The sequence below is a fragment of the Pelobates fuscus genome, chromosome 2 (assembly GCF_036172605.1).
Source record: "Pelobates fuscus isolate aPelFus1 chromosome 2, aPelFus1.pri, whole genome shotgun sequence".
Lineage (NCBI taxonomy): Eukaryota > Metazoa > Chordata > Amphibia > Anura > Pelobatidae > Pelobates > Pelobates fuscus.
Window position 1 is genome coordinate 228279738 of NC_086318.1, and position 72089 is coordinate 228351826.

Sequence of the window (72089 nt, forward strand, 5' to 3'; positions counted from 1 at the left end):
GCTGTGAAGTGAAAAACAATAACATTACAGTAGTAACTCCACTTTGCAGCAACCCATTTTCCCACACAAACATCTGACACCACCATAAGTAGTAAACTAGCGGTATTCAGCCTTAGGTTGAATAAAGTGGGGCAGCATGTATGTTATGTCTGATTTATCACCAAGGAGGCAAATGCGTTTTTTTAATTTGACCTATTAATGCTCTAATTGGTAAAAGTAGCAGAAAAATGTGTAGTTGCTGCAATAGAGTCAACTAGGTCCCAGAAGAAGACCACCAGCTCCACAATAATGTCTGCTGCAGTTTCTACTGGCACTGCAGCTCATTCTACCACAGCTAGTTCAAGCGTTATAGTTTTTATGTTTTATAATGCTCAAAGTAAGAGACTGGTTAAATCAGTGGACTTTCCACTATTACCCGCTGTCTTTTGAGAGAGCTCAGCAATTACTTTGTCATTAGAAAGACAAAAGAGGTCAGCGATAATAATAAGTTAAAAATGTATAGGCAGTGGCCCAAGAGGGAAACTGTCTAACCCTCAATAAGGAAAATGTAAAACACAAAAAAACAGCAGTGCAGGGCTGCATCAAATATGATAATATAATGTACTTAAAAATGTATCAGCAGATAATACAATGCACTGTATCTTATAACAGCAGAGAGATAAAAAAAAAACATAAATTAAGTGCAAATACGAGGAGTTATAATTAGGATATTAGTTGTACAGATAAATGGTCCAAACGGTTCAGAATTTCACGCTAAAGCTAGATGTCTTTTAAGGTGCTTTTGGAGATGTGATATCCTCAGTGCTTATAGTAGTCCAATTGTTACCCTTGTACAAAAGACAAAAAGAGAAGGAGATCAATCGTATAGAGTGTATGGACCAATATGAGTGACGAGACAAAAAATATATATTCAACTCACATTTGAGAGAGCTATAGCCAGCTCAGGTGTGAAGGGAGTACAGCAGTATGACCCCCGCTTAAGGGATATGTGGTGGAAGTCTTCGGGAAGGGGTGGTGCCACTGGACCACCAGGGAGTGAGAGCCCCCCTCCCTGCCATGTATCAAGCAGGGAGGGGGGACGAAAAAAAATATAAATAATAATAAAATAATATTTAAAAAAATAATGATAAAATAAAAATTAATAATACAAAAAATTAATAAAACAAAAAATAATAATTTAACAACAAAAAAATTATTAAAATAATAATTAAAAAAATTATAATAAAAATGCCCACCAAGGCTCTGCAACACACACACACACACTGCATTCATACACACACACTGTATTCATTATATACACACACTGTAAATAAATATTCAATTAATATAATTATTTAGGATCTAATTTTATTTAGACATTTACCAGTCGCTGCTGCATTTCCCACCCTAGTCTTATACTCGAGTCAATACGTTTTCCCAGTTCTTTGGGGTAAAATTAGGGGCCTTGGCTTATATACGGGTCGGCTTATACTCGATTATATACAGTAATTTATATGTTTTTTTTATTATCTCTCTGCTGTTATAAGATACCAAAAATCAATCTGAAACACCTATCACTCACTCAAATAGATACCAATTACTATCCATTGATTCCAAAATAGAAAACAAGCTGCATTTTTTAGAGATTCAAACCCACCCAAACACATTTTGCACATACTCCCTACCCAACAAGGGCAAAAAAAAGAACTCTAAGCCTAGAGATAAATGGAGTGGCAGACAAAAAAAAGAGAGATTAGAAAGAAAATTGCCCAAGTGAGTCTAAGTGGGGCATTTTTAACCTATCACAGAAGGTTTTAACTGCAGCCCAAATATCTGTTTTAAGTAGAGGTTTAAAATATGCCCATACTAATTATTTTAAGCCATTTGAAGCATTTTTAGATGTTAACAAATTTGTACGGAAGGCCACTTTAAAAAGGTTTTTTAATGACAAAAATGTATCAGCCAATTCCCCTTCACCACACCCTTCCACCCCCAGGGGCGGACTGACAGGTCGGGCAGATCGGTCATGGACCGAAGGCCCGAGGCAGTCAGGGGCCCGGCAGCACAGACATGCTCTGGCTGAGGAGATCAGAGATCTCAGCCAGAACATGATTTTTTCGTTATTCCAGTGATATGCTGCAGGACCCCTGCAGCATATCACTTTGTAGTTAACCCCCTCCCCCCCTCACCCGTTTCCCCTCTCTCAGGGAGACCTGGCAGTGAGTATTCAGTACTTGCTGCCAGGTCTCCAGCCGTGCAGTGCTGTGTGAGAAGGAAGAGGCGGGGCTAGGAAGTGACATCACTTCCTGCCCTGCTTGAAGAGCAGCCGGAAGATATGGAGCTGCAGCAGCCTGGCAGACAGCTCAGGTAAGCTTCTTATAATTTTAATTCAGCTCAGCACCCACTTCAGCCCCCCTGTACCCACCTCAGCCCCCCTGTACCCACCTCAGCCCCAGTACCCACCTCTGATCCCACTGTACCCACCTCAGCCCCAGTACCCACCTCTGATCCAACTGTACAGTGCCCAGTACCCACCTGTGCTCCCACCTCAGCCCCCCTGTACCCACCTCAGCCCCCTGTACCCACCTCAGCCCCCCTGTACCCACCTCTGCCCCCTGTAACCACCTCAGCCCCCTGTACCCACCTCAGCCCCCCAGTACCCACCTTAGCCCCCAGTATCCACCTCTGCACCCACCTCAGCCCCCAGTACCCACATCAGCCCACCTGTACCCACCTCTGCTCCCACATAAGCCCCCCAGTACCCACCTCTGCTCCCACCTCAGCCCCCCTGTACCCACATCAGCCCCCCCTGTACCCACCTCAGCCCCCAGTACCCACCTCTGCTCCCACCTCAGCCCCCAACATATTCTGCAGCGCTGTACAATAGGTAAAACAAGAGAAACGATTAATCTAACACAACACTTCGACATACAGGAACACAACATCACTAGCAACATCCCCACACACGCAACCCCACAAGTAGACTCCAAACACATGTGGCTAGTTGTAAGGTTGTACATGTGGGGGATGCTGCATGTGATGTCCTAAGCAAAATCTGTGGAAGTGTGTAATTACATTTGCTTTATTTCTTTATTTTATTTGCTAGGGAGGCACGCCAGCAAGGGTTACTCCATCTAAAAACAGTGTTTATTAAAACACTGTTTTGGTTGGATTAGCCCCTTAAAAGTAAATCTGCCCATTTTGGGGGGGCATTGCGGATGTGGGAGTCAGGTATGTGTGGCTCTCACGCAGCCATTCTGTGTGCTGGGCAGCCTACACATAATATATGTGTAAAAGCGGCAGAAAGAAGGGGGAGAAAAGTAGCAGGGGGCCAGAAAACCAGGAGGGCGGGCCCTTGATCACCCACTGCCCGAGGGCCCTGTGAGGTGTCAGTCCGCCCCTGTCCACCCCTACAGATGAACCCCAATGTATCAATACAAACCTTGGACCCAAATCCACATTTTATCCTTACAATTTTAAGTCAGCCCCTCTCATCATGTTTGAAAAATCAGTACTAAGAGATCTTAACCAAATTAGTAACAAGAAATATGATCCTCAGAACACATCAGAGAGACTAGCTGTCAAACAACTCCAAGATGACAGAGATATTGTCATCAAGCCAGCAGACAAAGGAGGAGGCCTAGTTATACTATCCAGCACTATGTACATTGAGGAAGCAAAAAGACAACTCAATGATGCTGAAATATGCTAGTTGATCCAACATCCATGATACAAGAGAAATTATCCTCCTTTCTAAAAAAGGATTAGAAACAAGCATTTTAAATAAACATGAATATGATTATCTCTACATTAAAGACCCAAAACTCCCTAGCTACCATCGCATTGCTACCCAAGCCCCAAAGACACGCTCCAGCCAGAAAATTACAGACCCATATTGCTGATCAACCAAGATCTGAAAATCTTGGCGAAAATCCAAGCTGATAGGCTGAATCCACTGCTTAACTCACTCATACATGCAGACCAAGTAGGTTTCATTCAGGGCAGACAATTGTTTGAGAATACCAGGAGGGACATAGACCTGATTTGGAAACAAGTGGCCTCTGGGACATCCACGTTAGTGGTCTCCATCGATGCGGAAAAGGCCTTTGATAGGGTGAGGTGGCAGTTTCTGTTTACGGTGTTGAGACACCTGGGCTTCCCGGAGGAATTTTATACGATCACTGAAGCGATGTATCATGAAGTGTGGGCACAGGTACAGCTTCCGGGTGTCTGAAGCCATTTAGGCTCTACAACGGAACCAGGCGGGGTGCCCACTTTCCCCCTCCTATTTGTGCTAGCACTGGAGCCTTTGCTGCAAGCGATAAGACAGCATCCAGGAATTGGAGGAGTAATAGTAGGAGACAGAGAGTTCACCATTTCGGCATACGCAGATGACGTTCTCCTGACCATTACGAACCCCATGGAATCTATGTCGGCACTGCAGAACGTGATAAAAGATTATGGGGAAGCATCTGGATATAAAGCTAACATGCAAAAGTCCAGCGCTATACCAATCGGACTGCAGGAGGCTGAAGCAAGTCAGATACAGAAGACCTACCGAATTAGGATAGAAAAAGAATCCTTGAAATACTTGGGTATCCATCTAACAGCTGACCTGGAACGCCTGTACTCCGCCAACTATGGCCTCTTGCTTAGGACCTTGACAGGAGACTTAGAAAAGTGGACGGATAAACCTATCTCTTGGATAGGACAGATTAACTCTGTAAAAATGAATATCCTCCCACGTATCCTATTCTTATTCCAAGCATTGCCTATCCGCGTTACTAAAACACACAATAGTGAATAAAAAGGAATTAAGGTTAAAAGGTTTAAAAGTTGCGGTGCTCCAATCACCAATTTGAGTCACTTATTCACATATATTAAATAATACAATAACAACAAATGTGGATGGTGAGAGCACTCAAAATAACCCTTCTTAGCACATATAAAAGCCAGTTCTCTTGTAAGTCTGAAAACAAGAATAGAGCATTTATAGGGTAATAACGTAACAGTTAAACAAATGTGACGTCTGTAATTGTTTAAACTCACATGGTCATGAGCCACTTAGATAAGCTGGCTCAGACTAACAGCATATCACACCAATATCTGGATACTGATACTCCAAATTGGCTCCCCTCTGTGGTCCTTTGGTCTTGTTCCAATTACTCAGGATGCAAGAAGTAATGAAAGCAAAATTATATTGGACACACAACAGGTGCCTAAATATAAAAATAAAAGCAAATACTTTTATAATAAAAAAAAGTCCTCTGGACATAAATCTCAACGCGTTTCGGCACGTAGCCTTTATCAAGAGTTCATCTTTCTTCATCTTTTCCGTTCTTTTAAATGCCGTCCTTTGGCGCCTTTTCCGTACGTCCGACTTCCTCGTGATTGATTTCATTATAGAAGGGATTAATATAATACTTCAAAATAACTTTTTTGGGTTCGAAAATAAATTTTATTTACAGGTCAAGGGGACGACTACGGGGACCAGATTTGCCCCAAGCTATGCTAACCTATTTATGTCATATTGGGAAGATTTTTTTTATTTTTAAGGATGGGCTAATTTGGGCAAATCGGGTCCTCTATAGACGCTATATCGATGACGTGTTTTTAATATAGAAAGGGAGTGAGGAATCACTTAACATACTCTTCAATGAACTTAATAATAATGAGTGGAATATTACCCTCACACATGACATCAGCAGCCAAAATATTAATTTTCTAGATCTAACAATTTATGTAGAAGATCAGAAAATTAAAAGTAAAACTTATTTTAAGACTGTTGATGTCAATAGTTTCATTGAGTGTGGAAGTAGTCATTAGGCCATGGTTGGAAAATATTCCAAAAGGACAGATGTTGAGAATTAAAAAAAAATGTACCGAAAATGAGGAGTTTGTACAACAGGCAGAGAGACTAATGGGACAATTTGAAGAAAAGCGTTATAAGAATACCTCTTTGGAAAAAATATTTAAAGAAGTTGAAACAATTGATAGACAATCCCTTTTACAGTATAAAAATAAGAACCTGATTCAGAGTGGAGAAGAAGTACCCCTTGTTTTTAATTTTAGTACGCAGAGTAATAATTTGAGGAAAATAATTAACAAAAATTGGCATATTTTAAAAACAGATGATAAGTTGACCAATTTTATTAAGGATAAACCAAAAATTATTTTTAGGGGGGCGAGAAATTTTAACCCCTTAAGGACACACGACGTGTGTGACATGTCATGATTCCCTTTTATTCCAGAAGTTTGGTCCTTAAGGGGTTAAACAAGTTTTAACCAAAAGTTTTTTAGATGTTGATAAGAGAGAGAATAATAACTTTTTAAAACAACCAAAGGTTTTTTATTATTGTGGGGAATGTAGGGGGTGTAAAACAAGGAAAAATAAATATAGAAAGATTTCTAAATTTTCATCAAATATTACCAAAAAAAGAGTATGATATTAAGTCTTTTATAACATGTAATAGCAAAAGTGTCATTTACATGCTAACGTGTCCATGTGGACTACAATATATAGGCAGAACTTCCAGTAGCCTTAAAATTAGGATCAGGGAACACATTTATAATATAAACCGCCAATTTATTAATCACAGTGTTTCAAAACACTTTATGGAACATCATAATAGTGACCCTAATGAGTTAGATTTTGTAGCAATAGAAAATGTTGATATTCATTGGAGAGGGGGAAATCAAGATAATTTGCTTAATAGAACTGAAATGAAGTGGATTTTTAATATGGACACCTTAATACCATCAGACTTAAAGGTAGATTTTGAAATCACCCCATTTTTATAATCTTTTTTGGTTTGTATTTTCCCCATTGTTAAATTATTTTATATATATATATATATATATATATATTATAGATGTTTTTTGTCGACATTTTTAATAATACATTTTTTTTTTATTTTACTTTAGTGATGTCCCGAACTGTTCGCTGGCGAATGGTTCATGGCGAACATCGCTTGTTCGCGTTCGCCTCGGACGGCGAACACATGCGCTGTTCGGTCCGCCCCTTATTCGTCATCCATTGAGTAAACTTTGACCTTGCCTGTACCTCACAGTCAGCAGACACATTCCAGCCAATCAGCAGCAGACCCTCCCTCCCAGACCCTACCACCTCCTGGACAGCATCCATTTTACATTCATTGTGAAGCTGCATTCTTAGTGAGAGTAGGGACAGTGTAACTGTTGTTGATTTGATAGAGAAATTGATAGCTAGGCTAGTGTATTCAGTGTCCACTACAGTCCTGAAGGACTCATCTGATCTCTGCTGTAAAGGCAGCACCCCAAAAAGCCCTTTTTAGGGCTAGAACATCAGTCTGCTTTTTTTTTCTGTGTAATGTAATTGCAGTTGCCTACCTGCCAGCCTGTGTGTCAGGCTCACAGCATATACTGTGCCCACTTGCCCAGTGCCACCACTCACTCACTGGTGTCACAATAGCTTGCATTTAACAAAAAAAAAAAACTTTTTGGACTGTAATATAATAGCAGTCAGTTTCCTTCACGAGTGTGCGTTTCAGGGCCTGCCAGGGCACAGTGTCACACCAGTGCAACTCATATCTGGTGTAACAGTAGAGTACATTTAAATTGAGTAGTTGAGTAGTTAGTTGTCTGCCAGCGTGTGTGTCAGGCTCACAGCGTATACTGTGCCCACTTGCCCAGTGCCACCACTCATATCTGGTGTCACAATAGCTTGCATTTAAAAAAAAACAAAAACTTTTTGGACTGTAATATAATAGCAGTCAGTTTCCTTCACTAGTGTGCATTTCAGGGCCTGCCCAGTGCCACCACTCCCTCATATCTGGTGTCCCAAAAGCTTGCATTTAAAAAAAAAACAAAAAACTTTTTGGACTGTAATATAATGTGTGTGAGTGTGCATTTCAGGGCCTGCCAGGGCACAGTGTCACACCAGTGCCACTCATATCTGTTGTCACAGTAGCTTGCACGCATAGTACCACTAATCGAAAAAAAGAATGACAGGCAGAGGCAGGCCACCCGACAGGGGCCGTGGTGGTGGTGGTGCTGTGATTCCCTTTGGCCCTAGAATAATGCCCAGTGTTCAGAGGCCACATACCCTGAACTTGAAAAGTTTTGAGGACATAGTTGACTGGCTAACACAGGACACCCAATCTTCTACAGCTTCCGCTCGGAACCTTGATGCACCATCCTCCTCCAGCTTAGCTTCGGGCACCTCTCAAGTTACCATTTGCCCGCCTGCCGCCACCACCAACACTAGCACCACAGCCGCTTCACTTGATCTGTCAGAGGAGTTATTTACACATCAGTTGGAAGAAATGAGTGATGCGCAACCATTATTGCCAGAGGATATAGATAACAGGGATATGTCTCAGTCAGGCAGCATTACACACGTACGGTATGATGATGATGTTGTACCTGCTGCTGCTTCCTTTGCTGAGTTGTCAGATACAAGTGAAGCGGTTGATGATGACGATGCGTCTGTGGATGTCACGTGGGTGCCCGCTAGAAGAGAAGATGAACAGGGGGAAAGTTCAGATGGGGAGACATAGAGGAGGAGGAGGAGGAGGAGACGAGTTGGAAGCAGGGGGAGGTTGTCGCAAGGCGCTAGTGGCACAGTCAGACAGCATGCATCGGCACCCAGGGTCAGCCAGACAGCACGCCAAACAACGCATGCTGTTGCCACCACCAGAATGCCGTCATTGCAGAGCTCAGCAGTGTGGCATTTTTTTGTGTGTCTGCCTCTGACAACAGCGATGCCATTCGCAACCTGTGCCAAAAGAAACTGAGTCGTGGGAAGTCCAACACCCGCCTAGGTACAACTGCTTTGCGAAGGCACATGATCGCACATCACAAACGCCTATGGGATCAACACATGAATACAAGCAGCACACAAACTCTAAGTTGCCATCCTCCTCCTGGTCCAGCATCTTCAGCCACGTTAACCACTGCTGTCCTCCTTGCCCCCTCTCAACCATCCGCCCCTCCGTCTCTCGCCCTGAGCAGTTCCTGCTTATCTGCCCACAGTCAGGTGTCTGTCAAGGATATGTTTGAGCGTAAGAAGCCAATGTCTGACAGCTGGCTTGACTGAACTCTTAGCCCGCCAGCTTTTACCATACAAGCTGGTGGAGTCTGAGGCATTCAAAAAATGTATAGCTATTGGGACACCGCAGTGGAAGGTACCCGGCCGAAATTTCTTTTCACAAAAGGCAATCCCCAACCTGTACTCGATTGTGCAAAAGGAAGTAAAGGCATGTCTGGCACACAGTGTTGGGGCAAGGGTCCATCTGACCACTGATACCTGGTCTGCAAAGCTTGGTCAGGGCAGGTATATCACCTACACTGCGCATTGGGTAAACCTGCTGACGGCTGCCAAGCATGGAATGCGTGGCTCTGCAGAGGAGTTGGTGACACCGACACGACTTGCAGGCAGGACTGCTGCCACCTCCTCTACTCCTCCTACTCCATCCTCTTCCATAACCTCCTCGGCTGAGTCCTCTTCTGCTGCTGCGTCTTGCTCCACATCAACGGCACCCCCCCAGCTCCCCAGGTACTGTTCCACATCCCGTATACGGCAGTGTCACGCCATCTTGGGGTTGACTTGCCTGAAAGCAGAGAGTCACACCGGACCAGCACTCCTGTCCACCCTGAACACACAGGTGGATCAGTGGCTGACTCTGCACCAACTGGAGATCGGAAATGTGGTTTGTGACAACGGAAGAAATTTGTTGGCGGCATTGCATTTGGGCAAGTTGACATATGTGCCGTGCATGGCACATGTGTGTAATCTGATCGTACAACGCTTTGTGCATAAGTACCCAGGCTTACAGGACATCCTTAAGCAGGCCAGGAAGGTGTGTGGCCATTTCAGGTGTTCCTACACAGCCATGGCGCACTTTTCCGATATCCAGTGGCGAAACAACATGCCAGTGAGGCGCTTGATTTGCGACAGCCTGACACGTTGGAATTCAGCACTCCTAATGTTCGACCACTTGCTCCAACAAGAAAAAGCCGTTAACGAGTATTTGTATGACCGGGGTGCTAGGACAGCCTCTGCAGAGCTGGGAATTTTTTTGCCACGTTACTGGACGCTCATGCGCCTGTTACTGGACGCTCATGAGCCTGTAGGCTCATGCGTCCTTTTGAGGAGGTGACAAACCTAGTCAGTCGCACCGAAGGCACCATCAGCGACATCATACCATTCTTTTCTTCCTGGAGCGTGCCCTGCGAAGAGTGCTGGATCAGGCCGTAGATGAGCGTGAAGAGGAAGAGTTGTGGTCACCATCACCACCAGAAACAGCCTTAACAGCATCGCTTGCTGGACCTGCGGCAACGCTGGAAGAGGATTGTGAATAAGAGGAGTCAGAGGAGGAATGTGGCTTTGGAGAGGAGGAGGAAGACCAACCACAACAGGCATCCCAGGGTGCTTGTTGTCACCTATCTGGTACCCGTGGTGTTGTACGTGGCTGTGGGGAGGAACATACCTTCATTGAGATCACTGAGGACGAGGAACAGGACATGAGTAGCTCGGCATCCAACCTTGTGCAAATGGGGTATTTCATGCTGTCGTGCCTGTTGAGAGTCCCTCGTATAAAAAGGCTGAAGGAGAACGACCTGTACTGGGTGTCCACGCTACTAGACCCCCGGTATAAGCAGAAAGTGCCTGAAATGTTACTGAATTATGGCAAGTCGGAAAGGATGCAGCAGTTCCAAAATCAATTAAAAAGTATGCTTTACACAGCGTATAAGGGTGATGTCACAGCACAACGGGAATCTAACAGGGGAAGAGGTGAAAGTAATCCTCCTTCTCCCACGACCACGCCGGCAAGGACAGGACGCTTTACAAACGTGTTGTTGATGGAGGACATGCGGAGCTTTTTAAGTCCTATGCATCGCCATAGCCCTTCGGGGGCCACCCTCAGAGAGCGACTCGACCGACAGGTAGCAGACTACCTCGCCTTAACTGCAGATATCGACACTCTGAGGAGCGATTAACCCCTTGACTACTGGGTGTGCAGGCTTGACCTGTGGCCTGACCTATCCCAATTTGTGATAGAACTTCTGGCCTGCCCCGCTTCAAGTGTCCTGTCAGAAAGGACCTTCAGTGCAGCAGGAGGTATGGTCACTGAGTAGAGAAGTCGCCTAGGTCAAAAAAGTCTAGATTACCTCACCTTTATTAAGATGAATGAGGAATGGATCCTGAAGGGACTGACAGTGGGCAATACATTCGACTAAAAAAGGCCTGATGAGGGGGACTACTTAACACACCACTCCTATCTGGTGGCACATTAGATTGCACGCGCAGTGACCCAAATTTGAAGTAGGAGGACAGACCAAGCATCTTTTTCCATCTCCCGCTTCCTGGGTGGAGGAAGAGAGACCTTCAATGACATCAGTGAGGACAAGGAACGGGACATGGCTAGCTTGGTATCCAACCTTGTGCAAATGGGGAGTTTGCGGTTGTACAAATGGACTGTTTGCGGTGCGTTAAACGGGGAGTTTGGTCTGTCACTGTGAAGCGGGTGTAACCCTTACACTACCTGATCGATACAACATCATACCTGATGTTTTAAAGCACGTTATTCCAAACAATTTAGGAATGTTAGGTGATTTATGCCCTTTATGGATTAAAACCAGACTCTGCATCAACTGTGTATTTTTCCATGGGAGTTTTGCCATGGATCCCCCTCCGGCATGCCACAGTCCAGGTGTTAGTCCCCTTGAAACAACTTTTCCATCACTATTGTGGCCAGAAAGAGTCCCTATGGGTTTTAAAATTTGCCTGCCCATTGAAGTCTATGGCTGTTCGCCCGGTTCGCCCGCTCGCGAACATTTGCGGAAGTTCGCGTTCGCCGTTCGCAAAACGAAAATTTTATGTTCGCAACATCACTATTTAACTCCTATTAGCATATTATTAATTCCTACAGATTATATAACCAAAGAGTTTTATATATGTATAAATTAACTTTTTAACATATAAGTCTGGGCTGATGTCAATTTTTACTTTCATTTATATATGCATATGTTTTTTAATCAATTTAGGATGGTAATTATGGTGAGATTGATAAATAAGATTGCTAACATATTTATTTTCCCAATTTTTTCTCTCACTAGCATAACAGGCAAACTTTGCTTTTTATGTATATTCTCTTGTGATGTGAATTGAAATGAATTGTACAGCTAACAAAAGCTTTCATAATGTATGAAAGTATAGGACTAATGAAGAGATTGATTAAGTGGATAAGTTATATGTTTTTTTCCCCTCTCTGAACTACTGAGAGTCCATTTTAAAAATCGGGCAATATCCGGATGGCAGATGGTCCCACCCGTTATACACGTCATGACGCTATTATAGAGAGAGCGTCGTGACGTCATATCCAAGGGACTTTACATCTAAAAGATGCGACTGGAAACCGGAACGAGGAAGTCAGACGTACAGAAAAGGCGCCAAAGGATGGCATTTAAAAGAACGGAAAAGATGAAGAAAGATGAACTCTTGATAAAGGCTACGTGCCGAAACGCGTTGAGATTTATGTCCAGAGGACTTTTTTTTATTATAAAAGTATTTGCTTCTATTTTTATATTTAGGCACCTGTTGTGTGTCCAATAAAATGTTGCTTTCATTACTTCTTGCATCCTGAGTAATTGGAACAAGACCAAAGGACCACAGAGGGGAGCCAATTTGGAGTATCAGTATCCAGATATTGGTGTGATATGCGGTTAGTCTGAGCCAGCTTATCGTAGTGGCTCATGAACATGTGAGTTTACCCAGTTAGAGACTTCACATTTGTTTACAAATAGAATAGGGGATAATCTGCTAAATACAGATAAAATGGAAAAACATAGCGTTTAACTGTGTGAGTAAATGAAGATGTATAATTTACAATTGGCCACTCACAAATTGTTAGATGTAAAACAGCTTTGAATGAAATCCTTTTCTTCAATATTTTCTATATTCATCTTCATACTCCCATCAGTGGGTTGGAATATTAACTCAAAAGAGGAAATATATGGAGAAATAAAGTGCAGTTCCAGAGTAAAGTAAAAAATAAATTTAATAACTTACATATAAGTTAAAAACAATTAGCATATCACCGCTGGGCGTCCTACGCGTTTCGTCCTAAGATGGGACTTCCTCAGGGACTTGGTGCAGAAGTAACAGCAAAAACATAAAAACATAACAGTTTTTGTCGTTACTTCTGCACCAAGTCCCTGAGGAAGTCCCATCTTAGGACGAAACGCGTAGGACGCCCAGCGGTGATATGCTAATTGTTTTTAACTTATATGTAAGTTATTAAATTTATTTTTTACTTTACTCTGGAACTGCACTTTATTTCTCCATATATTTCCTCTTTTGAGTTAATATTCCAACCCACTGATGGGAGTATGAAGATGAATATAGAAAATATTGAAGAAAAGGATTTCATTCAAAGCTGTTTTACATCTAACAATTTGTGAGTGGCCAATTGTAAATTATACATCTTCATTTACTCACACAGTTAAACGCTATGATTTTCCATTTTATCTGTATTTAGCAGATTATCCCCTATTCTATTTGGATTTATGCTGAAGACAAGAGGAAGTCTTTGGGGACCTTTTATGGATACTTCTAACACAGGTAAGTTCCGGTTCGTTTTCAATTGTCACTATTTTCACTGGGGTTGTGTTCACACATTTTGTTTGTATATATTCACATTTGTTTAACTGTTACGTTATTACCCTATATATGCTCTATTCTTGTTTTCAGACTTACAAGAGAACTGGCTTATATATGTGCTAAGAATATATATGCTAAGAAATAGGGTAAAGTTATATTGAGTGCTCTCACCATCCTCATTTGTTGTTATTGTGTTACTAAAACACAATTGACACCGCTACAAAGATCGATAGGAGACTTCATTTGGCAGAACATGAGTCACAGGATATCTAGACAAGTTCTTTACAGACGTAAAGACGGGGGGATTGGGCCTGCCAAACTTATACTTTTATTACCTTGCGGCCCAATTGACGCAGGTGCTATGTGGCACTTTCCGCCGGAAGAAAGAAGATGGGTATAAATAGAATCCATGCTGGTGGGCTGGGACAGCCCCCAATTTACTATGTGGGTCCCAAAGGAACATAGACCTATGATACGAGTGACTTGCCCGGCCATACTCAACTCACTCCAAATATGGGACGCAAACAAAATCAAACATGGACTGGCTGCCTCCCCCTCACTCCAATTCTTAGAAATAGAGAATTTCAACCTGGAATGGCTCCCAGAGATTTTCAAAATTTAGAAAGAACAGGACTACAGTGGATCCACCAGTTATATCGCAACGGGAACCTCGTTTAATTTGAGGAACTTCAACAAGATAACCTCTTAACCCCAACGGATTTCTTCAGATATATTCAGATACGTGATTTCGCTGGAAAATCACACATAAAAGCAGCAGCTCAGGGAAGGCTGACTTTTTATTAAAGACCAAAAACTTCCAGTCATTTACTTTTACTAAAGATACATAAAAATATTAATTATCCCCCAGGAAGATCTATTGTGTCTGGAATGAATGCCCCTTTGTGCAATCTCTCAGTATATTGACACTCTACTTCAACCATCAGTCAAATTAATGAAATCTTACTTAAAAGACTCCATGTCATTACTAAGGTTCTTAAATGATTTTAATTGGCAACCAGGTTTTATTTTAGTAACATGTGATGTCACTTTGTTGTATACCATAATTCCTCACCACATTGGTTGTCAAGCTATTAAAACTATTTTATCTAAATAAAAGAAGAATTCCGTATATTCAGATTGATTTTATCCTAGAGGGTATTAATATTATTTTAAATCAATCATTTTAAGTCAGACGAGAGGGACGGCTATGGGGACCAGGTTTGCCCCCAGCTATGCTAACCTCTTTATGGCAGACTGGGAGTCTAGTGCCATTTGGGGAGAGCGTGCCTGGGCTCCTATTTTAGATACATTGAGGATTTATTTTTTTATATGGAAGGAGAAATGATTTTAACGAACAAGCAACTTAAAAAAAAAAAATACAATTTCACAGAAAAAACTAGACTCCAACAAAATTAAACACCATAGAGAAAGTTAGAAATAAACCAAGAGATAATCTTCTGACCTATGAATGTAAACATATTTCAAATGTCCCAACTCTCCCTATAATTTTTTTTTAACTATAACAATAAAAGTTGTTATATCAAAAAGATAATCAAAAGAACACTGGCACCTTCTAAGGCAAGATGACCTTCTTAAAGAGATTTTACCTATAAAACCTAATATTGTTTTTAGAGCTGCACCAAATTTTAGATCTATTTTAACCAAGAATTATACCAAAGAAAACAAACTAAATACCAACCATACTTTTTTTTAAAAGGAGCAAAATAATTGATATGTTTTTTTTTTTATCCCTCTGCTGTTATAAGATACAGTGCATTGTATTATCTGCTGATACATTTTTTTTTTTAATTCTTTATTTTTGTTGTGCAGATGAGCATAATATAACAACAAAACGCCACAACAGCGTATTAAAGGATTCATAAAAGTTAGACAGTGGCATAGTAATTCGCACAATTTTTTTGTTTTTCATGCTTAACTAAACAGGAGGTTAGCAGAGTAGAATTACATATAACAAAATGAAATAAAGATGTTCGTTGCTTAACATTGCTAGATCACCTATGCTAAAGAAGGTATGGTATGAACGCGTTTTGTAGCAGAGCTGTATCTAATTATAAGCAGTGTGGCTTATCATTGCTTAGATATTTTCACGTTATGACATGACATTTTTATAAAGTTGACCATCATATTTAAGAGGAAGGTTGAGAGTTAGACTAGCTTACGCTTGCATTACGTTAGGTGCGCTATCACAGACAATATATGAATGTATTAATCCAGGCTAACGCTTACATTGTCGCTTAGAGAAGAAAAAAAAAAAAGACTAGACCCTTAGGGCTGGCCAGGACATTTTGTATGTATTGGTCTTAACTTAATTGATTATAAAAGTACAGAATGGCCCGCTAAACTATGGTTAGCCCAGCAATGTTGTGTCCTTAATAAGCAGAGTGGGGAGAGGTGCCTAGATATATATTCCTAAAAGCGTGATAGTAGTCTGGCTTATAGGCTATTGCAGATTGGAACAGGAAGCCTTACAGTTAAAACAGGAGGTCCATGTTAAAACAGGTGTAGGGAACATGTTAAATGTAAGCACATTTCAATCGTAGGTTCCTAGTAATTATCGGCACATATTAAGCAGTCATTGGCACATATCAATTATGGGCCTATAAAGGATGTAGCTGGGGTACTGTTGCCTCCGTCCTTATGGAGAGAGAGTCTCTGCTCCGTAGGCAAGGTCGCGGGCTGCAGTCCGGGTTGCATCAGCCAATGCCCGTTCTGGATGCTTTGAATGCGGTCCCTGGAAGGTGGTTCAGGAGTTCCCGTGGGTCCAGTCCGTGATGACAGGTGGATACAGCGTCGCCTCTATGCAGCGATTCAGATCCTCCAACGGGTGTCAGTGTGGTCAGGCTCACCTTGATCCGGTAGGCGGCTGCAACTGCTGAGGGGCCCCGAGTGCCGCGCTGGGCTCTGATTCTCTGGCTCAGCGTGGGTCTCGCTTGTGGGGCCTGCGCGGCACTTGGGTGGGTGAGGTTGAGTGTTTGCGCCCGTGTGCCCGGGGAGTGTTCCCTGCTTTATTGGATGTTTGTGGCTGCCCCGCAGGGCAGTTGTTCTGAGGGCCCTCGGCATGGCGTCGTAATGGCGGCGTCTGGTGGCCAGGCGCAACCACGCGTTCACTGCTCTCATTGCTTGAACTTGTGTGGCTCCGTTGATGCGGAGTATTGCCCAAAAGCTTTTGCAGAGCTGATCTAGCGTTGCCATGGGCTGGGGTGATGGCTGGGTGTCTGTATCTTTCGGCTGGGGCCTGTAGTGGGCCGCCATCTTGGCCTTGCCTTGGCTGTGTTGCACCTCTACAGTCTGCTCAGCCCGTCCTCATATGTGCTTGATGTGGCTGGGGAGGACCGGGATGACCCCCACCGGTCCAGAGGGGGGGGGGAGAGAGGTTGTTTGCCGGGTTATTCCGAGCTTGGGATGAGCAGCCGTCTCGCCCCGGTTTCAGCTCCTGTATGTCGCGGTAGGCATCCATTGCTCCCGGCCCCGACGGGCGTCGGGAGTGTGTTCGTCGCTTGCTTGGTGCACCTCTAACTTAGGGAGTGCACCCTGATGTGTCTGCGGGCTTTTTAAGTCCGGTTTTCGTCGATTTATTTGCCCGTCGAGCGGGAGCTCATGCGGTCCGCGTCCACTCCGCTTGGCAGTCAGACTCCGCCCCCCGCTGATACATTTTTAAGTACATTATATTATCATATTTGGTGCAGCCCTGCACTACTGTTTTCTGTGAATTACTTTGTCAGTGCCAACAAAGACATTTATTGAAAATTCAGAGCAGAGAACAGACTTAGTGCACCAAAGTCTCTTGGTGGTGATGATAAATTTGGTTATCTTCTCTTTCCCTCAACACAGAAGACGTTTGTTTAAGTCTGTCCTAGAAGGAACTCAAACATGAGCCAGAAGAATTACAAGAAGAGAGTATATACAGAAGTCCACTATTTTCTGCACTCCCCTCCTGCATATTCCCTATCAAGTCCATCTCTATGACATTGAATTGCCTCATTTTATGGAAACAGCTGGAGAATAATCTCTTACCAGTGCCCGAAGTAGCTCCCTGAGTTAGGATGATTAACTCCACCATCTACCTTCCCATTAACATTAGTCAACCAAGTGTTAGTTTAGAGGTTAATGTTGCAACAGTTTTTTTTTTTAACTGCCACCAATGATAATTCACCTGCATCTCATCAGCCACAAGGATAAGGGTGGAGGCTAATGTATCATGACACGGAAAAGGTTTGGATTAAGTGACATCTCACTACCTGTCTAAACCATAAACATCATTATTAATTAATAAAGATATATCATCTGATTTGGCATAGCAAAAATAGCTGATATTGCAGCCATCTTTGCATTGCAGCACACTAAAAAAAGCCTTTTTGGCTTTCCAAATGTTTACCCAAATATTTTTTCACAAAAGTCATTTGAGCCAAAGCGTCAATTCACTATAGACAGGGTGCTTAGCTAAACCAAGGGCCAGCACAAGCCCAAAATATAATAAATACCAGTATTAGAAAAGGGGTCCAGGCACTCCAATGTCTTCAGGCACCTTTATTAGAACAAGTGGAACAGTGCAACGTTTCGACTCCCAATGGAGTTTTTGTCAAGCACACACAAAAGATGCTTGACAAAGACTCCATTGGGAGTCGAAACGTTGCCCTGTTCCACTTGTTCTAATAAAGGTGCCTGAAGACATTAGAGAACCTGGACCCCTTTTTCCAATACTGGTATTTATTGTACACAATCAGTCACGTTAAATATCAGTACTGTGTATAACAAAATTATTGAAACAGAAAAAAATCTAAATTTACACGAAGACAGGATTTCTAAAACAAATTTAATCTATGATACAATTCACAGTTCTTTAACAATTGACATTTTTTAAATCAAAAAATCATATACATGTTATACAACAAAGTTTTCTTTTTTTAATCATATACATTCTGTGCTTTTTGCATTATTAAATTAGGTGAATAGGAAGAACACCATGGCCTACTGCAAGTGTTAATATGGCACAATTAAACAAACCAAATCTATCTAGATTACCGAATTCTGTGAACCTATCCCTAAATGCAGTAGTTTCTAGGTTTCAAATCTTACAAAGGACAAATGTGAGCAAGTTGTGGCCTTCAAAGTATCGTTTGTCAGCAACTTCCATCACCTTCAGTCAAAGTTTTGTTAACAGGAGCGTAAGTATTTCAGTTATAGAAGCTTTTCTTAACCAGAACCAGTTTCTTGGGCAGTGGTTCCAAGTCCTCAAAGCAAAGAAGTGGTCTAGGTTTTGTTAGTACCTCAGGGACAGAATTTAGAAATTCAAGCAAAGTTATTCACTAAACTGGCATGGTATGGTGCTATGTTCAAAGAGAATTTCAAATTATATGAACACTCCCCATCCACTATTTTAGCTCATTGAAGTAGTTACAGGGGCAGGAGTGTCTGGGCATTATCTTATCTTTAGAGATTAAACAATTTTTCAACAGTTTAATCTCAATGTTGGGGTTTCAATGCTGCTGTCCTGCCCTGGGCACTACATACAATTTCTTTCAATTGGTGGCCAGTAATAGAATGAGTGTCATCTAATGTTCTCACACACTGATCACCCAGCTAAACCTTCCACATGTGGCAAAAATTGAAGAACAGAAATAAGCTAGGGGGCAGTAGTGTTGGGTGTCAGAGCCTTAGCTTCTTGGGTTATTGCTTTGCCATACAGTTTAACTCCTGATGGTAGGTGTGTGCCTTGACAGTCCTATCCCCATAAACACTTGGAAACGGAAAAATTCTATAAGTCAACTATTTTTGCCATAAATTTGAAGCTCAATTTGAACAGTGTGAAAAAAAGTGACACTAATCTATTTATTTATTGGCAAAATTCAAATAATTTGAATAAAATTATGCTGCCATGATAAATAGTAATGACAAACATGCAAGGAAAATATCACAAAAAATAGCTAGTTAAAAGAACACATCCCAATGTAGTTTTAATATGAGCTCAGCCAGTATACAAAAAAAAAAAAAAAAGTGTTACTTTATCAATACATGCATGCAGTATTAATTACTCACTATTTCCTTAAAACACTAAATAAGTGCTAGATAAAATAAAAAAAATTAAAAAAAAAGTAATTATATTATGTTTGGGTTTTTCAGCACTTTATTAGTACATGCCTCTCAAAGATTGCAGCATTCTAAGTGGCTATACTATAGCTCCATAATATGGTCAACTATATTTAAGCTGGAAATGCTGACATGTTGAGCATGCCGATCATTTTGCCAGAGTGAGCATATTGTCATATATTAAACTTGCATATCTGGATAGAACCATGTTTTAAAATAAAAATACTGTTCTACAATGTGATCAAGTATTACTTTGGTTGTCCAGTACTGCCAAGCATAGATTGGTCCTAGGTATAATATCTACTATGTTTAGTGAAGCAAATGTTTTATAGCAATGTATAGAAATAATGTTAGAATCCATTCATTCCTCCCATCGGCAGCAGCAAACATTGTCTACATCAGTGGTTTAACTGTAGCATTCTCACTTTTTTTTTCCTGATCATAATATAGTATATGAAGCTATAAGACAAAAATGGAGATTGCCCCTTTTTATGGCTAAGACTATTTTGTAAAACGGTAAAAGAGTTTGGGTCAACTTCTACCTGCATATCTTGAAATTTCCCATCAGTGATTACATGCTAGCAAATGGAAACAGGCATCTTCAGACTAAATGTGCAATAAATCCCTTTGGTATCCATTTGCTTCTCAGCAAGACGATCTATTCAGTATTTGCTGTAATACAGGATTTCCCATACAACCATTTTTTGTGTTGTTGCTCATGTGTGAATACACCAGTGGTGTCGCTTCGGACTGAAAACACTAAGCAAGTCGAAGTTGAAAATAACATTTCAAAGAAGAGAGGTGTTCAGGCAAGTATATCTAAAGTATTTGTCCCAGTGGGCATCATCACGTAAGTGAATAGATCATCTTGGGGATCATTGAAGAAAATTCCAAGTTGGATACATATAGTAATATGAATGTCATTATTTCCCTTCCCAAGCACTATAGCTAAGATTCCACTCACTGATGGCAATAAAGGGCACCCATACCAATGACATTTTTTTATTGAAAAAAGGTTTAGGATGTGTGCCTCTTAAATATAACCAGATTTTCAAAAGTAGAAAGACAAAGCAGGAAACAAATTTGAAAAGGTTTACTTTTTTATTTTAATAATAGTCTTACTGGGCACTTGGCGTCCCCCCACTTTTTGGTAAAAAAAAATAATAAAATAAAAAATTATATATAAATGTATAATTACAATAAGATAAAAACATACCTTGAATCCAAAATGAAGCAAAGTTCTCTGAGATGCTTTCCACACTTACTCCACTAGTTCACTCTCTGAGGTGTCTATTTAAAGCATTGCTGAACTTGGGTGCATGCGCCATGACCCACCAATCAGCTTCTTCTAATAGAGATGCACTAAATCCAAAACCTCTACATCACAAACAGTGAATGCTACACCACATATATACACGCACTCAGTGTCTCCACGCTTTGCATGAATGTGCTGATTGTCCCTCATACATGCATTGATTCAATAAATCTCTATGAGTTGCTGATTGGCGCAGTGCTGCGTTTTTCCACAAATGCGCAATAGCTTTACAATGCTTTCCTATAGGAAAGCATTGGCTTGGCTAAAATAGTCAACTCTAATCGATCTCAGCCAAGGAGGTGGACCTGCACATTGTTAGAATAAAGGTAAGCTTATTAACTTTTTAAGGAGTGTCTAGGAGGGCCAAGGGCCTAAACTGCGCTTTTAACACTACAGTGACAGAAATACATGTTTGTATTCCTTTTACTATAGCGTTCCTTTAAACTTAATAGACTACTTAACCTCAGCATCATAAAGATAGGCAAATCACATTATTCTGTTAAACACTGCTCTGCTTTTTACTACCCACTGCCCCCATAACTGATTGAGTGTTGACTGGGAAAATAGAACAAACTATTTAATCTAAGGAATTAAAGTATTAACACTCACATAAAACAGTTATTGCTACAAAAATTAACACAACCTGTGGCTGGGAAATGTGCTTAATGTCTCACCACGCTATCCGATCAAGTCGCTATAAACTCCTTTGCTACACTTCTTGTGTATTGCTATATCCTGAATAATGAATATCACAACTTGACAACAAAGGCTTAACAACATAATTGACCAGTAAGATATGTTGTACTTTAGGGGGTAAAACCATTCCTCTCACAAGTTGATCTATTTAAAATGTAGTTGCCTGCAAGACCGTACTCAACTGTTTATTACACAATCTTCCTCTTACTCTGAACAAAACTAGGTTTAATATTTTTCATTAACAAGCTACTGCCTCTAACAGTGTACAAAAATGATCAGGAAATATGTCACCTTATGATAGCCCAACATAACTACAAATATCTTCTTACACATTGGTATAGTCATCATACTCTTTATAGCAATCACTCCAACAATGTGAGAATACCTGAAAATCTCCTATACTCCTGGCAAACTAGTATTACCTTAGGATAGGAGACTCGACAGCTCATCTTGCTCTTTGCTTTATATATTATATGGAATACACATACACACAGTCTTGTTTTCACTTGTCTGTCTTTCAATTGTTTTTTAAATACGGATTTACGCCAAAAAATTAAACAAATGTTCTGTTGCATAAGAAATATTTCATATATATATATACACACACACATATATATATATATATATATATATATATATATATATATATATATATATATATATATTCCCAGCTTTTAAAACAGGCACATACACATACATTAAAAAAAAAAAAAACACAATAGAGACTAAGTGCTAAATGCTAAAATCTTGCTGACAGGTACTCTGTATGTAATTTCATTCACAACATGTGATTGGCTTGTGAATCATAAATCCATACAATACCTAAATGGAATAAGGAATACGTTTAGATTATACTTAACTGTTTTGCAAAGCAATGTAGAGGGAAAAAAATTGTAAAGTGATAATAAAGGGAAATTATAGATTAGGCAGAACAACCATAATGTGTAATGCTAACAGTCTTTCTAATTAGAGCAACTATAATCTATTATACATGTATAAAATGAGCAACATAAGGGAGAGAGCAATCTCTATACATACACTACTATAAAATAGCTTTAGGGCAGCTGTCAGCAGTCAAAAAAGCACTGGGTTTTTATTTTTCGTGGTTACATGGATGTGTTCTATTAACAGTTTTACAGGTTTACAAATGTTCTTACAAAACGTGTTCCCATAGGATGGTTGGTCTACATCAGGGGAGCTCAAAAAGTAGATTCCCAGATGTTGAAGAGCTACCACTGCAAAGATGCCTTGGCATTCTAAAGGCTCATATATCATTTCAACATCATCTCTTTACGATTCCCCTGGCTACGTGAAGTCAGTCCTATTTTTTGATTTGACTAATATTTCGTATATATATATATATATATATATATATATATATATATATATATATATATATATATATAAATAAAAAGAGCCATAAAAGAGACTTGCAGTAAATCATACACAAAGAACTTGCACAATGAAAAGTATTACTGCCAGTAATATATAAACATACTGTGATGAGTAAATTGCAGGTAACCCCACTATGAGGCATGCTTGTCTACACATCTTACTAAAACCTAAAATAGCATTTTTGGCATTTACCTAAACTATGGTTACAGTGCAGATATAGAGAACAAACTATATACACTGAATTTCCACCAAACGTACAAATACAGAGATGTTTAAAAATCTCTTTCAGATAATAATCATTACAAATCTGAACAGGACTATGACATTAAATACCCTTTTTATAAAACTTGAATGATGCTCTGACTTATAATTCTGTTGGAACAATATAGATTTATTATTTATATATAATGGGCTGTACGTTCGGATTGTGAACATGTTCGGTTAAAGGGACTCTTTCTTCTGCATTGATATTCCGCTAACCTAAGGCTCTTAAATTGCAATAGGATATATCAACACTATGAGAGATACTGAAGGCCAATCAAATCCAGCCACTTTTAAAATAGGCCCTTTACCTAACTGGGGAAATCAACGTTTTAAGAGGCAGGCAGAGAAGGAATAGGATCTCACAGGGCCCGAGGTAGATAACAGTTTGTCCCCCCGCCCCTCCATTCTTCACATAGGAATGGGGTTTTTGGGCCAAGCAAAGTCAGTGTTCCAAAGTTTATCCTGCTTTGGAGGCAAGTATAGGTCTTCCTATACATAAAAACAGTCACTGGGCATACATCAAATATATATTTAAACGATAGAGGACTTGTTCCCTTTGCATTACGGTTTACTAAGCCAAAGGCAGGTTCAAATCTCTTTTCTTAAATATTCAAATGTCACATATACAGTATATATACTAAAAATAAATGTTGTGACAAGTTTTATGGGAATGATGGGGGTGTCACTGAAATAAACATCACACACTACACTGACCTTTGAAAATCGTGGGCCATTTGTATATACTGGAGGTTTCAATGTACAGTAGATACTATGGGTCCAGTATAAGAGAGGGGGGAAGTATTTGCAGCAGAATGGACATTAGTGATTACCAAGGGTTTGCAAATGTCACTTGGACCCTAATGGGGCCTTGTTGAGCAATATGGATTCATAATTATCTAATCTTTTTTTCCCCATATGACAACACCTATAGGTGTGTGAGGAAGACTATTTTAAACCAATGTGCAAAAAGGGTTCAAGGAGCGTAAAACAATGTAAATCAAACAATTTACAGAGAGTTGTCACAAGAAATGATCATACCTTTTTCTACCAGAGGATGACACAGAGTAGTTCATGGCTTTTGGGCATCTTTCACTATATCAAGCTAAAACAATATTTTAGAGTATGATACTAAACAAATCTTTTATCATAAAAAAACAATAAAAAAAAGAAGCCATGCATGTTATTGGGAATGTGTGATTGGAGAAAGGCTGGATATGTGTGTTTGCCCATTAATTGGACTGTCACTATTTTGATTCACAGCCAACTTGTAATACCGAAGACAGATTTCTTCACGGCAGCTCCAAAATGTGTCACTTTGGGTAATATTGAAGAAAAAAAAACAAACTAAAATAGTGCCATTACTAGATAAATACATATCAGTGAAGTAGTTCTAGTAGTGAATTATAAGCCCTTTTGTGTAATTGGTGTGCATGCACATTAGAAGATTCATATAGAGGTTGCCATGTGATTTATACATGAAAATAATAAAAAAAGGCACAGCAAATTTTTATGTTACATATAAATTCACAAAGATGGTAGAATAGGTTTGGGATATAAAAAGAATTTTGGTTTTTTTTGTGATTTTTTATTTTTTTATTTTCTAATGTGCAAAGCCAAATCAAAAGCATTTATTCGATTCAAAATATTCTTGTGTAGCTTTTGTACTGTTTTACATTGACTCTGTTGGAATTTCACTGAAAATCAAGAGATATACAGAGACAAAGTAAGGACTACTTTATCTCTGTATATTTCCTATGCCTGACACTTCTAGACACTGGGCGGAGATGTCAATTCCCCCAGCCATCACCAGTGATGGCTGCAGGGAATTGCACTCGCCGGAGGAAGATGGCAACACCTGAGAGGGACAGGTTTATGTAAGTAGAACTCACCTTTACCCCAGCCCCCCATCTGCAAAGTTCCAGACTGTGACAATGCTGCTTTAAGACAACTGATATACATATTTCCGACCCCTTAGAAAACTAGTAACTTTGTTTAAAAGCAAATTCTGGATTTCTAAAGCTTACATAGGTTAGTGCAAAAAAAATGTAAAAAAGAAATTATAAAAGAAAAATTTATAAATGTGAAACGAAGCATATGGACAGCTGAATTTTAAATTTAGGCACAACTAGCTCTCTTGGCATGAATGTTGCATTTATAAACTCACAACCCAGTGCTTTGTTAACAAATCCCATGTCCACAAACATGCACTGCTATTTAAAAGGATATTCCAAGCATTATAACCACTACGGTTTGCTATAGTGGTTATGGTGCCAGGAGGTCCCTGGCGCTGCCCAACAGTAAACTGTCAAAGCATTTAAGAACAGTCTGACACCTACAGTTCTCTGTTCAGAGCCTGCACTGCTTCCAGTATGGTTTGTTAAAGTGGATGTTCATACTATTTTTCATGTAATTTCATATCAACTCTTACTAAGTGTCAGCTGACACTCTCCGCAAATGAACATAAACATACTTGGTATGAGCTAGTATGATAATACAGAAGTGAAGACTTCTTCTTTACCATACCAGTTCAGACCATAAGCAATGCAGGTGCTGAACAGAGACCATTAAGTGTCAAACTTTTCTGAATCTGTTTACTGTAAGACAGCACTAGGAACTCTTGGCACTATAACCACTAAAGCGAGTTCTCATTGTTATGATGCTTAGTGTCCGTTTAAGAACAACAAATATGTACACATGGCATTAACTGTTATTTTTTTCCCATCTTCTCTTTCTTCAATATATTTGAACTTTCTTATTCCATGTAGTAAGAAAGTACTGAAGTATAGGTTTCAAGGAGAATAGATGTTTGAAGCTTAGTTTCTAAGGGATCCCCAGATAATCAGTCCAATTACAGTTGCAAGAATAGCGAGTACAACAATGATGATGCATATCTTCCTCCTTGATTTGCGCTAGAACATAAGGAGAAAATAAATTTAAAAGTTAAACACCTGATCCATGGCAACTTTTTAAAAGAAAAATTCAGTGAAAAAGAACAAACATTCATTGACATCTACCATAGATTAGTTTTAGCACGGAGAACATAGTGACTGTCAAAACACCTGCTTTGTTTCTATTATCAAAGATTTTAATTATTTAAAGGGAAACTATCATGAAATATAGATCTTCCATTAACACTCTATTCAAATGTGTTTTCCATTTATTATGCAATACATTACATGGAAATGCAGCAGTTTTTTATCGTTTTTAAAGAATTGGAGCTATGAGCGATCTTATTTCCACAGCATGCACTTTGTACATTTCATATAAATGCATGCTGTACTGCTCACTCTCTTGGATGAAAAAAAACACCCCCAAAAAAGGAGTTTAAAGGGGAAATTACACGATTAAATAAACAGTTACCTATAACTTGTATTAAAGGGACACAAGGGTAATTTAACAATTTCATCTTAATACATTTGTTTTAATTCTTCAAGTCCCCTGTCGCTGTCCCACCACTAAGTATTAAACCATTTTGCAGTAGCTTAACACTGAATGAGGGTCTCAGGCCACCCACAGCCCAGCATCAACTGGATGTATGGCTAAAATAGAGAGTACATTCTCCAGTAGCCATACCAATTCATACCAGCAATAGCTGCTGTGATAGGCTGAAAGTGGTCGGTTTACACTCACAGCCAATCACCACTGCCCACAGTTGCGCAGGCTAATTCTTACTTAATTAGCCAAAGCAGCACAAAGGAGCTACTGGGGAGCCTTGTGTAGCAGTAACACATTAAAAACTGTTTAACACTGAACAGAGAATGGTTCAAGCAGTTACAGTGCCCCTTAATCCATTATATTTTGTTTGGTGATATTCGGTTTCCTTCCCAATGAATGTATTAAATATTTAGCAATTGACATCACAATCCAGTTCAGTCCTGGCACAGCAGGGTCGTAAAGTGCTTCGAAAGAGAAGGAGAATCATAAATATTGGGTTAGATTTACTAACACCAAATTTACTTATCTAAATTAACGTGCTTTTCATTTGGCTCTATTCTCCTGCATTTCGTTGTTAACAATTCTCAGAAGTTTAATGAATTCAAAAAACAACCAAAAAGTACAATAAACGAGACTAACTGATTCCTTGAAATCTTGAGCAGTGTAATAATCAGACTATTAGCACATGCTGCACGACAAGAATATCAATATTAAATGGACAGGGCACCAGGAACTATCACAGCTAGAAGTCCGACTCCTCTCCCTGCTTAATGCCTGCTCTTGCTTCCTCTCAACTCAAGTTTTAGGAATGCCATACACTCTCCCTCAACCTACCAAGGCACGTTCATCTGGAAGTTGCTATAATAATTTGCAAACAAGGATCATACCCAGCCTGGAATCTCCACGTAAAGAAAGTAACTGGGAAAGGGGAAATGTATATTTCCAGGGTTCTTACCTGGTACTCTGCTGCTCTTGCAAGTTGTTGGTTAGCTTGCTGAACATGGACATCAGCAGACTCAACGTTGGCCTCTATACTATCTAAATGATAAAATGTTTAATTTATTAAAAATACAAAGTGTCTTACATTCACTGCTCTATTTCAATTAGAAGAAACATACATTAAAACATAATTTCAACTGCTCATCAATAAAGTAACTATAATGACAACTAACTCATACATACCAGTTATGTCTATAGTTTGCATATAACAAACACAGGGATATATGCTCTGGCTGTCTATTGTTGAATATAGATGTAAGGTAGACAATGTAGGGAAGGATACACAATTCAGAAATGATGCACCTTAATCCTTGTTTATACAATCTTTTTACTATTTGAAATAAAAGTACCTAAAAGAAAAGTGGCCAGCTAAAAAGCAGTGTTCTCATAAAAAAATATTGTAATGATCTTATTCTTAATACTTGAGAGATTTACATTAAAACTTATTAAACTGTCTGTGACAAAGAATACCCCAAATATCATTTGCAGATATTTCTACAATTGCCAGGGAGTCAATAGATTGCTTTAGAATCTGCAGGACCAAAACCAAATTTTCTCTACTATGTTCCTTCACACATCCATATGGTTGACAAAACTTACCTATCATATCTCCTTGTTCATGAACCATCATGCCCAAGTCTTTAAATATGTCATTTATGCCTCTAATATCCTCCTGTAAAATAATAGAAAATATATAAAACCATGTGCCGGAAACTATAACTCATATCAAACAAATTCTACGCTTTGGGTTGATGTAATGTGAGTAAATTCAGTTTTATCATTATGCACTTTAAGACAAGGGATTATGCAAACCCAGTATATCCAGTGTAAACAATTAGTACTTTATTTTCTTCACGACAGTAGACGTGCTATATATCTTATATAGCACGTCTACTGTTGTTTCTTCACAACAGTAGACGTCTACTGTTGTTTCTTCACAACAGTAGACGTGCTATATAAGATATATAGCACGTGTACTGTCGTGAAGAAAATAAAGTACTAGTTGTTTAGTTATCTAATCTTGTTTACACTGAATTGCTTTTTTTACATTAAAATAAGTGTCCTGATGTCCTTTCAGTGTACGTAGTCAACTTATCTTGGGTACCCCTTGTATAGGTCACAACCATTAAAAAAAACTAATTTGAGTGCAACATGTTTGGATATACAAGACCCTGCTGACATTTACAAGTTATAAAAAGTGCCTGAGAAGGATTCCTACAAGGGCAGTGCATGGACAAAAGAGGAGTTTGAAATCAGGCGCAGCAAAGACTTATGGTCCCTAGCTGATTCTATGAGAAATCTGACACTGTGCACAATGTAAGAGATTTTGTTTATGAATAAACACAATATTTTTGATAACAGTCACATCTCTACGTGCAGTTTGTGCACACTGTGCCTTTGTACATTGCGGTTTTTAAACACTGGTATGCTGGAGACAGAAGTGGAGGGGAGATACATATTAAAAAGGATTTTATGATACTAAATAATTTTTCACAATTAACTTCTAAATAATGACATATGTTTGGCAACCATCACGGGAGAGCACAAATCCTCTTATGCTTTGCCACCATCTAGTGGTAAACACAAGGAACTGCATTAAATTCACCAAAATGGATTTCTATTTTGCAAATAGAGTGAATTGTATATTTTAATTAAGAAAGCTAAAAGATCAACTTATGAAATCATATATATGCTTTGAAACACAACTTTGGAAAAGATGCAAAGCCAGTGAACCACTCGCGTACAGCTGTTTCATTGTTAATGCAAATCATCAGCATGAGGTTGGTTACTGGCTAGCTTTGAGGCATGGAGGTACAGCTGTCCATGAGTGGTTCACTGGCTTTGCATCTTTTCCTAAGTTTTGTTTCAAAGCGGTTGTATACAGCAAACACAGACTCAAAAGAATCCATGTTTATAATGGAACGAGGCAAAAATTTGATTCTTTCTTGAACTAATTTGCATATGCCCACCCAGAATCCTTTGCGGTAGTAACATCACTGCAAATTTGTAATTTCTGTGGGAAAAGCAAGTCTTATGGCTTGAATAGAGTGCTGATTTTTGTTTAGCATTGTATTGTATTGTATTATATATATATATATATATATATATATATATATATATATATATATATATATATATCTATCTATCTATCTTTCTTTGATGTTGAACTTGACAGCTGATGAGAACCAAGAGTCGATGCCTACAGGCTTATTCATGAAACTCTGGGTTTCCACAAATTAAATCTGAATGGAAAAAAAAACACGGTAAAAATAGCCGGTTTGGAAAAGTTCTCCAGCTCTAAATTGGCATCCAGCATCTCCTGCTTTGAGAAGACTGGATGTGGTGCAAGCGCCTGGAGAGATCCAGGTAAGTGTCAAACTGTATTGGAGTGTTGCTTGGTGCGTTCCTTGGTGCGTTCTTTTAATCTAAACTGAAATATTTAAAGATGCACTCTAAGCACAATAACCACTACAGCATGCCATAGTAGATAAGGTGCCAGGTAAAAAGCAAACCTCTAAAACAATTTGACAATTTATTATCCTTGTACATAATGAGAGGCTAGTTTTAGCATGGCTCTAAGGGCAATGGCTGAATTCTGATGGAGCTGAAAACAGGAACAGAATTTTGGGTCACTGTTGAGTGTTTTTTTTGTTTGTTTTTTTAAATAAATTATTTTAGTGGAATATAAAGAATACAGACCTCAAGTTGATGTATAGCGGATTCACGTTCTTCTATCAGACGTAGGTCATCATCTGTGATTATTTCTTCTTGCATTGTTGCTTGTGTTTGAGATTGACCTTCACTGAAATAAGACAATAACTGGTCACTCACTGAAATTAAATATGTGTGATGGATATAAATGGCAGTGTTATTCCAGAAATAACAGGGGGTGGGGGAGGGGTTGGGAATATCCACACACATTTCTGCCTGTGGCCCTGAATATTTTGCATTTTTTTTTGTTTGTTTTAGCAAGAGGTAGTCTGCGGGCACTTTTTCTAATTAGTCACTGTGTGTGAACATTCATACTCTAAGCCAGTCAGACTAATGGTGGCAAAGCTCCCTCACTCCATGCCACTCAAGTAAAGTTCTCCAAGATATCCCTACACCTGCAATAATGGGGAATGACATCACTGGAGGAGGGTAGGACTGCAGGGACAACTTGCTTTAGTGTGGGATTGCAGGCAAGTTTTTCTATTGTTTCTTTTCTTTGAGGTGTGGGGGGGACCATGCTAACAAAGTTTACTTTTTAAAATACTCTTCAAGGAGTATAGCAACCTCAACGGAGCCAGAATGCAGAAAGAAGACTGATAAGTCGAAATGCGATGTGCCATTTTATTTGCTTGTTCTATGCTTAATTAAAGTGGAGTTATCCACAGAGGTTTCTCTATTATTCCCAATTGTGGGAAAGCAAAACAATCAAGGAAAGAGTGGAAGAATATAAAACTACATGAAAAAGATTTTAGTCCCAGCCTTTTATATAAGGCTCTGCAAAATGTCAGTGGCCCTTCCAGCTGAAGTAGAAGAGGTTAACACAGTAAAGGAGTTTAAGCATGCGTGGGATATGCATAAGGCTATCCCAACTATAAGATAAGGCCAGGGACTAATGAAAGTATATATAAAAATTGGGCAGACTAGATGGGCCGGATGTTTCTTATTTGCCGCCACATTCTATGATTCTATGTAATTATTCCCTCCAATCTTTACCAAATATTTAAACATTGTTACGCTGTATCTTTATACCTTTTGTTGTGTCCCAAGATCTACTTTATTATATGAGGGGGGAAAGCTAAAATAAATATATCTTATTGATTTTTGGGGTAGTATAAATTGCACTCCCTATTTGTTGAATTTATCATAATTCTGATTATTCTGAATTGAATACCAAGGATGCCATTGTAAAAAATACCTACTAATAAGACAGAGGACACAGATCTTACAGATCACAAGGGAGACCATCTCCCTGGTTTAAAAAAAATAGGAATTATCCTATCCCAGAAAACATGTTCAGCCCAATAAGATGGGCTATTTTTTACAAGTTTACAGAAATGACCGGTAAAGGTGAAAAACCCCTGCAGCATCCACGGTTGGTAGAAAAGTCTTAGCTGGGTCATGTCCCTAAATAAGTTAAGAAGAGTAAGAAAAGTTAAATATAAAACAAACTTTGGGCAAATGCCCAGGTTATTCGTTCCTGATAAGTGTGTGCAACACTGTAGTAGATCCAGAAAACACACAGTTTCTGGTTTTAACCTGTCTAGAATATCAAGAAAGGCTTAAAATTCGCATTGAAATTGTAAAGATAAAGTTTTAGATTTACTAGGTCCTCTAACACAGGGCTTGACAAATCTGCTTTAAATCTAGGCGCCAGATAAAGATAGGAGTCAGGTTTGTTTGTTTTTTTAGGTCAAAGCATACAATTCAACCCTGGTGCTGAAAGCACCTTATTCTGGAATACCTGTTAAATGTATTTATTTTTCTTGATATGTTTATTTGAGCATGAAAAAGCTTTACAGAACGGTTTTATTAACAGGTCATTCTTTGCTTCTTATTGGTAAACATCCTTCTATTTTTCATCAGGTACAATTCCCAGACCTTGCAAATTGAAACCATTACACTAATACCTATGAATGGATAAATGTTCTCAACACCAAGCTAGAATTACCCAAGTGACTAATATTTTAACCACTAGATAGCCATAAATAATTGCTATGTTGAATTATAATGGCTACTCACAGTAAGATAAAGTCATTTTAATAGTATAAAAACCTTACCTTAAAGGATTCATATAGTGTCGGGAAAACAACCCTGTTGAAGGGGTTTTACATTGCAGCACGAAGTGCAATAGGGACACAGCACCCAGACAACTTCAATTAGCTGAAGTGGTGTGGGTGCCTACAGTGTCCCTTTACATATAAAAGAGTGTTAAAATGCACAAACAGCACTAGCAGGGACTATATAATAAAAGTATAAAAATAAAAAATTGCTTACCTTTCCCAACTGACCAATGTAGCTTTTTGCCCATCATCTGGGAGACCCCCCTATATTAACAAAGAACATTTTTAGACTTAAGACCATAATTTGCAGTTTATAATGTTTTGATAAACAATATGTAAAATAGTAAGTAAAGCATTCCATTGGTGTAACATTACATTTGTATCAGTCTACACATACACAGACCAATACATCAACAATAGCATCAACTGCTACTACTACTGTATTTATCAAATTAAAAACTGGAATGGGAAAGATACAATTCATTCTGAGTTTTATTGTATTTGCCTAAGAAGAACTATGGAAATGAATTAAAAGAATATGGAATAAAAGAAAAAAAATCATAAGAAGGAAAAAAAACAATAAAACATAACAGTTGCATTCATGTTTGGAAACCGAATGTATAAACACTTTACCAATATAATTTGAAGATAGATTACATTTAAAAATATAAAAAAATATTCCCAGATAAGGACTTGATTTTATATTTTTGCATAAGCTTTCAAAGGATGTAATATTTTGGATTTAAAAAAATATAAATATTAAAATGTAAAATAATACATCAAATAAAAATGTATCAATATTTTATATTTAAAACATTAAAATACTTTTAGAAATATTAAATCATTTTAAAAGTGTATTCAAAAAATATTAAATTGAGACCTAAGTGAATAGTCTGCTTGAATAGAATGCCATCATATTTTATTAATACATGGGGGTAAGATTGGTTTATAAAAACAAATTATTTTACAGAAGAGCAGTCTAGGCACCAGAAACACTAGATGTCAATTTAGTGGTTATGGTGCCATTAGGCTGCAAGCACCATCCCTCAGCTTTCTTCATTTATGCATTTGTGTTGTAAACACATTTCATTAGCCTGTATATAATTCATGATATTTATCTGTTTCTCGGTGTAGCTACACTACTCATCCTTGTAGAATTTTAAAAGACAAACTTTAGAATTTCTGCTTATTTAGAACATCTTCTTAATACACCAAACCTTTGGAATTAGTATGCATATGAATCAGTTGGTAAATTGTAAAGGAAAGCTATGTAATCAGGAAAAAAGGTGAATAAAAAAAAAACATCATGGTACTCGAAACCATGAGTGTTGTTATTTACGGATTCATGTTTTAAAGGTGCATGCATCACTTTGAGACAACAGTCTCATTCAAAATATTTATCTTTTTATGAGGCAATTGTCTAACTCTGCAGGCTAAAAAAAGCAGGTAAAATTATTTTTTCATATTTACCTGCTTCTTCTTCCTTGCACTTTCCATGCCCACTCCAGAGGGTGGACACTGATATAACTAATGAGTGTCTGATCCCTAAGAATCCTGGAATAGCGTATTTGCAATTTTAAGATCTCTGAGAAGTTCCCAGCAAAATAGCAAGAATAAAGAGACTAAATAATACAAAAATACTTCATTACAAAAGGGAGGGAAATCTGAACTGCCAGTATACTAAGGAAAAAAGAATTTACGGTCATATAGCAGCAGTAGAGGAGGGATATCAGTCAGATAACATCAGTTTGGAGCACCTTATACCCTAAAGAAGCCTCTGAGGAAGAAAATATGTCTAGCCTGTAGTGAAGTATGAAGGTATTGAAGGAGAGGAGAGGCCAATGCTTTTTCCGCCCAAGTGGTCTCCATTGCTCTAGTGCAGGCATAGGCAACCGTTGGCACTCCAGATGTTTTGGACTACACCTCCCATGATGCTTTGTTATGGAAGATGTAGTCCACAACATCTGGAGTGCTGAAGGTTGCCTATCCATGCTCTAGTGGCATGTGCCTTGATAAGTGTTGAAAGATGGTTGACCTGTGACTTCATAAGCCATATTAATGGCCTTGGTTAACCATCTTGCAATTGTGGCTTTGGAAGCCTCTTTGCGCTTATACGCTACCTAACAATTGACAAAGAGATGACCAGAAGACATGAATGCTGCTGATTGTTTGAGATAAATCTCCAGAGCTCTCTTTACATCCAACAAGAGAAACCTTAGGAGAAGATAAAAAATATAAAAAAATGAGGAGATTGATGTGTGTTGACTTTTGACAAAAACACCCCAACACAAAACAGGTTTAGGGTAAAGTACTACTTTATCCTGATGAAAAATAGTGAATTCCAAAGAGGAGGAAAGTTCTTGAGTTCACCAACTCGTTTAGTAGATGTAATTGCCATGAGAAAATTGGTGTTCAAAGAAAACATCTTCATAGAGACTTTGTCCAATGGTTCCAAAGAGAAAGTCACAGAGAGCATTAAGAACCAGAGATAAATAACATGCCGGAAATAAGGATTTCTGAAGTGGACATTGAAGTCAAAGAGCCTGAACAAAAATGTTGGAGGCCAAATCAAAAACGAGAAAATGACTAAAAACTCAGACTTGAACTTTCAGGGTAGCTTCACTGAGGCCTGCAGAAAAATAATACAATTTAAAAAGTCTTTAAGTATAACTTGAATAGGAGGTGATAAATTGAAGCAGTCACGGTCTCTGCGCCACACAAGGAATTTGTTCCAGATCCTTAAATAGATTTTAGTAGTAGGTTTTTCTGGTAGCACTTAAAGGGACACTCCAGTGTCAGGAAAACAATCTGTTTTCCTAGCACTGCAGGTCCCCTCTCCCTCCCACCCCCTAAAAACCCCTTCAGTCACTTACCTGAGACCCCCACCGATGTCCCTCGGCGATGGTTTCTGTTCGCCGCCGCTCCTCCTCTTCCTTAGGTCAGCCGGTGGGCGAGACTGATTTGCTAAGGCCATCTGTTTTGACTCCAAGAACCAACTTCGATATGGCCAATATGGAATGATGGCCATTACCTTGTCTGGTCTCCCAGGTATCTATCTCATGGCAGCAAACTAAAACCGGACAAGTGCCAATGTTACCCTACCTATTCAGGAAGGATCGTCTGGAATTTCTTTTCTTTTTTTTTTTTACAGCCTGGTGATGTCCTGGGAATTCAAGCTGAGCTCATGTTTTTGCTCCAATTGCCCTTATAGCTCAAATTTTACAAGATATTAGACCAGACAAGGTAATGGCCATCATTCCATATTGGCCATATCGAAGTTGGTTCTTGGAGTCAAAACAGATGGCCTTAGCAAATTGTGAGCTTACTGTCTCAGGACAGAAACTCTGCAGATGCTGACTGCCTGGAAGCTGCAAGGTTAATTCTTAGAAAACAAGGTGAGGAGTAAAGTATTATGGATCTTCTTTTAAAGGAACACTGTAGGCACCCAGACCACTTCTACCCATTGGAGTGGTCTGGGTGCCAACTCCCACTACCCTTAACCCTGCAAATGTAATTATTGCAGTTTTTTACAAACTGCAATAATTACCTTGCAGGGATAAGTCCTCCCCTAGTGGCTGTCTACTAGACAGCCACTAGTGGGCACTTCCTGCTCCATAGCACACTAGAGCGTCGCTGGACGTCCTCACGCTGTGTGAGGACCTCCAGCGTTGCTCAATTCCCCATAGGAAAGCATTGAAAGTATTTTCAATGCTTTCCTATGGAGAGCTCTAATGCGTGTGCGTGGCATTGCCGCGCATGCGCATTAGGACTCCTCAGCTGGCCGGCGGGATCAGTCTCGCCCACCGGCTGACCTAAGGAAGAGGAGGAGCGGCGGCGAACAGAAACCATCGCCGAGGGACATCGGTGGGGGTCTCAGGTAAGTGACTGAAGGGGTTTTTACCCCTTCAGCAACCGGGGATAGGGGGGGAGGGAGAGGGGACCTGCAGTGCCAGGAAAACAGATTGTTTTCCTGACACTGGAGTGTCCCTTTAAGTTCTACCAGAAAAACCTTCAAATTCTTTGTCTGAACTTCCTATAATACAATCTTTCAAAGACTGTAACCAGACAATCTGAGCTCTTGCCACCGAGGCTCCTGAAATAATGTCTTTACTCTGAAGAACTGAAGCTTGTAAATTTCTTCAGCATGAAGTTTCTACTAGTTTGTAAATGGGACAGCTATTTCACCAATGGGAATGGTAGTTTTCTTTGATAATTGTGCGATTTGCACATTCACTTTCAGCAACTCTTCCCAATTCTTAGAATGCTGTAGTTTGAAAATTTGTTCAAAATGCTTTGAAATAAAGTCCTCCCTGGGTAATTCCATTGACGATTGATAAGATTTAAGAATCTTGGGTGCACATGAAAGCTTTTTCCCTTTTTCTTTTGAGTTTCCCCATCTTCAATTATTATTATTACTTATAAAGCGCCAACAAATTCAGCAGCTCTGCACAATAGATTGACTAACAGCAAAGAGTTTGCAACAAGACAAGCTGGACGCATAGGAACATAGGGTGTTGAGAGGATTACTGCAATAACGTATATAAAGGAACACTTTACGGTCAGGAACACAAACATGTATTCCTGACCTTATAGTGTTAAAACCACCATTTAGATGGCTTCCCCTCATTTAGCCTCCTTTTAAGAGATTAAAACTTACCTAATTTCCATGGCCGCGCAGGACTGCCGGCACTGGTCCCACCCCCGATCCGCTGTGCAGCACTGCCCCAGGAAGCATCTCCACTGGCCATTTTTTGGCCATTTAACCCCTTAAGGACCAAACTTCTGAAATAAAAGGGAATCATGACGTGTCACACATGTCATGTGTCCTTAAGGGGTTAAAGGACCACTATAGTGCCAGGAAAACAAACGTATTTTCCTGGCACTATATGTCCCCCCCCTCAGGGTCCCACTTCCACTGGGCTGAAGGGGTTAAACACTTACCTTTCTCCAGCGCCGGGCTCCATCGGCCCAACGTCAGATCCGAATGCACATGAGCGGCAAGAGCGTGCGCGCATACAAACAGTCCATAGGAAAGCATTTTTCAATGCTTTCCTATGGACGTCCAACGTCTTTTCACCATGATTTTTACAGTAAGAAGCGCGGATGCGCTTCTAGCAGCTGTCAGTGAGACAGCAACTAGAGGCTGGATTAACCCTAGTGTAAACATAGCAGTTTCTCTGAAACTGCTATGTTTTCAGCTGCAGAGTTAACACTAAATGGAAATGGCACCCAGACTACTTCATTGAGCTGAAGTGGTCTGTGTGCCTATAGTGGTCCTTTAAGCAGTATCCACTGAAGGTGTCCCTAGGGAGCAATGTAAACACTGCCTTTTCTCTGAAAAACAGCGTTTGCATGAAAATGCCTGAAGGGAATGATTATACTCACCAGAACAAATACAGTAAGCTGTAGTTGTTCATGTGATTATAGTGTCCCTTTAATGAATTGATTCAATTCCTCCACCGGAAAACCAGAATCTGAAAAAGACTCTTGACTGAAAAGAAGAGTGGAAACATTCAACTGATGAAAGCTCTAAAGCTCTTGATAGGTCTGTTTAGGACAGATGTAGACTCCTTGGAATTAACTGCTGTTTGTTTAAAACTTTTAACAGTTTGGGATATATTCTCATAAAACCAATTCAGTAAAGGATGCATCTCCTTCTGCTTTGCCTTTTTAAAGCTTTTGCAATTACATATTTTCTTTTTACAATCATCAGGCAGAAAAGTGGCACAATTGATACAGGCTAGCTTTACAAGTTGCCTTCAGTTTTGGAGCAGAAGGTTGTTTCTTCTGTAATACAATGAAACTTTGCTGTAGCAGTAAAAAAGCAACAAACAGAAGCCTTTAAGGTCAAAGAAAAAAACACTCCCTACCTCTAGACCTCTGAAACATGTCGGGGGACTGGTGACAATGTATTCCTATACTGACAAGCATTCTTGCTGTCAGACAGGCATTCAAATTCAAAATCAGCATTCCTGTTGCACATGCATAGTAAAGTAAAGGAACAGTAGTGTAACGCAACATTCCACCATTGTGCGCAATCTCCAGGTCTGAAGAATTTTGGTGCAACAAACCCCAAAGTCCTCCATGCACATACTATAGAACTGCATGTCCACATATGATCTATAACTTCTATTGGGTCTGAGCTGGAAGCCACTAAGTTCACGGCCTGAGGAACTATTGAGTAGCAGCATGTGCCTACTTTACCATAAAGACAGGAAACAGCCACCAACAAAGAGTCTACTGATTGGGACAAGTAAAAACTAGGGGGCCCTTTTCTGAGCTACTATTTAAAGTGTGAAGGGGAGGGGATTGCCTAACTAACCTATTATATTTAGAGGCTACTCATGCAGCTTTAGTTTGAAAATCCCTCCTGTACTGCTGCTACATGACTTGAAAATAATAGGTTTTTATATTATCAGTGAATTGACCAAATATCCATAAATACACACACAGATATACACATACATCATTTATATTATATAAACACACATATGATCAGTTGTTACACGTGCTCTTTTTTTTTCTTTGTCACTTATGTCTCCCTGACTCTAAGCATCTTTGCTGATCGGTTTGCAAAAATCATGCGCGTGCACGTGAATTAGAACTAGAGCATTCATAAGAAAGGGGGTAGGATGAGAAATAGGTGGGGAAATGAGAGGGTAAGAGGGCTGAAAAAAAAAACTTGCCTAGCTTAGAGGTGTGTTAGAAATCGCAAACTGGCAGCTGATAAAGTTTATAAATGTTTATTACATATTTTGCAAATGTTTCTTGCTTTATTTTAGTTTTATTCTATTTGTGTAAAAGTGTTTGCTTGCTGGTTTGAAGAAAAAAGAAATACATTGTCAAGTGATGCATGTTCCTTTAAATACTTTCAAATAAATAGTGTATGTTTCAGTTTGCAATATCTAAACTTCCTGTTAGTCATTATGCATTACATTATTCCCACAGCCTAAGAGTCAATGCAATTTCAAGCCATCATCACAATATGCTTCCAAATTAAATTCACATGAAGACAACAATATTATTATTACTTACAGATATTCTGGATCCTGCACGCACTCTAGCAACAAACTCTTTTTCTCTTTCAGCAGCATTTCTTTGTATCTTCTGAAAATTTGTTAGTGCTGCAGAGAATTCATTCACAAGTCTATCTTTTTGTAATTTCCTCTGCCGCTGGAAAATAAACAAAAATAATATGTTACTATCTGGATGCATTCAGATGACAAAATACAAATAAATAAATGTCTAGCTTTAGCAAAACACACTGGTTTGTTTTCCTGGCACTATAGAATTCCTTTAAGGAGACTGGGGCACTGCAACCAGACCACTTCAATGAGATGAGGGGTCTGGTTCTTAGCGTGTCCCTTTAACTGGAATAGTGACTGAATTCCAAACTGTCAAGATGCAATTAAACAGGAATGGGGTGAAGAGTCAGCGCTACGTAGCCACAGAGAAATATAGTTTAGAACGGCTGCACACCTTAAAAGGGGAGTTCCCCTAATCCCCTTATATAAGTAACATAAAACACGAAAACAGAAATGAAAAGATGCAATTAAACGGCTGAAATACGGAATCAAATGATGGCAATATGAAGATCGAAATTTGGTTGGACCTAAATTGCAGGTAGACTGTTGCCAGTTCTGTCTAATACAAGCGGTCATTACAGTAATTAGCAACATTTTGCTAGTCAATGTCTGGGGAGAAATTGTTAACTTTATAGAGGGATCACATTTACCCCAATAAATAACAGCTATTTTTTTATTTAATTAATTTATTTTACTAATATTATTCTATTGATGTATTATTATTTTAACAAATCGACTTCTGGCAGCCTGCATTGCCAGTGGCCAAGGAATATCGCTGTATTTTCATCTGAAAAATCAGTAATATTTATCTAGCAAATATGTCTACTACCAGATTTTGTTTACAGCTAAAATTCTGTGTTTGATAAAAAACTAAATCCTATATTTTATATGAGATGGAACTAATGGAGATAAGTTCATGCAATTTGAACAACCAAATTTCAATTTACGGTCAGTAAATGTGAGAATTGCTAGTTTTGCTATTTGGGTCAAATTTTGCTATTCTAGATTGTAGTGGTTACGGTTCTTGGAGTGTTACTTTAAGAACACCATAGCTTTTTGTCCAATTTCTCCATGCAATAGAATGCACATATATTATGGAGCACTTACACTCTTAAAGGGACTCCACACCTAAATAGCATTTCAGCTTGCTGAAGTGCTTTATAAGTGAGGAATACCCTAGTTTAACCTCTGTCAAACAGCCAGGGAGAATTCCTTCCTACAGCGCACGCAAGTACACGAGCCAGCACAAGTGCACGCAATGGTGCACAAGCCAGTATGTGTGTGAATGTGAGCACCAAGTCAAAGTTTCTTCCAGGGAAAAAAGGGGAGTGTTTACAAAAGCTGCAGTTCATAAGACCTGCAGCGTTTGCAAGCTCTCTTAAGATATACCCCAATGAGTGATCATTACAGACAAGAAACACCATAATTTATTATGAGCCTTTATTCTCACCTATATCTGAGAGATTAACCTTGAAAATGTAATTTTAACAAATCTAATGACTGTATTACACTATTTTGACTTTTATAAAAAATTTTGGGTAGATAGATCTTGTGTGTTCACATATGACCCTATACAGGAGATATATTCTGTTTTGGATGCCCAATTGGTAAGTGAAAGAAAGATGAAGAAAAAGCTAGTTTCCCAAGTATCAAAATTACATTGAGTAAAATTGAAATTATTAGTGGTATCACTCCGATATTTGCCCGGTTGTCTCTCACTACTAATGTCTAAATAGCAATAGTGCTTTAAAATAACAACTCCATTTAAGATGCAGCAACAACTTTTCATTGTATTACAATTAAAAAAACCTGTGAGGTTGTCAAATGTCAATTACGAACTGCTCAAATTTACCTACCTGATCAATATCCGATGGCAAAGAGACAAATTTTTTCAAGTATTTATCTGTATCTTTGGCAATCTTGTTTGTATCCTGCACCTTCTGCTGCCTAAAAAAACCAAACCATAACTGAAATCTATTTCATGCCTTAATAAAACCATTAAATTACTTAAAATATCAACAAACACTGATAAAGGGAAACAATGATCAAAAATACACCCGATTTAAGGTTTACACACAACCCAGTTTAAAGTATTATGATCATGTAATCCATGACCTGATGATATACCTTATTGATTTCTCTACATGAGAGAACCCAGTTACATCAAAGCTCCAATAGGTTTTTCGTCAAAGGCTAGTCGTTTATGTTAAGGTTATGATACACACACACTCAAAATAAAACACATCAATAACATATACTTTTAAATCTGTACATAATAAAACCTGTTATTTTAATCATGTGTGTAATTAATAACTGTCATTTCTATATTTGATATTGTGGGAACTATCAGTGCCTTGTGTGTAAGGAAATATGGATTTGTGTGTACATCAGCAAATTTGACAATACAAATCTGGGAGATGATGGCCAGGCGAGTGGCCCATATGTACACCAACGTTGAGACCCCCAGCTATAGAATTGTATTAATACAAGGATATCAATTTATGGCACGCAGTTGGAAAAGGTTCAACAGGACCTTACTTTGCAGGACACAGATCACAATAGATATTGAAGAATGCCATACACATATCATATAACATTTTGATTTAGAAGTGTATGAAAGATGGCACAACCAAGACATTGCAAATATCATACTGCTCTGCAATTGATTGGAACAATATTCAAAACATTATTGAAGACTTTAATAGAAACAAGCAAACATGACAACATTACGGCCACAGATCGTGGTCTTTGTCAAATCATTTTACCATAACAAAGCAGTGTTGCATATACTCCCACCCAAACTTAATTAAAGCACACAGAAAAGCATTTAAATAATAAAATATTTAATTTACCAAACACAGCCACAGCATGGTTATCAGTACATTGTCACCCTGATCAAGGGACAGAAATCCCACATGGATGTCACATGATCACAAGACACAAGAAGCACATTCAAAAGAAAGACCAAGTACTCCATTGTTATCACATTGGCATTGAGACAGATGGAAAGGCATCCATTCGATGGTATACTCGGTCATTCTTTTGTTTATGCTTCTTACGTCTTCCGATCACGTGACATCCATGTGGGATGTCTTTTCCTTAGTGGGGGTTATGTGACACCATGCTGTGGATCAATTTGTAAAAGTAAATATTTTATTGTTATTATTTAGATATTTTCAAATGTCTGCAAGCTGTTTTAGGATTAGTATTTACAACCTTGCGTTGTTATGTAAAATTAATTGACTAAGACCAATGCGTAACTAGTGATTACGCTCATTTAACAGCTATTTTGCGTTTTTTAAAGCGTAAGTTGTGGTTTACGGTGGCAAAAGAGAAGCCATTTCTCACAAAATATCATTCAAGCCAATGAACATTGTTTGATGCTGACGATCTAACTCATTCCGTTACAGCATCACTGTTTCTAAAATGGAAGTGTTGGATTTATTTATTAAACGTAAAATTAGAGTAAATTTAAAATAAAATAGCTATGTTTAGGACAAAATGTGCAAAACAATTCCGGCACAGCTCTATGAAATACAAAAACAAAACAACAAAAAAAACAGTCTTACTAGCTCATCATACATAATAAACAAAAATAAACTTGCTGAAGCTTTTTACAGTCCTGTATTAATTATATATTGATACTTTAAAGATCTTTCAAGGCTAGTTTGGTATGACAGAATGATGTCAAAGAATCGCCTTGCTGCACCAATCAGCATCTCCTCATAGAGATGCTTTATCCCAATGCAACTTTATGGAAATAATTCAACATTTTTATGCATAGCATAAAGACACCGAATGTTGGTCCTGGCAAGATTACAGGACCATAAACTGAGTGACAAATATTGACAGAAAAGGATGTGTTTGCAACTGGGAGACTGCAGGTATGGTCTTTTTGCATGGAAACCCCTACATTAAAGGAACACTATAGTCACCAAAATTACTTTAGCTAAATAAAGCAGTTTTAGTGTATAGATCATTCCCCTGCAATTTCACTGCTCAATTCACTTTCATTTAGGAGTTAAAGGGACACTCCAGGCACCCAGACCACTTCTGCTCATTGAAGTGGTCTGGGTGCCAACTCCCACTACCCTTAACCCTGCAAGTGTAATTATTGCAGTTTTTTTTAAACTGCAATAATTACCTTGCAGGGTTAAGTCCTCCCCTAGTGGCTGTCTATTAGACAGCCACTAGAGGACACTTCCTGCTCTATAGCACAGGTTTTCTGTGCTAGAGCGTCGCTGGACGTCCTCACGCTGTGTGAGGACCTCCAGCGTCGCTCTATTCCCCATAGGGAAGCATTGAAATGCGCATGCGCATTAGGTCTCCTCGGCCGGCGGGCGAGATCAGTCTCGCCCACCGGCCGACGTAAGCAGGAGGAGGAGCGGCGGGGGAGGAGGAAGCAGCGACGTGGGACCTGTCGCTGCCTCTGGTAAGTCACTGAAGGGGTTTTCACCCCTTCAGCAACTGGGGATTGGGGGGTGGGAGGGAGAGGGACCCTCCAGTGCCAGGAAAACGGACTGGAGTTTCCCTTTAACCCCTTCAGGACCGGCCTGTTTTTGCGATGTTTGTAAGTTAAGGACCAGAGCAGTTTTAACACTTTTGTGGGATTTGTGTTTAGCTGTAATTTTCCGCTCTCTCATTTACGGTTCCCATACAAGTTATATATTGTTTTTTTCACGACAAGAAGGGCTTTCTTTACATACCAGTATTTATATTATGTCATATATTGTATTTAAAAAAAAATAATAAAATATGGTGAAAAATAAAAAATAAAACATGTTTTTGGACTTTTACTTGAAAAATCTTTTACTTATCTACAAAAGCTAATGAAAAAAACTGCTAAATAGATTCAAAATGTTGTCCCGAGTTTAAAAACACCCAGTGTTTACATGCTTTATTGCAAGTTATAGGCCTATAAATACAAGTAGGAAATTGCTGTTTCAATATATATATATTTTAAATGTATCAATAGTGACATTGTTACACCGTTATCTGTCATAAATCCCCGAAACACACCTAACATGTACATATTTTTTAAAGTAGACAACCCAGGGTATTCAAAATGGGGTATGTCCAGTCTTTTTTAGTAGCCACCTAGTCACAAACACTGGCCAAAGTTAGCATTTATATTTGTTTGTGTGTTAAAAATGCAAAAAACGCTAACTTTGGCCGGTGTTTGTGACTAAGTGGCTACTAAAAAAAAGCTGAACATACCCCATTTGCAATACCTTGGGTTGTCTTCTTTTGCAAATGGTATGCCATCATGGGGCTAATTCTCATTCCTTGGCTACCATACGCTCTCAAAGGCAACCTAACCAATCTGACAAATTTCAATAAAAAAAAAAAAAGTAAAATCAAGCCTTATATTTGACCCTGTAACTTTCACAAACACTATAAAACCTCTACATGTGGGGTACTGTTATACTCAGGAGACTTCGCTGAACACAAATATTAGTGTATCAGAACAGTAAAATATATCACAGCAATAATATCCTCAGTGAAAGAGCTGTTTGTGTGTGAAAAATGCAAAAAACTTCACTTTCACTGACAATATCATCGCTGTGATATGTTTTACTGTTTTGAAACACTAATATTTGTGTTCAGCGAAGTCTCCCGAGTAAAACAGTACCCCCATGTACAGGATTTAGGGTGTCATAGAAAGTTACAGGGTTAAACACAGTGCTAGCAAATTAAATTATCTGGACTTTTGGCCTGGGTTGGCAGGCAGGTCCCTCAAATTGCAATCATTAAAATTACTTAATTAGGTAAAAATATTACATAAATATGCACGTAGAATTTTAATATATATACATATTTATATATTTGACGTCTACGTGTATATTTATGAAATTATTTATGTAATTATGTATGTGGACATATGTATATTTCGTATTATTTTTATTTATTTATTTATACATAGATATATATATCATTACATTCTAAGTGTATTTTGATATAAATATATATATATCAATATCAAAATACTGTTAGAATAAAACTGAATATATATATATATATATAATTTTTTTTTAATTATTAAAAATTATTTTTATTTTTTTGTTATTTATTTTTATTAACATATTATTTGTATTTTATAATAATATATATATACCATATATATAGTTATTATATATATTGTATATATTCGTGTGTAATTTAAATATAAGTGTATTTTTATAATTATATACGTATATATAAATATAAAAATACACTTAGTGTGACATTATATATATATATGATATATACATATATTATATATAGGTATATATAGATATAATACATGTATATATAGCATATATATATACACATATTATTTTTTTCACACTTATTACTTTATTTTAAAACTTTATTTGTGATTTTTCACTTGCAGGGAGACTGCCTGTCAGCACAGACAGTCCCCCTGCAGGCAGATACAAAGACCCCTATTGCGGTCATGTGATCGAGTGATCACATGGCCGTGGGGTCCTGATCTGCCGAGGGGGGGCTGCCCGGGCAGACAGGCAACCCCCCTGGACCGGGAGGAGAGCTGATCGCCGCCGTGGGACCGACGGCGATCAGGTAAGTAGCCCAAAACCGTTATGACGGTTCAGGACCGTCATAGGTCCAAACGCACGTTTTACCGCTGACGGTCCTGAACCGTCAGCGGTCCTTAAAGGGTTAAATCACTTTGTTTCTGTTTATGCAGCCCTAGCCACACCTGCCTTGGCTATGATTGACAGAGCCTGCATGAAAGAAAAAAAAAAACAACTGGTTTCACTTTCAAAGAGACCTTAAATAATTGTATCTCAATCTCTAAATTGAGCTTTAATCACATACAGGAGGCTCTTGCAGGGTCTAGCAAGCTATTAACATAGCAGGGGATAAGAAAATCTTAATTAAACAGAACTTGCAATAAAGAAAGCCTAAATAGGGCTCTCTTTACAGGAAGTGTTTATGGATGGCTGTGCAAGTCACATGCAGGGAGGTGTGACTAGGGTTCATAAACAAAGGGATTTAACTCCTAAATGGCAGAGGATTGAGCAGTGAGACTGCAGGAGCATGTTCTATACACCAAAACAGCTTCATTAAGCTAAAGTTGTTCAGGTGACTATAGTGTCCCTTTAAGCTGTAATGGTTCTGGTTCTGGTGATATGCATGTTTCTTTAAATGGTAAACCCATTTCCCTTTTCACATTTATGAATCATTTAAATTATTTTATTTCTCTGTCCCCATACCCATCGATCTTTGGCTGACAGTCTGTGTTATGGTTTATGGAGTCTTCTAGTCAAATTAACTTTATTTCTGCATAGTTCATGCTGAAATTCTTTATTCAAGTACAAAAGAACATGCAATTTGGTCTTTATGAAAAAATCTTTACGGCGACCCACAGTGTTTATAGTCCAACGGCATTAAGAGAACAGCTGTGTCAGGTAATTCATACGTCCATTAAAGTTAGTTAGCATGTAAAATATTTAAGACAAGAACAAAAAGGCTGACAGGGAACAGATGGGAGGTCAAAGTTAATTGCTTATATTAGCTGTTGAGTGAGCACCAAATATCTAAATATAATGCTGCTCTGGGATAGTCAGGGGATTTCCTAAGTCAATACAGAACTAGTATAAGCGTCAGTGAGAAGAGTACAGTACTAAGTAAAACTGCATGCATTGCCTAGAAAAAAAAATATGATGTGATTTGTTACAAAGGAATGGTAGGAAAAAGAACCAATTAAGAAGGAAGGAACACCATGAACACTACAGCATGCAATCTAAGTAGACAAACTATTTTAGAATGTTTAATGGGACCCGACAGTCACCAGAACAACTACAGCTTATTGTATTTGTTCTGGTGAGTATAATCATTCCCTTCAGACTTTTTGCCGTTTACACTGTTTTCAGAAAAAAAGGAATTTTTTACATTACAGCCTAGGGATACCTCTACCGGCCACTCAACAGAGGTGCTTCCTGGGGCAGAGCTGCACACTGTGCAGCACTGACATTCAGTGTCTCCACCCTCTGCATGGAGACACTGAACTTTCCTCATAGAGATGAACCAATTTGATGCATCTCTAATAGGAGCTGTTGATTGGCCATGGCTGTAATTCACTTGTACCGTCTCTTCCCCTGATCTGCCTCCTTGACAGGCTTAGCCAATGTGATTGGCTGAAAGAATCACTTCTGATGAGGTCAGCCAAGCAGGCAGATCAGTGGCATTGCCAGCAGAAGTAGACTGGAATACAAGTAAGATTTTGCTATATTATGGGGGCAAGTAGGGGACAGGGGGACTAGATTGTGGTTTTAACACTATACTATACATGTTTGTGTTCCTTTCACTTTTTAATTGGGGAAGGCCAGGCGTCAGTTCCTGTCTTCAAGAGCGCAGGAAACTCTCTGTCTGACCTAGCTCATTGGCTGAGAACAAACAGCTTATCCTCTCATCCAATGAGTCGGATCTGCACTGAAGAGTGGAAGAGAAGAGTCACGGCCTAGGTTAGAAGTCAAACCATTCTAAACCAGTTTGACTGCTTACATCACAGTGTAGTGGTTATGGTGCATGAAGTGTTCGTTTAATGCTGACAAAACAATGAATACATTGAGGCCACAGGTAAATACTTACAGTTCATTCCTTAATTCTGCAGTATCTAGAACAGTTCCAAGCTGATTCACTATTCTCTGAATTTCAGAAGCTAAAAGTTAAACAGAGTAAAAAAAATTTTAGTAAGTCTCCAGGAAATATTACATTCATTTTACTATACTAATTATAATGTTATTAGAATTATTATTGGTATTTATATAGCACCAACTAATTCTGCAGCGCTTTACAATAATATGAAAGTGGAGGAAATTTACAATAAATTAGACAATTTCACAATGACACAGGAACAATAGGTTGAGGAGGACAAGTTTACAGTCTAAAGGAGGTGGGGTACAAATACACAACAGGGCAGCAAGGAGTCACCAAACAAGGTGGAAAAGTAGCAGAGCTGGAAGTGAGAGCGGAGTACGGCTCTTCTTTTAGGATAACATTTGGTTTCATATATCTTGCAATTTTTGTTGTAGAATACAAACCATTAAATAATAAAAGTATGGCTACAGGTGACAGTTGTACAGTTAATACTGCTTAACTGCAGCAGAATGTTTGCGAGATAGGTAATGCTAAAGCAAATAAATCACTTGAGTAATCACTTGGAATCCTTATTCAACAATATTAAATTGAGGCCTCAGCTAACTAAAACCATCAATATATTTTACTATTGTTAATATATATATATTTATTATCCACTTCGCTACCAGGCACTTTTTGATAGAATATATATCACAATATGTATAGAAGCACAGTAGTACATAAACATATCACAACACAATAAATAAGTGTATATGCTGCTTCGCAGAAAAAATAAAATAAAATAAAAGGATCTATTTATGCAAATATACACAATTTTAATTCTCACTTAATTGTTCAGCCTTTATAATAAAAAAAAGGCTTTAAATAGTATACAATGTGCTTTATAATGTACACAGGGTCTGAAATGGTACTACTATAAAAGCAAAAAACATTCTCATACAGTAAATGTGACAAAAATAAACAATGTTTGCATTTGAGCATAATGCCCACACAGTAAATATAGTACATACATTTTTATAATTCAAAACTGCTATAGTGATAATGCCCATAACAACAGCAATCTTCATCAATCTCTGGAATGTTAATGTAATGACAACAGTTAAATAGTAAATAAATGATCTTTCCCATTGAAACTTCTTGTACTGTTTGAAAGCAGGGGTGAGCTTACATTGTCATTAAATTTACAGGGATTATATAAGTGACTAGTGGCTTCTGGCAATAAAATCTATTCATCTACTTGTTGGTAATCATAACTAGAGAATAAATTAGGTAACAAGTGAGGTTTTATGGACTAGATTTCATTCTGTAAAACACAAGAAAATTAAAACATTTATCCTTGATTTAGGTAGTTAAGTGGTTAAAGAAATACTCCAAGCACCATAACAACCTCTAGAAATTGTTTAAAATTCTTGCCAGCAGTCTCTTATGTGTCACTCCACACCTGCGTTCTGCCAGATGCTTAGCTCACTATGTACAAGAAAGCTTCTAGGCAGGTGCTTCTGGCTCTCCTTTCAGCAAAAAGGAGGCGTGGACCGGCACCCGTTAGTTCATAGGTTACTTAATGCCGACTACTTACATGGAAAGGAGGGAGGCAGCAGCATGGAACTCCGGGGACCATAATCACTACAGAAGGCTATAGACTGCATGTAATATCTTTTTCTATATTTTATGAAGCAAAAATAAGTGAACACCTGTTCTGAGTGTATGCCCTAGCTGACCATTGCTGCATGATGGCACCCATCTTTAATCAACCTTAGTTAAATGGACACTCCAGGCACCCAGACCACGTCTGCCCATTGGAGTGGTCTGGGTGCCAACTCCCACTACCCTTAACCCTGAAAGTGTAATTATTGCATTTTTTTTATAAACTGCAATAATTACCTTGCAGGGTTAACTCCATCTCTAGTGGCTGTCTACTAGACAGCCACTAGAGGGCACTTCCTGCTCTATAGCACAGAAAACCTGTGCTATAGTGTCACTGGACGTCCTCACGCTGTGTGAGGACCTCCAGCGTCGCTCAATTCCCCATAGGAAAGCATTTTGAATGCTTTCCTATGGGGAGCTCTAATGCGCACGCGCAGCATTAGGTCTCCCCGACCGGTGGGCGGGATCTGTCTCTCCCACCGGCCAACGTAATGCAGAGGAGGATTGCGAGGTGGGAGGGAGAGGGGACCTGCAGTGCCAGGAAAACGGATTGTTTTCTTGGCACTGGAGTTTCCCTTTAACCCAACCAAAGATCTTGTGCCATTTGAATGAATAATACAGATGGCAAGGTGTGTTTTTGGTATGCCAAGTGCACACCGTACAATGTTAGGATTCCTTAACGTACACTAGTCTCACTTTGTTGCATGTCTTTGGTTAGATTAGCTCTGACCAAAGAGGACTTACACAATTTCTACTGCCATAGTTACACCTCCCACACCTGTCAATCACCCAGCATCCTTACACACTTTCTAAAAAGAAATATCCATTATATACAGCATCAGCCCACAGATTATATAGGAGTGGGGCTGCAAGCACTGATCTCCATGTTCGGAGCAGTTAAGTGTTTACAGATAATATCATCTGGACAGCATTTTTGGGACCCTTCAAACAAGAATTATTGTTTTGGGGTTCTCTCAAATATTTGTAAAACACCCAGTATTTAATAATGGTATAATTAAAATATATTGGGTAAGTGCTCATAATATGTTATAAAGAAACATTTGACTGCACACTGCAGAAGCAAGGAAGTTAGAGAGGGGAAAAAATAGACAGTTCGACTTAATTGCAGAAGCAAGATCTGGACCTAAATACCTATAAAAAAGAAGAAAAGAAAAAAAAAGCAGGAGTGTAGACAGTTTGGAAGGACATTCTGAAAAACTAACATCTTCATATTTTTGACAACACTGTTCAAATGAATTTTGTGACCTTGACATTTTATATAAAGATGGCAGCCTCAATGAGCAAGGGTTTACCCAGGGGAGAGGGATATTTACTAATATTTATGCATTACAGAATAAAATAAAAGCCATGTTACATGTCATATTTTATATAACTTAAATAATAAGAAACAATGAATATGCTTTCCTTTAAACATTTTAATCTGCAGATCATTTGATTACAGATGCCACCATCTACAGCAGTATATAGATACAATTATTTGCCAACTAAAATGAGACACTCATTATGCTTGACAGAGGCTTTATATTGTTTATGTAGTAGAGTCTTCAGAAAATTGCAGGTGCAGTCTGTAATTCTTTATTTTTTTTTTTTATGCAAGACAGCTTTGATTGGGTGCTCTCTGGACATCCAAACCGGAGTCACTGAAGGAATGTAGAAGTTCCACTTTACCTGAACTTCCTTTGGTTTGGGAAATCCCACACACACACACACACACACACAAAATCACAATTCATATACCTACATTCATTTATGCACGCATACGCATACACACACACTCATATACACAAACACAAATTGATCCATAGACATAAACACTGTTAATTTTCAGGGACTAGGGAGTTCTGTAGGTCCTAAGAGAAGAGTGGCAGAGTTGGTAGCTGCTGCTGAGAACCCAAGCCAGCAATGCACTGGTAGGCAGGTGTAAGACTCAATAACTTGCTGTGCAAGGCGCATTATCTTACCACCAACCAACATAAAAAAGTAACCTGAAAATTCTTTCTACAGTATTTCTCAATCAAACCCATAACAAAATTTAGGAAATCATTATGTGGAATGTAAGAATGACTTACAGTTCTTTGATATCTTCTGGATGTTATTTGAGATGATCTGAACAAGGTCTCCTGCATCTTGACCAGAAGCGTAAGACATGGCTGGAAACTTAAAACGGTTTTCTCATTAGAAGCGGTCAGACCAAGTGACTGTTGTGCCGGTAGCACACCTGCAGAAAGAGTAAACCTAAATAAGGAAGTTGCTGCAAAGTTAGTTTAATCATAGTTTCATCAAACAAACATTCCGTAGTTCAAGTGCCTCTTTTTTTAATGTTTTCTTTCTTGAAATACAATAAGTGGTTGCTACGTCTCTAGTCCTAGGTAAAGGTCAGTAAATTATAGCACTAATCTCAACACTAGGTTTGCAAAATCAACAACTGTACAGGTTAACCCTTATAGCATTAATGTCAAAATAAGTGCCATAGCTAGAATCTGTATGAATCTGGGACATCCCACTCTGTAAAAGGTCTGTATATAGGTCTAATGATATTAAAGGGACACTATAGTTACAACTAAGTTTAATATAGTAGCTCTGGTAAGTATACTTCATCCCTTCAGTATTTTTGTTGTAAATACGGTCTTCTTAGAAAAGGCAGTGTTTACATTAGTGGCTACTCCAGGTGCTTCCTAGGGCAGTGTGCAGCATCTCCATACTCTGCATGGAGACACTAAACGTTCCCCATAGAGATGCATTGACAGTCGTGTCTCCCCCCCCCCCCCCCCCCTGCTGAATCAGGCCCACAGAGCGATCACATGTCCGCTATAGGTGTCTATAGAGATGCTTGCTGGGGGACTGCCTGTGCTCTCAGGCAGTCCCCCTGCTGCTAGAAAATGTAAAAAAAACAAAAACAAAATATTAGTAATGCCCACAAGAAAAAAAAAAAAGTAAAAAAAATTATATATTTTCATACTTTACTTTTATATCAATATATAAATCAATATAAAAATACACTTGGAATGTAATTACATATATAAATGTAATACATGTATATAATTATTAAATTAAAGAAAATAAAATGACTAAATGGCTACTTAAAAAGTCTGGACATATCCCATTTGTAATACCTTGGGTTGTCTTCTTTTGCAAATGGAATGCTATTATGGGGGTAATTTTCATTCCTGGACTACCATACGGCCTCAAAGACAACATAACCAGTCTGGCAAATTTCAACGTGTATAAATTGACCAATGTGAGGTGCTATATTTGACCCTGTAACTGTCCAAAATACCATAAACCCTGTACATGGGGGGTACTGTTTTACTCGTAAAACATCACTGCATACAAATATGTGTACTTTATTGCAGTAACAGCAAACAGTGTTATGATATTCACTGTTAAGATGTCATGCAGAACTAAAAAAACAAGATTTCTTAATGTCGCACTTTTTTTATATTTTATTCATATTAAATTATGTTTCATAGCTAAATGTTTGCTGTTAAATGAAAGCCTTGTTTTTCCTGAATAAAATGATATATAATAAGTGTGGGTGCATTTAATATGAAAGAGGTGAATTACGGGTGGACAGACATATAGCGCAAATTCCAAGTTTTGTTTACATTTGGTTTGGATCACAACTTGTACAATTGGCTCCATCCTTAAGGGTTAAAACTGTTCTTACACCAAGTATATAAAAATAATTTTTTTTCTTTAGCTCTACTGCAATTTTGCATTTATTTAGATTCATTTACAAGTAGTAGAACTAAAATGAACTAAGTTTAATAAAAAAAAAAAAAAAGAAAGAAAAAAAAAAAAAAAAAAAAAGGAAGGGCGGGCAATCATAGTTCTGTTTTTATGCACCTGTTCTTTAAAAGGCAATGAAGCAAAACCCTGCTACTCCAACTTTTATTTTCTCTTAAAGAGATACTTTAAGCACCTAACACGATTTAATACTTAATCCCTTAAGGGTGTTGGGATATTCCATACCATGCTAACAATAGTTGTTTTTGACCCCAGTAGGACAGCATGGAAGGAATCCATCTCTAGGGCTTCGTCCAGCATTAGAAATAAATTTATTTACTTTTAAAGCTGGAGTATTGGTTTAAAATAAGGTGTTTCCATCATGATTGATTCACTGTCATGTGTATATATAGGCATAACAAGGTCAGATTGCTGGTCCCTTGCAGACCTTTGAAATGTAGATCAAGAACATATTGCTGGTTCAGTGGCTGGAAAAAAAGTGCCTGTTAGCCACTGAACCAGCAGTATGTTCTTGATCAACATTTCAACCATTTGAATATGAGCGATCATATATTAACCGAGCATCTATTCTTTCTCTTTTCAAGCCCACTTAGGGCTTCCACTCCTAAGGATACTACACATTTCCTACTCCTACTGATATTCCTGTCTATTGTTTGCACACATTAGATACTTCCATGTAAGTTCATCCTTGTCAGGAGTTGTGTGGACTGAGTTTGGTCACTGTTTTTTTAAGTTGATTGCTCTTCATATACAAGCAGTCTAATGTGGCTGCCGAAGAATGTCAGCATCCCAGAAGCCTTCAGGAAAAGATAAGAGAGGGGGAGAGGGGGAGAGAGGGGGAGAGAGGGGGGAGAGAGGGGGGAAGAGGGGGGAAGAGGGGGGAGAGAGGGGGGAAGAGGGGGGAAGAGGGGGGAAGAGGGGGGAAGAGGGGGGGAAGAGGGGGGAAGAGGGGGGAAGAGGGGGGAAGAGGGGGGGAGAGGGGGGGAGAGGGGGGGAGAGGGGGGGAGAGGGGGGGAGAGGGGGGGAGAGGGGGGGAGAGGGGGGGAGAGGGGGGGAGAGGGGGGGAGAGGGGGGGAGAGGGGGGGAGAGGGGGGGAGAGGGGGGGAGAGGGGGGGAGAGAGGGGGAGAGAGGGGGAGAGAGGGGGAGAGAGGGGGAGAGAGGGGGAGAGAGGGGGAGAGAGGGGGAGAGAGGGGGAGAGAGGGGGAGAGAGGGGGAGAGAGGGGGAGAGAGGGGGAGAGAGGGGGAGAGAGGGGGAGAGAGGGGGAGAGAGGGGGAGAGAGGGGGAGAGAGGGGGAGAGAGGGGGAGAGAGGGGGAGAGAGGGGGAGAGAGGGGGAGAGAGGGGGAGAGAGGGGGAGAGAGGGGGAGAGAGGGGGAGAGAGGGGGAGAGAGGGGGAGAGAGGGGGAGAGAGGGGGAGAGAGGGGGAGAGAGGGGGAGAGAGGGGGAGAGAGGGGGAGAGAGGGAGAGAGAGGGAGAGAGAGGGAGAGAGAGGGAGAGAGGGGGGGAGAGGGGGAGAGGGGGAGAGGGGGAGAGGGGGAGAGGGGGAGAGGGGGAGAGGGGGAGAGGGGGAGAGAGGGAGAGAGAGATTGGCTCTCCTCTCCAAGGCCATGTGTACTTTCCATGTGTAGATTAAAGAAAAGTTTCTATGGCAGCTAAAATTGGCACCACAATAGAGGGGATTACAAGGACATCTAAGGAGTTTCCCGATGCGCTAGTCCAGGTATTCTGGCCTGATCCCCAATACTCCGGCATCAGGGACAGTCTGTCTCTGATGTCAGTAGTACACCCCTTCGAACAGGTGCCCTCTCTACGCCTGTGTGCACGTTACTGGTTTTATTTCACTTCAGCTCGCGTTACATAAATAAACGCCTTCCTGGCTCACCACATACAAATAAAACAGTTTGTTTCATTGTTGGGTGGGTCAAATGATTATTACTCATTCGGCTGCAGTTACTTGTTATTTGAACTTGTCATACCTTTGCTTCATTCCATGACACTTGTCCACTAAATGGTGAAATGGAAGTAAATGATCACCATTTGAAAATGTTAAGCCAAAATAACACAATTGAAAAAATCTTTGCAGCTCTAGAAATTTGACATAAAATGTTGCAACTTTGTCATTAATTAGTAAGAAACAGGTCTGCAAATCTCAGCTCTAAATATACAAATGCAAAAAAGGCTGCAAATATAGTCACAGACACTGATAATGACATAGTAACGGCTTATTAAGTAGTTATTTTTCACCAAGCACTTTTCATATTGTTGAATATGACAGTACTCTTGGCACTTAATCGGCCTCAATTCTGCCATCAAGATCTCATTTGCTGAAATTTGTTGTTCAGTGAATAACCTTGCCTGTCTGCAAGCGAATAAGGGTGATACATATATGTGTCTGTTTTTAGCAAATTGAATGATTCCAAAGAGACCAATATTTAATTTACATTTTCTAACATTAAGAGAATGGACAATAGAAATGCTATCTGAGCCTGATGGAATTTACAATCAATTGAATAGGAAAATCAGGAGATTGTAACCAACAGGGAAGTGAAACATAAGTTTATGAAAAGCTAGGATATCGTACTTGTTATAAAGTAGTATTGAGCAGTGTGCAGTGTGTACACAGTGGGTTCCTGTGAAGGAAGTGTCCTGCCGGTCTCTGTCACATGACTCAGCCTATGTTTCCTGGTTGTTATCACATGGGAGGCTCCTGGGTGGGGAACATTTACACAGGGCAGCTATGTACTAAATAACTCATCAGACGGGGAAGCGTATAATCAGCCAAACGCGGAACACTTACCGTGTTTGGGACTGAGAGAGTGGGGTAGAATGGGGTGTTACCCAGTATTACAGAGGGAGAAGGGGGGGGAGCATTGCTCTCACTCACTGTACATTGTGATCAGGGTTACATCATGGGGCGATAATCACGGCTCACACAGGGACACTCACTCACACTCACCGTGTTACTGGGGAGCAATAATACTAGCAATAGCGGCTATTTACACAGACACACAGCCCTGCCCGGCTCTGACAGCGGACAATAAGGGGAGTCCCAGCATTGATCGGCTCGGACACCCCTTATAGAGGGCTAAACTACTCTCACTACTCCCAGCCAGACCACCTGCAGTAATACCTACCTGTGTGCTGGTTTCCAGTCAGTGTCAGTCCTTTCCTGCTGGCTGACCGCTCTGCGCATGCTCAGTGTGCCAAAGGAGGAGCCGCGCCAGCTGATCACAAGTCAAATTCCACTGACTGACTGTCATGTGATTAGGCCATCATCTGTGTGCTCTGTGTTAGTACTGGAACATACAGAGATTGGGAATACATTCCGCGGGAGTAACAGAATAGCAAATAGGAGTGGAACAAACTAAACAATAAATGTCATTTACATGTGTTTTTTTGTTTGTTTTTTTATTATAGCAAGTGCTCATCCATAATTTGAAGAAGTAAATATATACGAAATAATAATAATTTCATTAATTTGGGGATTTATTCACTGAACGCCAAATTGAAGAGGATTCAAATTTGAAATGAAAAATTAGGCGAAAATATAAGGCAGATAGTGCCGTAATGCCAATCTTCCCCCAAGAGTTTGGCTCTTTCAGCCTCAATTCTAATTATCATTTGTCGTGCCTAGAGCATTTGGCACCCAGGGCAGATTAGGTGTTTGGCAACCCCCCTTACACACACACATTGTAAAAAAAATAAACACCTCCAATGTTTTTAAAATGTTTTAATTTTTAAAGATAACACAAATGTGTAAACTTTGTAAAACCTCTGTCCTGCCCTCTATTACAAAACCCCTCCTCTGCCCGCCAGTCTACAAAACGCCTCTCCTGCCCGTTTTACAAAACCACTGCCCTTCTACAAAACCCCTGCACCCCCCTTCCATAAAACTCTTGCACCCCGTTCAAAAAAAAAAACTGCACCCTCTTCCATAAAACTCCTGCACCCAACTTCATAAAAACCCTGCCTCTCTCTCTCTAAAGTCCCTGCTCAGTCCCTTAAAATAGAATTATTATTTTTTTTATTTTTTTTGACAATCTTTATTTATTGGGTTATTCAAAGGAAGTCTGGTTAAACAACTGTGTTCTTACAAGGTTCTGTGCCAGCAACAATACATTCCCATCAATTGGTTCTCTTAATTGAACCCCCCAACAGTTTAGGCTAGTATCTGCGGTTGTAGAGTGCTCTTATGTATCTAGGCCTGTGTCCCGGGCGTTTGCGTAGATCGCCGCTTTGTGCTCTCTCTAGTCTAGTATGTGTATTCTAGCTGTCTTTGGTACGTAAGCTTTCGCAGGTGCGCTCCCCTTGCATCTTCTGTAGCCTTAGAGGGTTGTCACTTTGGTTAACGTTGTTACTTGGTGTGCTATGTAAATGGTAGCCACTAGAAGCCTGATTCGTGGTTCCCCGGCTTGGGTTTGTGGCCCTAAGGAGTATCTTCCCTACCTCAGCATGCGTTTTTAAGCAGTGGGTTGGTCGTATGGGGGGTTGCATGTGTGTCCCTGATTCGGGGGTGTACCCCTATTTTCCGTTGTGTCTGTCTACCTACTGCAGGTGCGTTAGTCGGATTTTTTCGTATTTGTTTTTTTTTTCTTCTTTTTTCCGGGAGTCGGGGATTCTCGTTTCTTGAACCTTTCTATGTGCTACCAACTGACTTAAGTTGTCCGTCCTGGATAGCTCCAGGTCCTGTTGGTGTGGGGAATCTCTCCAAGTGGATGCTGTGGCTTTCTATTGTCAGTTCTGGTCATGGGGGAGACTGTCCGTTATCTGTGTGTGAGTTACGGGTAGGGCTTGTCTGTTCATATGGGGAGTAGGGTATGTGTTATGGGTCTCTGCTTGTCTCAGCTATGTTGACTCAGGGGTTGCAATCCTGTTAGCTACGTATGTAACCCATGGATACCAGGTCAACGCACACTGCTCCGGTCTCCCGTGTAGGTCGGCCGTCAGGGTTTCCATTGAGTGTATGTCCTCCACTGTCGCCACCCACTGCCATAGGGTGGGTGCTCCTGACTGTTTCCACATCTGGGATGAGGGATTTGGCTGCATTGAGCAGCAGTAGCGTCAGGGATTTCTTGTATACTTTCAGTGGGCTATGGGTGTGGTGTAAAAGCGAAAGGCGATTATAGGGCATGTCCACCACATGTGGATGTAAGTGCTGGGTTGTGTGCCGCATCGCCAGCATACGTCTGACGTATGACGTAGTGTGGTGTAGTATGTCGGGCGTTCTATACCAGCCTGTTAGTATTTTATAGTTAAATTCTTGAAATTTTGAGCTGATGGAGCATTTGTGAGTGAGGGTGTAGATCTTGTCCTATTCTTGTGCTGTGAGTGTCTCTCCCGTGTCCCTCTCCCAGTGGTCCTTAAACCTAAGCTCCACGTCCCTGTTGGTCTGAGTCATGAGTAGGGTGTACAGAGTTGAGATTCCCCTGGCGATATGAGTGCGGTGCACACACAAGGTTTCGAGGTCGGTTAAGGGTCTGTGTAAGTGCCCCCTTCCCGACAGGGTTGAGTAGTATGATTTTATTTGATGGTATCTGAACTGTTCAAGGAGTGTTGGAAGTCCTGTCAGGGCATAGTTCTCCGAGTGTTTTGAGGCCGTTGGAACTGAACCACTGGTGTATGTACATCCAGTCCATCGGTTGGAATCCGGCTAAGTCGCCGCGGGTTAGTGTATCTGCCAGGTCCGAGTTATGTATGATGGGGGTCAGGGGACTGGGTGAAGTGGTGAGTCGCAGTCGGTAACGGGTCGCCGTCCAGACCCGTAGGGTGGCGTCTATCAGGGAGTTTTTGGTTTGTAGATCCGCGTATGTGGCTGTATGCAGCCACAGTTTGGGGGGTATGTGCCCTCCCATCTGTTCTAGTTCCATTGTTACCCATTGTTTTGTGGGGTGTTGTGCATGCCAGTCCGTGAGCCTGTGTAAATGTGCGGCCCGGTAGTATGTCTCGATTGAGGGTAGGCCCGCTCCCCCCATCAGTTTTGGCAGTTCCAGTGTAGTTCTCTTTGTGCCTGTTGGACGCGAATTCCAGACAAATCTGTGGATGGCTGCTGTCAGGGAGCTGAAGAACGCTCTGGGGACCGCGATCGGCACTGTCTGGAATAGGTAGAGCAGTCTGGGTAGTAGGTTAATTTTGACTGCGTTAATGCGTCCAAACCAGGATATGTATTGAGGGGCCCATTTTTTCATGTCTGCCTGGATTGCTTGTAGTAGCGGGTGATAGTTTTGGTAGTACAGTTGGGACATGTCTTTGGGTAACCATATGCCCAAGTATTTCAATTTTGTGGGACACCACTTGAAGCGGTATTGGGTGTATAGGAGCGGTGAGGGGTCATGCGTGTTTGGTAGGTGAAGGGCTCCGTGTTGAGCTTGAGGTTAGAGATCATGCCGAATTTTCGGAATGCGGCCAGGAGGTTGGGACGTGAGATCCGCGGTAGGGTGAGAAAAAACAACATGTCATCCACGTATGCAGCTACCCTATATTCTCGACAACCAACGGTGAATCCCGTGATTCCCCCGTCCCGTCGGACCGCCCCCAGGAAGGGTTCCAGGGAGAGGGCAAACAGGAGGGGGGACAGCGGGCATCCCTGGCGGGTTCCGTTTCGAATAGGGAAGGAGGCGGACAGTGCCCCGTTTACCCGTATCCGTGCTGTCAGGCTCGTGTACAGGGATAGGACCCATGAACGCATGTGTGGGCCAAATCCCATTTGTGTAAGTGTGTTTTCCAAGTATACCCAGTCCAATCGGTCGAAAGCCTTCTCGGCGTCCGTCGAGAGCAGGAGGAGCTTGCGACGGTGTGACCGGGCCACCTGCCGGATGTTTAGGGCTTTGATGGTGTTATCCCTTCCCTCTCTTTCAGAGACGAACCCGACCTGGTTTGAGTGGACCAGGTGTGGTAGGTGTTTCGCGATTCTCAGGGCTAGTGTCTTGGTGAACAGCTTGAGGTCTGCGTTGAGCAGGGATATGGGACGATAGCTAGCGCAGTTCGTTGGGTCCTTGCCTTCCTTGGGTATTACCGTGACTATGGCCGCCAGTGTGTCGGTGGGAAACCGGTCCTCATCTTGGAGTGCGCCAAGACCTCGTAAGAGGTTTGGTAGTAAGATGTTGCGAAACGTACGCAAGTATGCCAGTGGGAGGCTGCCAGGGCCAGGCGCTCTGTGGGATTTGGAGATTTTTAATGCCGCTGCTAATTCTTCCACCATGAGAGGTTGTTCTAATTCATCCTTCATTTCAGGGGTTAGTTGTCTTTCTACTTTTTGGTCTTGGTACTCCGATATTAGGTTACGGCGTTGGGTTTGTGCGGCGTCCGTTGTGGGTTGGGGAAGGTTGTATAGGTCAGTGTAGTATTCCACGAAAGCACGTTGAGTACCGTCGGGTAAACGTGTTTCAGTTTTGTCTCTTGGTTTTATTTTGTGTATGTGGTTCGCTCTTCGTCTATCTTGGAGTTGGCGGGCTAAAAGTCTGCCACTTTTATTTGAGTATTCGAAGAAGTGCCGAGCTGACTTTCTAAGGGTGCGTAAGAGACCTTTGGCTAGAATGTCCCGCCTCTGCCGCCTAAGCTCCGTCAGTTGGAGGAACTTGTCCTCTTCCTGATTTTGTTTGTGTGCCTGCTCCAGTGTGGCGATTTGTGTGTTTAGAGTGGTCAGTTATTGTGAGCGTTCTATTTTTACGGTGTAGAGAGGGGCAGTAAGGGGTGTTTGAAGTAATTTCACTGATCGGCGATCCTCTCCTTTTCCACTCCAGCACACCAGTTATATTTGCAATAGACTCTATCCTCCTCTACTTTCTACAAGCTGAACCTACAAGTATCAGCCTGTCTTGCTGTATCCTTTATATATACACACTGTAGCTACTCTTAGCAGTACCCTTATTTCTTGTTTGCTGTGCAACATATATACTTTGTAACTTTATCAAATCTTACAAGTTTATCTCAATAGTTCTAGGGTTACTGTGTTTAAGGATAATTGATAGGATTTTCGGTCCCCCTTTCCTAGCTACTTAGCAGTGTATGTTAACGATTTTAGCACACAAAAGGGATTTATCTCTACAAGAAGTCATAGGTATGCTTATTTGAAAGTATCTTCAAAGAGTTATATCCCACCTAGGAGCCCATATTCTTCTTCTCCTGACTCAGGCAAACAGATAGCCAGGAGATTTAGCTAGCTCGTGCATTGTTTAACAGTTAGCTAGTCAGCTAGTATTTGATTCTGTATCGGACCTTTTATTAGGGACTCTGCTAGCTTGGATTTCATTTTGGGGGTCTAGTCTGGGTGTAGAGAGGGGCAGTAAGGGGTGTTTGAAGTAATTTCGCTGATCGGCGATCCTCTCCTTTTCCACTCCAGCACACCAGTTATATTTGTAATAGACTCTATCCTCCTCTACTTTCTACAAGCTGAACCTACAAGTATCAGCCTGTCTTGCTGTATCCTTTATATATACACACTGTAGCTACTCTTAGCAGTACCCTTATTTCTTGTTTGCTGTGCAACATATATACTTTGTAACTTTATCAAATCTTACAAGTTTATCTCAATAGTTCTAGGGTTACTGTGTTTAAGGATAATTGATGGGATTTTCTGTCCCCCTTTCCTAGCTACTTAGCAGTATATGTTAACGATTTTAGCACACAAAAGGGATTTATCTTTACAAGAAGTCATAGGTATGCTTATTTGAAAGTATCTTCAAAGAGTTATATCCCACATATGAGCCCATATTCTTCTTCTCCTGACTCTACTATTACTCATTTTGATTTTTGTATTTTTTACTTTGAGAACTGTATTTTACTATGGAGCTATTAAAAGCTAAGTTTTAATTTCATACATACCCACAAGGGGGCGTCCTATCTCCTTCAGACCTTTTGGGTCTGCTTCTACTCTGTTTCACTGAAGTGAGGGTTATCCCCTATCTTTGGTCGCCCTCGACACACATTAAGCTTATTCACCTCGGGGTACTTAGCTTTTCCGTTCTTTTTTTACGCTGTGAGCATATTTTGATATAATGACCCCTGATGATGCATTTATGTGCCTCCCAGATGGTTAGGGGTGGGGTGTTTGGAGTGTTGATAGAGTCAAAGTATTGTGTCAGAGCTTGCCTGGCTTGCTCCTTGTCCTTTAGGTTGAGTAATAGGTTCTCGTTTAGCTTCCACTGCCACTCTGCGGGTTTATGTAGGGGGGATTGGATTTGTACTGTAATTGGGGCGTGATCAGAGTCTGCGATTAGCCCTATGTTTGCCCGTTGGAGTACGAATAAGCCTTTCTGCAGGGGAAATAAACCTTTTTAAAGTCTGGTCCATAGTCCAAAGGGAGCAGGCGAGCAACCAGGCTTTTCCAGTTCACAGTGGCGAGGTTGGGTGTGAGGTCCAGGCGGGGCCATCCCCAGCTAGCTGTAACGAGAATATACCCCTACACGCAGGATCCAGCTAAACAGAAGACAGCACAGAGGAGAGATACGTCTACCGGACTTTAGAATGGCCGGACTCGACGTATATAGGAGAAGTACAGAGTCAGGAACGATCCGAGGTCAAGGGCACAAAGAGACAGCGTAAACGAGAACTAGCCGGGGTCTGGTACACAGGAATCAGCAAGCCGGCAAACAGAACAGACAAGGATAAAGCGAAAACGAAGTTAGAATACAAAGCCAAGGTCAAATACGGAGGAACACAACTGAACACAACAAGCGCTAAAGGGAACTGAAACAGAAACCACAATAGGGCAAGGAACTAAGGGAAAAGGGTAAGTATAAGTAGCTTCCAGACTAATGTGATTGGCTCCTGTCACTTCCACACCCCCAAAAGGTAAGTGTATGGGGTGAGTGGCATGACAGGAGCCAATGGGAGCCTTTTTGCAATTTAGGCTCCCACTGTCTCTTTAAGAGCGCGCCCGAGACTCGCGGCGCGCTCTTAGATTCAGGCGGGACACGTGACCGCATCTCGCGGTCACTGCCCACCTTTCTGTTAGGAGAGTCGGATGAGCCGCGCGCGGCTCGTGCAGCCGCAGGACCGCGCGCGGCTTGAAGAGAGGACCGCGCGCGGCTTGAAGAGAGGACCGCGGCCGGCCCCCAGATAAGGTAAGTAATGTTACAGTACCCCCCCCTGAGGACACGCCCTCCGGGCGGGCAGGACCAGGCCTGGCAGGAAAACGCGAATGGAAAGAACGCACAAGGCGGGGAGCATGAACAGCATCAGCAGAAATCCAACTGCGCTCCTCAGGCCCATAACCCTTCCAATGTACCAAGTACTGAAGCCAACCCCTAAGGAAACGAGAGTCAAGAACAGCAGACACTTCAAACTCCTCATGACCCTCCACAGAGACAGGAGGGGGAGGAGGAGCATGCCGGGTATAGCGGTTGCGTACGTAAGGCTTCAACAACGAGGTATAAAAGACATTAGGTATACGCAGATTCTTAGGCAGACCCAAGGCATAAGAAACAGGATTAACCTTATGTATAATACGATAAGGACCAATGAATCGGGGGGCCAATTTCATAGAAGGCACCCGGAGGTGAATATTCCGTGTGGAAAGCAAAACCCTGTCCCCCACAACATAGGAAGGAGCCGCTCTGCGATGCTTGTCAGCCTGATCCTTCTGGCGAGAAGCAGAGTCCACCAAAGAACGCTGAACCTGCTCCCAAGTATTACGCAAACCAGCCAAATGCTCATCCAGAACTGGCATGCCCTGTGAGGAGAATGCAGCCGGAAGAACAACGGGATGCTGGCCATAGACAACGTAAAAAGGGCTTTTGCCGGAAGAATCATGAGTGGCGTTATTCCGAGCAAATTCAGCCCAAGGAAGCAGGTCAGACCAATTGTCCTGATGGTGAGACACAAAACAACGGAGGTACTGCTCCAGAGACTGGTTGGCACGTTCAGCAGCTCCATTAGACTGGGGATGGTAAGCGGAAGAAAATGAGAGAGAAATACCCATTTCCGAACAAAAGGCTTTCCAGAACCTGGAAATAAATTGGCTACCCCTATCGGACACAATAGATAAGGGAATACCATGTAACCAAAACACTTCTCTAGCGAAGATAAGAGCCAGTTCCTTGGAAGTGGGCAACTTGCGAAGAGACACAAAGTGAGCCATTTTGGAAAACCGATCTACTATCATCAGGATGACTGTGTTACCATTCGAAGGGGGTAATTCAACAATAAAATCCATTGATAGATTAGACCAAGGTCTCTCGGGAACGGGTAACGGATGCAACAACCCACAAGGAACTCTACGAGAGGATTTCATACAAGCACTTATATAGTCAGTGACATCCTTTCGTAAGGAATCACACCAAAAATACAGAGAAACAGCTGACATCGTTTTGGAAATACCAGGATGTCCAGCAGTCTTAGTATCATGATATAGTGACAGAATATCCCGCCTCTCGGGAACGTCAACGAACAATTTATCATTAGGCCTCTCGCTAGGTGCCATGCTTTGTTTCGCTTGTATGGTCTGCAAGAGGGACGAGGAAATAGACAATATAGTAGTTGCTATTATCCTGTCTGGGGGAATGACAGGAGTAACATCAATCTCCTGTTTGTCAATAGTTTCAAACTGTCTGGACAGAGCGTCCGCTTTAGTGTTTCGATCACCTGGCCTATAGGTGATTATATAATTGAAATGAGACAAGAACAGTGACCACCTAGCCTGCCTGGAAGACAATCTTTTAGCTTCGCTAAGGTAGGATAGGTTCTTATGATCTGTAAATATGAGGATCGGATCCTTAGTGCCTTCTAACAAATGTCTCCATTCTTTGAGTGCTAAAATGATAGCAAGGAGTTCGCGATTACCCACATCATAATTTTTTTCTGCTTTGGACATTTGTTTAGAAAAGAAGCCACAAGGATGCAATGGCTTTTCAGGCGACTCTCTTTGAGATAAGACAGCACCTACCCCGATATCGGAAGCATCAACTTCAAGTATATAGGGCAATGAGGGGACAGGATGCTGTAAAATAGGTGCAGAGGCGAATGTAGTCTTAAGAAATTCAAAAGCCTGAAGTGCCTCGGTAGACCAGACACGAGTATTGCCATCCTTTTTTGTCATACGGGTAATAGGTGCTACAATATACGAAAAACCTTTGATAAAACGTCTATAATAATTGGAGAAACCAAGAAAACGCTGGATGGCTTTCAGACCTTGCGGTAGAGGCCATTCTATGACAGCAGCGAGCTTCTGGGGATCCATACGAAAACCCTTAGCGGAAATCAAATACCCCAAAAACTGGACTTCGGATTGGTCGAATAGACATTTTTCTAGTTTACAATAAAGACCATTAGCAAGAAGGGTCTTCAGAACTGTCGTAACATGTCTGTGATGAGTGTGTAAATCTGTAGAATATATTAAAATGTCATCCAAGTATACAATAACAAACGTGTGAATAAATTCTCTTAAGACATCATTAATAAATTCTTGAAATACTGCTGGGGCATTGCAAAGCCCAAATGTCATAACAGTATACTCATAATGGCCTGATCTAGTGTTGAATGCTGTCTTCCATTTGTGGTCCTTCTTTATACGTATTAAATTGTATGCTCCTCTAAGCGGATTGGTTTTCACGCCACTGGCGGGACACCAGCGACTGGAAACTGGATCCACAAATCTTCAACTACATTGCGGAACGCCTAGGACCACTCCACCTGGACCTGTTTGCGTCCCGCAACAACAGACAAACAAAACTATACTTCAGCTGGCTCCCGGACCCGGAGAGCGCAGCAGTAGACGCATTCCTACAACCATGGCCGATCACAGGAGCCTACGCTTTCCCTCCTTTCGCCATGATAGCGAGGACCATACATTACCTGAAGAACCAGCAAACCTCGCTAGTACTCATCACTCCACTATGGAGGGGACAACCATGGTTCCCAGATCTCCTAGCCCTATCATGCAACGATCCCCTCCTACTACCTCATCATCAGTACATTCTCACAGATCCAAAAGGCAATCCTCACCCACTCATCCTAGACAATCGCCTCCATCTGGTGGCTTGGACGCTTTCAGGGGATCCTGGCAAGTCGGCGAACTATCGCAGGCTGCTAAAGAACTACTATGGGACTCCTGGGCCCCCGGAACCAGAAGATGCTATCTATCCGCTTGGAATTCCTGGTCCACTTGGTGTTTGGAACGGAACTTCGATCCATTTACGGCCCCTGTTTCAGCCATTCTGAACTTCCTATCCCACCTATTCTCATTAGGTCGGTCCTACAGATCACTTAACGTAGTTCGTTCAGCTATTTCAGCGGCCCATGTCCCCATACAAGGGATCCCGGTTGGTAAGAATCCACTTGTATGTCGACTCCTGAGAGGCATTCGATTACAACGCCCTCCAGGACCGAAATATCCTCAATTCTGGGACGTCAACGTAATCCTCCGATTCCTGAGAGACTGGCCAACTAACGACAGACTTTCCCTCCGTCAACTATCAGCAAAACTCACAGTCTTACTTTGCCTGGTCTCCTTCCGCAGAGTGTCAGACATTCGAGCACTGGACATAGACGCTTTCTCAATCTCCCCAGAAGGAGTTACATTCCGGATATCTCGTCGCACTAAGACGGACTCCACATCTGTGTTTTATCCTTTCTTCCACACAGAACCACAACTCTGCGTCGTTTCCACTCTACAACAGTACGTGGAAACTACCCTACCTATCCGGTCTTCACCATCAGGTCAACTCCTACTATCATATGTCAGACCACATGTCCCCATTACTACCACCACCCTGGCAAGATGGGTTCGCTGGTTACTATCGCTAGCCGGCGTGGACTCTACATTCGGAGCCCACTCAGTACGCGGAGCAGCAGCATCCTCAGCCTTCATGGCAGGTGCCTCCTTATCAGATATCCTACGCTCCGCAGACTGGTCTAGAGAATCTACATTACGCATCTTCTATTTCCAACCGAACTCCGGTGCTGCCATGTCTCTGGTACTTCAGCGTTAAAAATGCAAAATAGGAAGCCTCCTGTCATGTGGTAAAATTGAAGATTATGCTAGCGCTAGTGTACTTATAATCTTAATTTTAATAATGACAGGAGGCGAGTATTTTCCCACCCTTCCCACCTGGAGAGGAGGGGAACTACTCTATTCATACTCTATTCATACTATCTGCATTTCATTCTGTTTCTTCATAACTCCTTGAATCATTACGTTGTCATAATGTATCCACAGATGTTATCAGCCTATTTAACCTCTAGTAAACTATACACTGTATATGCAAATTATTATTATTATTGCAATATAATCCGATGGATCACTGTCATGAATACAGTTTCGAGACCGGTACCTAACCTTCTCATATCCTCTTTTCAGTTTAATTTCGAAAGATTTTGGAAGATCTACAGTATAACCATAACATTACGATTCATCCTATAAAGACCAAGACTCCTATTGGACGTTCACCCGTTGGTGCCTGTTTCTACTCAAGCCAAGAAGTTCATCATTCCCGTTAGATACCACTACTGATGTTCGTTACAGACTTTATCGCTACGTTTCTTCCCTGTTCCGATGTCGCTTCCGAAAGAGGGGGAGGAGCCTGTTCACTGGGATAATATACTCCCTATTTGCATTTTGATTGGTTAAAAGTTTTTTCACTTTCTTTACTGCTGTGGAGTTTAGTAAAGAGAGTTTTTACAGCATTATTACCAGCCAATTTATAACCGTTAACTGTAAAGAGTTCACTTAGTTACCGCTATATTGGAACCATTGATTTGACTTGTTGCGTTTGACAGCCTACTGTTGTACAACGCTTTTCCACAACTGAGCTAAGCCTCTGCATAGGCAAACACATTTCAATTGTCATAAATGTACTGCACTTGACTCTATGCTATGCTCCAAAATAAAAACCATTTAAAACAAAATCAGCTGTCTTTATACTATTTCACTGTTTAGTAAATACACCCTATTGCAATCTGAGTTTACTAGACCGTTCCTTTTATCATGACTCTAATAAACACCTGCGCTACACATGCACAGATAATTATTGTAATGCCTGAATTTGCTATTAGTATTTTCCCTGGAGGTAACTTACAATCTTCTGGGGACATTTTTGTGTATAAAATCTTGCTCATTTTCCAAAGGGATACAGCATTCCCATTACTATATAGGTAGAAGCATGAGCTGCATTAACCTATTTTTGATGGTTTGAGAAATCCCATAACAAGACAGTAAAATCTGTGAATCAAAGAATTCTGAAATCAGGTAAATGTTTTATTATTTTATTCTCCATATGCAAATCATTATTAGCCCTATGTTTGCCCGTTGGAGTACGAATAAGCCTTTCTGCAGGGGAAATAAACCTTTTTAAAGTCTGGTCCATAGTCCAAAGGGAGCAGGCGAGCAACCAGGCTTTTCCAGTTCACAGTGGCGAGGTTGGGTGTGAGGTCCAGGCGGGGCCATCCCCAGCTAGCTGTAACGAGAATATACCCCTACACGCAGGATCCAGCTAAACAGAAGACAGCACAGAGGAGAGATACGTCTACCGGACTTTAGAATGGCCGGACTCGACGTATATAGGAGAAGTACAGAGTCAGGAACGATCCGAGGTCAAGGGCACAAAGAGACAGCGTAAACGAGAACTAGCCGGGGTCTGGTACACAGGAATCAGCAAGCCGGCAAACAGAACAGACAAGGATAAAGCGAAAACGAAGTCAGAATACAAAGCCAAGGTCAAATACGGAGGAACACAACTGAACACAACAAGCGCTAAAGGGAACTGAAACAGAAACCACAATAGGGCAAGGAACTAAGGGAAAAGGGTAAGTATAAGTAGCTTCCAGACTAATGTGATTGGCTCCTGTCACTTCCACACCCCCAAAAGGTAAGTGTATGGGGTGAGTGGCATGACAGGAGCCAATGGGAGCCTTTTTGCAATTTAGGCTCCCACTGTCTCTTTAAGAGCGCGCCCGAGACTCGCGGCGCGCTCTTAGATTCAGGCGGGACACGTGACCGCATCTCGCGGTCACTGCCCGCCTTTCTGTTAGGAGAGTCGGATGAGCCGCGCGCGGCTCGTGCAGCCGCAGGACCGCGCGCGGCTTGAAGAGAGGACCGCGCGCGGCTTGAAGAGAGGACCGCGGCCGGCCCCCGGATAAGGTAAGTAATGTTACAGTACCCCCCCCTGAGGACACGCCCTCTGGGCGGGCAGGACCAGGCCTGGCAGGAAAACGCGAATGGAAAGAACGCACAAGGCGGGGAGCATGAACAGCATCAGCAGAAATCCAACTGCGCTCCTCAGGCCCATAACCCTTCCAATGTACCAAGTACTGAAGCCAACCCCTAAGGAAACGAGAGTCAAGAACAGCAGACACTTCAAACTCCTCATGACCCTCCACAGAGACAGGAGGGGGAGGAGGAGCATGCCGGGTATAGCGGTTGCGTACGTAAGGCTTCAACAACGAGGTATGAAAGACATTAGGTATACGCAGATTCTTAGGCAGACCCAAGGCATAAGAAACAGGATTAACCTTATGTATAATACGATAAGGACCAATGAATCGGGGGGCCAATTTCATAGAAGGCACCCGGAGGTGAATATTCCGTGTGGAAAGCAAAACCCTGTCCCCCACAACATAGGAAGGAGCCGCTCTGCGATGCTTGTCAGCCTGATCCTTCTGGCGAGAAGCAGAGTCCACCAAAGAACGCTGAACCTGCTCCCAAGTATTACGCAAACCAGCCAAATGCTCATCCAGAACTGGCATGCCCTGTGAGGAGAATGCAGCCGGAAGAACAACGGGATGCTGGCCATAGACAACGTAAAAAGGGCTTTTGCCGGAAGAATCATGAGTGGCGTTATTCCGAGCAAATTCAGCCCAAGGAAGCAGGTCAGACCAATTGTCCTGATGGTGAGACACAAAACAACGGAGGTACTGCTCCAGAGACTGGTTGGCACGTTCAGCAGCTCCATTAGACTGGGGATGGTAAGCGGAAGAAAATGAGAGAGAAATACCCATTTCCGAACAAAAGGCTTTCCAGAACCTGGAAATAAATTGGCTACCCCTATCGGACACAATAGATAAGGGAATACCATGTAACCAAAACACTTCTCTAGCGAAGATAAGAGCCAGTTCCTTGGAAGTGGGCAACTTGCGAAGAGACACAAAGTGAGCCATTTTGGAAAACCGATCTACTATCATCAGGATGACTGTGTTACCATTCGAAGGGGGTAATTCAACAATAAAATCCATTGATAGATTAGACCAAGGTCTCTCGGGAACGGGTAACGGATGCAACAACCCACAAGGAACTCTACGAGAGGATTTCATACAAGCACTTATATAGTCAGTGACATCCTTTCGTAAGGAATCACACCAAAAATACAGAGAAACAGCTGACATCGTTTTGGAAATACCAGGATGTCCAGCAGTCTTAGTATCATGATATAGTGACAGAATATCCCGCCTCTCGGGAACGTCAACGAACAATTTATCATTAGGCCTCTCGCTAGGTGCCATGCTTTGTTTCGCTTGTATGGTCTGCAAGAGGGACGAGGAAATAGACAATATAGTAGTTGCTATTATCCTGTCTGGGGGAATGACAGGAGTAACATCAATCTCCTGTTTGTCAATAGTTTCAAACTGTCTGGACAGAGCGTCCGCTTTAGTGTTTCGATCACCTGGCCTATAGGTGATTATATAATTGAAATGAGACAAGAACAGTGACCACAGGTGTGAGGAAGGCTGAACTTGATGGACGCAAGTCTCTTTTCAGCTATCTAACTATGTAACTATGTAACTATGTAACTATGTAACCTAGCCTGCCTGGAAGACAATCTTTTAGCTTCGCTAAGGTAGGATAGGTTCTTATGATCTGTAAATATGAGGATCGGATCCTTAGTGCCTTCTAACAAATGTCTCCATTCTTTGAGTGCTAAAATGATAGCAAGGAGTTCGCGATTACCCACATCATAATTTTTTTCTGCTTTGGACATTTGTTTAGAAAAGAAGCCACAAGGATGCAATGGCTTTTCAGGCGACTCTCTTTGAGATAAGACAGCACCTACCCCGATATCGGAAGCATCAACTTCAAGTATATAGGGCAATGAGGGGACAGGATGCTGTAAAATAGGTGCAGAGGCGAATGTAGTCTTAAGAAATTCAAAAGCCTGAAGTGCCTCGGTAGACCAGACACGAGTATTGCCATCCTTTTTTGTCATACGGGTAATAGGTGCTACAATATACGAAAAACCTTTGATAAAACGTCTATAATAATTGGAGAAACCAAGAAAACGCTGGATGGCTTTCAGACCTTGCGGTAGAGGCCATTCTATGACAGCAGCGAGCTTCTGGGGATCCATACGAAAACCCTTAGCGGAAATCAAATACCCCAAAAACTGGACTTCGGATTGGTCGAATAGACATTTTTCTAGTTTACAATAAAGACCATTAGCAAGAAGGGTCTTCAGAAC

General features: G+C 40.7%; 1 protein-coding gene across 1 annotated transcript; it reads right to left on the reverse strand.

Annotated features, from left to right (window-relative positions):
• Positions 1-23859: 23859 nt before the first annotated feature.
• STX7 (syntaxin 7) lies at positions 23860-56919 on the reverse strand. The gene is made up of 10 exons (XM_063443238.1): positions 56841-56919; positions 52029-52177; positions 48286-48355; positions 41547-41637; positions 39641-39778; positions 32820-32869; positions 30534-30636; positions 28434-28506; positions 27790-27872; positions 23860-26308 (listed from the first exon to the last, which is right to left on the reverse strand). The coding sequence occupies exons 2-10, from the start codon at positions 52105-52107 to the stop codon at positions 26213-26215; spliced, it is 783 nt and encodes a 260-aa protein (XP_063299308.1). The 5' UTR covers positions 52108-52177; positions 56841-56919; the 3' UTR covers positions 23860-26212.
• Between the last annotated feature and the right edge of the window lie 15170 nt (positions 56920-72089).

Coding starts and splice junctions, on each gene's coding strand:
- STX7 (XM_063443238.1), bottom strand. CDS start 52,107: ATGTCTTACGCTTCTGGTCAAGATGCAGGAGACCTTGTTCAGATCATC. Junction 28,507..30,533: donor CCGCTATACATCAACTTGAG/GTCTGTATTCTT, acceptor ATTATTTTACAG/GAGGATATTAGAGGCATAAA. Junction 27,873..28,433: donor TGAACAAGGAGATATGATAG/GTAAGTTTTGTC, acceptor TTTATCATTTAG/ATAGTATAGAGGCCAACGTT.